Raw genomic sequence first — 72,089 nt, 5'->3', positions numbered from 1 at the left:
AGGTCATTGATAACACACGCCCACACGCACACCTGAAAGGTTGTTGTTGAATCACGATGCCAGGATTCTTGCCCCCAGGAGAAGAATTCAATCCGGGGCTAGAGATAAGGCTTGACTGCTCAGAGCTTTTGCATAATAAAGTTTTATTAAAGTATAAAGGAGATAGAGAAAGCTTCTGACATAGGCATCAGAAGGGGGCAGAAACAGTGCCCTCTGCTAGTCTTCAGCTGGATGTTATATAGTCACTAGCAGCCTGTTAATGAAAGAAAAGATTGTCTCAAAACTCAGAATGACATTAAGCCCCTAACCCATAAGATGCATTTTGGGATAATCTTGGCACCAAATTGTTTATCTTGGACCTTAAAATGATAAATTTGAGTCTTGAAGAAGGGCAAATCACCATACAAATAATTTCATTTACATAGATTAGAGAAACAATATCTGAGTATAACATACTGGTTTATCAAGTAGTTTCTGAGACAAAAGGCAGAACCGACTTGAAGACAGAGTTTGGGGGTAAATGCATAGTATATTAGCATAGCCTAAGATAAGCATTTCCATAAGAAAAAGGCATTGGTTATCTCTAGGTTTGAGAAAAATCCCATGGATGGAGGAGCCTGAAACTAGGTGTCATGGCAATATAGAATTTTAAGAGGAACCTCCTTTTATATTTGTATAGAGACAGAAAAAAATATCGCTAGTTTGTTTCCCCCCTGCCACTTAAGACAGGTAAAAATTTCTGACACTTGCAAGTTATTTCTTCCATTTGGAGACCCCTGGCCTTCCCGCTTGTTACCCTCTCTGTTCTGTTCTGTTCTGTTCTGTTCAGTCACTCAGTTGTCTGACTCTTTGCGACCCCATGAATTGCAGCATGCCAGACATCGCTGTCCATCACCAGCACCTGGAGTTCACTCAGATTCACATCCATCAAGCCAGTGATGTCATCCAGCCATCTCATCCTCTGTCATCCCCTTTTCCTCCTGCCCCCAATCCCTCCCAGCATCAGAGTCTTTTCCAATGAGTCAACCCTTCACATGAGGTGGCCAAATACTGGAGTTTCAGCTTGAGTATCATTCCTTCAAAAGAAATTCCAGGGCTGATCATCAGAATTGATTGGTTGGATCTCCTTGCAGTCCAAGGGACTCTCAAGAGTCTTCTCCAACACCGCTGTTCAAAAGCATCAATTCTTTGGCCCTCAACCTTCTTCACAGTCCAACTCTCACATCCATTCATGACCACAGGAAAAAACATAGCCTTGCCTAGACGGACCTTAGTTGGCAAAATAATGTCTCTGCTTTTGAATATGCTATCTAGATTGGTCATAACTTTTCTTCCAAGGAGTAAGCGTCTTTTAATTTCATGGCTTCAATCACCATACAGTGATTTTGAAGCCCCCCAAAAATAAAGTTTGACTCAGTTTCCACTGTTTCCCCATCTATTGCCCATGAGGTGATGGGACCAGATGCCATGATGTTCATTTTCTGAATGTTGAGCTTTAAGCCAACAATTTCATTCTCCACTTTCACTTTCATCAAGAGGCTTTTTAGTTCCTCTTCACTTTCTGCCATAAGGTTGGTATCATCTGCATATCTGAGGTTATTGATATTTCTCCTGGCAATCTTGATTCCAGCTTGTGTTTCTTCCAGCCCAGAGTTTCTCATGATGTACTCTGCATATAAGTTAAATGAACAGGGTGACAATATACAGCCTTGACATACTCCTTTTCTATTTGAAACCATTATGTTATTCCATGTCCAGTTCTAGCTGCTGCTTCCTGACCTGCATACAGATTTCTCAAGAGGGAGGTCAGGTGGCCTGGTATTGCCATCTCTTTCAGAATTTTCCCAAGTTTTTTTGTGATCCACACAGTCAAAGGCTTTGGCATAGTCAATAAAGCACAAATATGCATAGTAACATCATTCACAACACCCGAGATGAAAGGAAAGATAATCTTTGGGGGTAGACATAAAGATAAAATATGGGACATAGAGACACAATAAATATGACTCTGATATTATGAAAATGCAAAATTTCCATTTTCAGGGATACACAGAAAACTAGAGCAAATCACAGTAAGTAAACAAAGGTGGGTTAAATAGATATCACAACATATACATTCCAGAGGAGTTTTAAGATTTTATTGATGACAATGAGTAGCCAAACAAAAGTTAAATGGAATTACACTCTTGGTTAGATAATTACAGTTAGCAAAGGGTATCAGTGGGTGAGAAGCTGAAAGGTAAGGGCTGGAATAGAGTTATACTCACAATTACCTATGCAATTCATAATCTACATGGACCTCCTATATCAAAAGACTTAACAGTTTCTGAAGGATAGCTCTGAAAAACAACTGCAGCTGAATACTTCCAGGTACCTGTGGAAGGGAATGAGAAACTGTTTCCCTGCAGAAATTACAACCGTGTAAATAGTCTTAAAAAATAAAGTTTCACATTAAAAAAAAAAAAATCGAACAGTTGAGAGACAAAAGCTGATGGTTACTTCCTGTGTCTCATTTGAATCTCCTTTATAACCAGACCTGGGAATAACACAGAGGCTGCTATAACTATAGAAACAAGAGGAGGGAATGAAGAAATGCTTCCCCCTTGTTTACATTTTCTCTAATAGCAAACCTTAAACTAATTGCTGACGGACACACTATTCACAAAGGTACTGAACTCTAACCGATAGCCCATAGTTAACAAATTATCAGGGCTCACATAGTGGGGAAAAAATAAGTAAAGTAAACACAAAGGAAGCTAACAGGAAGAGGATATGAACAGATAAACACAATTCTGTGTTTCTTAAACAAACAAACAAACAAACAGTGTGTACATAGGGCAGATTCTAACAGATACATACATCTAAGTTGCAAGGACAGTATCACCTCTGCCTTAGCATGGAAAAAGGCCAGTGTGAAAAGTTTGATATGGTATCAATGGTAGAGTAGCATTAGTACAGTGAATGCTTTAGAGTACGGGTGATGGACCTGGTAATAGCCACTATGAACATGACTAGAAAAGTGCACTTCCATGAGAGAAACATAAATAAATAAATAAAGATCAGATCCTCTCCTGGACTATTTCAGAAATGGACAGATTTTGAACACCACACACCCAAAATTGGGTCCTACAGCATCATTCAGAACATCAAAGAGAGGAAAGTTAAGATAGCATACCTGGACAGACATGTCTAGAATGAATTTTGAGTTAAGAATTGAAATATGAAAGTAGGCTGTCTTCACAGACAAAGATAAATCCAGAAGTCATCACACTTAGTGAAGGGGCTGGGGGGGCGGTGGTCAATTCAAGAAACATGGGATGCAACAGAGAGGTGGGATACAAGAATCCACAGCAGTAACATCCACACAAGTGTGATGTGGATATCCAACCTGGCAGAAACATATGGGTAGCAGAGGACCCTTGTGGGTGGAAGGCGTACATCTGGAACTTGGCATTAATTTCTTCCTTCCTCCAGATACATACAAGAAAAAGAATCCACGTAAACCTATGGCAGTAGGTGTGGTAGACAAAACACATTGTTATTATACATAGGTTAAAGCAAAGAATAACTGAATACATAGACTGGTCTCACTGTCACAGAACAGGAATCTGTACATGTAAAACCGTTCATCCTTGTCTTCAACTTAAAGAGAATAAGAACATTTACTTGAAATATCTAAGAGTGAGGAGACACCAGGTTTGGTGGCATCCTCTGGCTCATTCTACTCTAATGTACAAACTGACAAAAACTGACAAAAAAAAGAAAGAAAAAACTCAGATGGCAAAGGCCATCCTAAAAACAGAAAGGAACCCAAAGCCTTGCAGCATGGAGGGTTTTTTTTTTTTTTTTTCCCCCAGGAATAGCAGCCTTAAAACTATCACAGAAGGATATCTGATATTCACAATGTTCCTGTACTCGACATGAGAAGTACCCTTGAACATGACATGAGTCATTCATCCAGAAAAAAAAAAAAAAAAAGAAACACAAAATCCAGGACAATCTCAGGAAGAAAACATTAACAAATATAGCTCAAGGTGCCAATTTAAAAAAATTAAAAAGCAGATGTGCTTAATATTCCCAAGGCTGCTGGGCCTTAAAAGATATCTGTCTTTCAAAAATTGCTAGTGGTCTCCTGTGAATGAAAAAAAATCAAATAACATACTGTATCTGGAAGAAAATATCAATGGATAAATATAATTCACAGTATTTCTTTTAAAACACACGAAATACACTCATTATATTGACAACATTCAGAAAACTAAGATAATGGCATCTGGTCCCATCACTTCATGGCAAATAGATGGAGAAATAGTGGAAACAGTGGCTGACTTTAATTTTTTGGGCTCCAGAATCACTGCAGATGGTTATTGCAGTCATGAAATTAAAAGATGCTTACTCCTTGGAAGGAAAGTAATGTCCATACTAGACAGCATATTAAAAAGCAGACAGATTACTTTATCAACAAAGGTCCATCTAGTCAAGGCTATGTTTTTTGGTTTTTTTTCAGTAGTCATGCATGGATGTGAGAGTTGGACTACAAAGAAAGCTGAACACTGAGGAATTTATGCTTTTGAACTGTGGTGTTGGAGAAGACTCTAGAGAGTTTCTTGGACTGCAAGGAGATCCAACCAGTATATCCTAAAGGAGATCAGTCCTGGGTGATCATTTGAAGGACTGATGTTGAAGTTGAAGTTCTGCTATTTTTGCCACCAGATAGGAAGAGCTGACTCATTTGAAAAGACCCTGATGTTGGGAAAGATTGAAGGCATGAGAAAGGGACGATAGAGGATGAGATCATTAGATGGCATCACCAACTCAATGGACTTGAGTTTGGGCAAACTACAGGAGTGTGTGATGGACAGGTAGGCCTGGGGTGCTGCAGTTCATGGGGTTGTAAAGAGTCAGACATGATTGAGTAACTGAACTGAACAATAGATTTATTCCTAGTTTTTGAAGAATCTCCATACCACCTTACACACAGGCTGTATAAATTTGCATTGTCACCAACAGCACAAGAGTGTTCCCTTTATTTCACAGCCTCTCCAGTATTTATTTTTTGTAGACTTTTTGAAGATGAGTATTCTGACTGGTTTGGGGTAATATCTCATTGTAATTTTTATATGCTTTTCTCTAACAATAAGTGATATTGACCATCTTTTCATGTGTTTGTTAGCCATCTGTAGGTCTTCTTTACAGAAATGTATGTTTATGTTTATTTCCCCACCCTTTGATTTTTCCCACTTTTTGATTTTTTTTTTTTTGGTATTGAGTTGTTTGAGCTGCTTGTATGTTTTGCAAATTAATCCTTTGTCAGCGGTTTCATTTGCTATTATCTTCTCCCATTCTGAGGGTATTATTTTCACCTTGCTTATAGTTTCCCTTGCTGTGAAACAAGTTTTAGGTTTAATCAGGTCGCAAAGGGTCAGAGACGACTGAGCGACTGAACTGTGACCTCTTTGGGTTCACCTCTCTGTGATCTCAGAAAGTATAGTCCATCAGTTTCCCTGTCCATGGAATTTTCCAGGCAAGATTTCTAGAGTGAGTTGCCATTTACTCCTCCAGTGGATCTTCCCAAATCGCATCCCCTTTGGCTCCTGCCTTTGCGTGTGGATTCCTTATGATTGTGCCATCTGGAAAGCTCAGTGTATTATTAGAGATACAAAAACTATACTAATAAGGAATCACATCTGAGGAATGTAAAAATATCACATATTTTACAGAGAAGACATGGTAGAGTAGCATTTTTAAAGGGGACTCTTTATGGTTCTATTGGAATATATTTTGTAGGATCCATTATAAATGTCACTACAAAGTGCCTTGTAAAGATAAGAAGAGACTGACCATATGATCTGACAGCTCCATTCCTAAGCTACTGTTGCTAAGTCGCTTCAGTTATGTCTGACTCTGTACTACCCCATAGACAGCAGCCCACAGGCTCCTCTGTCCTTGGGATTCTCCAGGCAAGAATATTGGAGTGAGTTGCCATTTCCTTCTCCACCTCTCCTAAGAGTATTTCAGGGGAAAAAAAAAAAAAAAAAATTGAAAAATGCACATAAGGCCACCATGCAATGCAGGAAGATTAACAATATCCCCTTAGGTGAATGGATATAGAAAGATATGTTATACATACAGTGGAATATTAGCCATAAGAAAGAATGAAATCATGCTATTTTTTTTTTTCTACATAGATAGACCAAGAGATGATTATACTTAGTAAGTCAAAAGAGAAAGATAAGAGGAGCTTAGGTGGGTTCAGTTCACCCTAACACTTCTTTTGGACCTCAGTTGATAGGTCTTCATCTTTTTCTCCTGGTTATATGGAGCTGGCCATTCTATAATAGCTCTAGAGCCTGTGGCTTCCTAGTTACCTTAGTCATTTTGAAGACTCCCAGTGGTCTGCTCCAGAGCCCCTGAGTACCCCTCTCTCTCACTCTCTCCATCTCCCTCTCTCTCACTCTCTCCATCTCCCCAAGGGGCAACACCATTATGATTCATGAGGTCACCAAATTACTTCCCCAGCCAATGGTGTGACTTTGTGAGCCGTGACATCACAAAGCTCCATCATGACACATCTAGGGGTGGATGGTGAGCAACTCAGATGATTCAGTAGGAGAAATGAGATGTTTTTAATGTCCCTAAAGAATCCTTCAAACTCATCTGCCATCCTCATCTCTCTAAGTCATGTCAGATGTGTCACAGGCAGGGATAGTGTATCTCTTACAAACCTTGCCTCACAGCCACACTAACCAGGGTTACGTTCTGTTCTCTTTCGAGACAAGATTATGTAGTTTTTAATATCTTGCCTAAAATCCCTCTAGGATAATTCTGCTGAATTGAAGTGTCTGGAAATGAGAATCATTTCACTTTCCTCACACAAGAAGTCTTAAGCAGCTTGAAGACCATTTAATTCTGGGACACCAACCAGAGCCATTTCAAAATAATTGCCTTTTCTCATGCCAGCAGATGTCAGATATTTGATTTTTGGTTCCTCCGACTTTTTTAAAACCATCTTGAACATCTGGAAGTTTACGGTTTATATATTGTGAAGCCTGGTTTGGAGAATTTTGAGCATTACTTTACAGGTGTGTGAGATGAGTGCAGTTGTGCGGTAATTTGGGCATTCTTTGGCTTTGCCTTTCTTTGGGATTGAAATGAAAACCGACATTTTCCAGTCCTGATGCCACTGCTCAGTTTTCCAAATTTGCTGGCATATTGAGTACAGCACTTTCACAGTATTATCTTTCAGAACTTTAAATAGCTAAACTGGAATTCCATCACCTTCACTAGCTTTGCTCGTAGTGATGCTTTCTAAGGCCCACTTGACTTCACATTCCAGTTTGTCTGGCCCTAGGTGAGTGATCATACCACCATGATTATCTTGGTTGTGAAGATATTTTTGGTATAGTTCTTCTGGGCATTCTTGCCACCTCTTCTTAATATCTTCTGCTTCTGTTAGGTCCATGCCATTTCTGCCCTTTATCAAGCACACCTTTGCATGAAATGTTCCTTTGTATCTCTAATTTTCTTGAAGAGACCGCTAATCTTCTCCATTCTGTTGTTTCCTCTATTTCTTTGCATTGATTGCTGAGGAAGGCTTTTTTATCTCTTCTTGGTATTCTTGGAACTCTGCATTCGGATGCTTATATCTTTTCTTTCCTCTCAAAACTCTCCAAGGCAGGCTGCAGCACTATGTGAACCATGAACTTCCAAATGTTCATGTTGGCTTTAGAGGAACAGGAGATCAAATTGCCACCATCTGCTGGATCATGGAAAAAGCAAGAGAGTTCCAGGAAAACATCTATTTCTGCTTTATTGACTATGCCAAAATTTTTGAATGTGTGGATCACAATAAACTGTAGACAGTTCTGAAAGAGAGTGGAATTCCAGACCACCTGACCAGCCTCTTCAGAAAACTATATTCATGTCAGGAAACCACAGTTAGAACTGGACATTGAACTATAGACTGGTTCCAAATAGGAAAAGGAGTACTTCAAGGCTGTCCATTGTCACCCTGCTTATTTAACTTATATGCAGAGTACATCGTGAGAAACCCTGGACTGGAAGAAGCACAAGCTGAAATCAATACTGCTGGGAGAAATATCAATAACCTCAGATATGCAGATGACACCACCATTATGGCAGAAAGTGAAGAGGAACTAAAAAGCCTCTTGGTGAAATTGAAAAAGGAGTGTGAAAAAGTTGACATAAAGCTCAGCTTTCAGAAAACTAAGCTCACGGCACCTGGTCACATTACTTCATTGGAAATAGATGGGGAAACAATGGAAACAGTTTCAGACTTTATTTTTTGTGGCTCCAAAATCACTACAGATGAGGATTGCAGCCACGAAATTAAAAGATGCTTACTCCTTGGAAGAAAAATAATGACCAACCTAGATAGCATATTGAAAAGCATAGATATTACTTTGTCAACAAAGTTCCATCTAGTCAAGGCTATGGTTTCCAGTGGTCATGTATAGATATGAGATTTGGACTGTGAAGAAAGCTGAGTAATGAAGAATTGATGCTTTTGAACTGTGGTGTTGGAGAAGAGTCTTGAGAGTCCTTTGGACTTCAAGATGATCCAAGCAATCCATCCTGAAAAAGATCAATTCTGGGTGTTCGTTGGAAGGACTGATTTGAATGTGAAACTGCAATACTTTGGCCACCTCATGTGCAAAATTGACTAATTGGAAAAGACCCTGATGCTAGGAGGGGTTGGGGGCAGGAGGAGAAGGGGACGACAGAGGATGATGGCTGGATGGCATCACTGACTCGATGGATGTGAGTTTGAGTGAACTCTGGGAGCTGGTGATGGACAGAGATGCCTGGCGTGCTGCAATTCATGGGATTGCAAAGAGTCAGACGCGACTGAACTACTGAACTGAACTGACTGAGGGTCAATTCTCTGGTATTCTAGGATCTTGGAGTTCCAAATGAAGCAAGAGCAAGTGTATTCAGTGCAGTCTCACAGCCTGAAGCCGGGGTTTCTCGCTGGAAATTGGAAAACTGGGAGAGCTACATGAACACTGAGAAAAGAACTGAATATGGAAAACGTTTCCGGTAAGTGGCCCAAAATTACATAGTCTTCATGCTGCAGTAAGAACACTTACAAAAGTGAAAGGGAAAGGAATCTCTTCCACAGCCTAGTTATCATGGAAGGAGAATCAAATCGCCAGTCTATGTCCGAGGCAGGACACAGCATGCTTGGGGGCTGGTGCATGGTGTTCACCCAGAGAGATGTTATGGAGAGGGAGGTGGGAGGGGGAGTTCATGTTTGGGAAAGCATGTACACCCGTGGTGGATTCAAGTCAGTGTATGGCAAAACCAATACAGTATTGTAAAGTTAAATAAAGTATAAATAAAAATTTAAAAAAATTATAAAAATTAAAATAAAAACTAGATAATTTTGAAAGATGAAAGGGAACAAAATGAAACCCTGAATAGTGTGGCTATGAGGCAAGGATGAAGAAGACATATTCTCCCTGGCATTTCACACATCTGCGTTAACTTAGAGAGATGAGGGTGGCAGGTAGGTTTGGTTGGTTCTGCAGGGGTTATAAATGGGTGGTGGCAGGTAGGTTTGGTGGGCTCTGTAGGGGTTATAAGTAGGTCTCATTTCTTCCATATAACACCTGAGTTTCTCCTCATCCTCCCCTAGAGGTTTCAGGGTGGGCCTTGTGATATCAACACTCACTTTGGCACCATTGTTTGGAGAAGTGACCTGCTGACCTCACAAAGCATAAGGGTGTGGCCCCCTAGGGAGTGTTATATATAGGGCTGCTCTGGGGCTCTGGAGCAGACAACTGTGAGTCTTAAAAATGACTAAGATGATAGTGAAGTCACAAGGCTCTAGAGCTGTTATGGAAGAGTTGACTCCAGATACCAAGGAGGAAAAGAAGATCTATTACCAACTAAGCCCAAAAGAAGTGTCAAGGTGAGCTGAATCCACCCAAGCTGCTCTGGCCCATTGATAGCACCCGCATAAGACCTCCTCCCCTGATATTGCATGGCACATACCCCTTCTCTGCCCACACCCCTTCCCCTCAATCTTTCAATTCCAAACATCATCATCCTCTTCCCAAAACCAAAGCCATTATTAACTCCTTTTCTTGTTTTATCCAGGTGGCCAGGGTAATCATGAGGATGAATAAGTAAATTCAAGAATAGCTGACCAAGAAATCTTCCCCAAAACTCCCATCTCAGAGAAACTTAAGAAAATAAGAGGCCCAAAGCTCTGTAGACAGTGTCCCATGGTGAATGAAGAGCTGAATCAGAACGAACTTAGAGGAGGTTCCAGAGGTCGTGGAGACCCCTGCCACTCCAGCTGGACCAGTGGGCAGCCAGTGAGATCATAGCATGGCTTGAGGCCTCAGAAATATTGGGGGGTCTCACCACTAAGGAATGGCCAACATATCAGACTTTGAATCTTTTACCAACACCATATGTTAATAATGAAAATTAAATAAATTCAACCTGAATCAAGTTATGTGTGTCTCTGTGCTCTCATTTAGATAGCCGGTGGCAGAGTTGGCAGGAAGGGATAAGTGTGTGAAGAGAGAGGGAAATGTTCCTGGTGTGTTGAAGGTGAGACCAGAGGATCCAGTTGGCAAGAAAGCAGTGGTAAGAACTGGGTTCAGAGTGATCCCCAAAGATACACTACCCATGGGAGGAGAGGAAGAGGACTTGGTGTTTCTCTGTGTGAGTGCAGAGGTGGGAACTTAGCTGGAGAGCCGTGTCATTTGTGGGGTTACAGTACCATTTGCTAAAGTGAAAATGAATTTGCTCAGTCGTGTCTGATGCTTTGTGACCCCATGGACTGCAGCCTATCAGGCTTTTCCATCCATGGGATTTTCCAGGCAAGAATATTGGAGTGTGTTGCCATTTCCTTTTCCAGGAGATCTTCCCGACCCAGGGATTAAACCTGGGTCTCCTGCATTGAAGGCCGACGCTTTTTCATCTAAATCACCAGGGAAGTCCATCATTTGCTAAAACAGCATACAAAGTAATTTCCCCTAGGGCACCTACTTCATAGTACTGTTTATTACACCTCAAAATATGCTGTCAGGAACTAATAGCCTCAAAACCTCAATTTTACTTTCTAAAAGGTAGTCCACAGGAGTGAAATAACGGTTGTTTTCATTATAGCGATTTCTCAGAAAGATTAAAAAGTGAACAACACATGAGCTAACAATTCATTATTGGATATATATTAAAATTAATGCACAAAACATTAATTAAAAAGCCACGTGTACCCCAAAGTTCTTTGAAATACATCATTCGCCATGACATGGAAGCAACCTAAATGACCATCAGATGATAGTAAGATGAATTTATAAGGATGCAGCATATATGTACTATGGGATACTCGTTGTTTATTTCAAGCTTATGATTCTCTTTTATACTTTTAAAAAAGCATTAGAACAGAGGTTTGATATTTTTAGTTCCCAGAGACCCAGATTTATTTTTCTCCAAAAATCATTGTTGCCCCTCAAAAGGAGTTCCTTCCTCAGCGATTCTCTTATCTACTTTTTCTCATGTGTCCTTGTGAGTGCACTGTAACTTATGCTAATATCTGGGCTGCATACCTCATTCCTCAGTTTAATTCTTATCTTTCTACATCCTGTTTGCCCCTAGTATCCTAAGGTCAATATTTCTTAGAAAGAGCTTCTAGCTGACACTATCTATAAAGTCCGTAATATTTATAAGCTATAGAAGAATATTGTAACATTACAGCAATCCTTAAAACTTTAGCTTCTGTTTTAATTATCCCTGAGCCCTAAATTCAGCAAACTACTTTGACATAAACACTTTTCTTACAAATAGGCTTCAAATAGCAATCCCACCCGTGGTCTCAAGCTGCAGTCTCTGTGCTCACCTTGGAACACTCTATTGTAAAAGTCTTTGAACAAATGTCAGTGATTAACTTTATGAATTTTTCTTTGAACATAGCTGCAGAACACTTTATGCTCTCTCATGCTCCTCTCAAACACAATAAGCACCTTAATATTCTCTTCAGTCAACTCACCTGAGGAAAGGAAAAAAACAAGTCAGAATCACAAAGCCTAACTCCTTCATTCCAGGTCCATGCCGATGGAACAAAGGGAAGAGGTTTAGGGCCATGCCTCCATTTTGTCAGTAATGCCTAACATGGCTCCTGACACTCCTCAGACAGCCATGAACAATATGAAAAGGGTAAATGAAAGGATACTGAAAGAGGAACTCCCCAGATTGGTAAGTGTCCAATATGATACTGGAGATCTGTGGAGAAATAACTCCAGAAGGAATGAAGGGATGGAGCCAAACCATAAACAATATCCAGTTGTGGATGTGACTGGGGATAGAAGCAATGCCAGATGCTGTAAAAAGCGATATTGAATAGGAACCTGTAATGTGAGGTCCATGAATCAAGGAAAATTGAAAGTGGTCAAACAGGAGATGGCAAGAGTGAATGTCGACTTCTAGGAAACAGCAAACTAAAATGGACTGGAATGGGTGAATTTAACTCAGATGACCATTATTTCTACTACTGTGGCAGGAATCCCTTAGAAGAAATGGAGTAGCCATCATGGCCATCCAAAGCATCCAAAAACTCAGTACTTGGATGCAATCTCCAAAACGAGAGAATGATCTATGTTTATTTCCAAGGCAAACCATTCAATATCACAGTAATCAAAGCCTATGCCCCAAACAGTAATGCTGAAGAAGCTGAAGTTGAACAATTCTATAAACAAGACCTTTTAGAACAAACATCCAAAAAAGATGTCCTTTTCATTATAGGGAACTGTAATGCAAAAGTAGGAAGTTACAAAACACCTGAAGTAACAGGCAAATTTGGCCTTGGAGTATGGAATGAAGCAGTACAAAGACTAATAGAGTTTTGCCAAGAGAACACACTGGCCATAGCAAAACCCTCTTTCAATAACACAAGAGATAACTCTACACACGGACATCACCAGATGGTCAACACCAGAATCAGATTGATTATATTCTTTGCAGACAAAATGGAGCTTTATACAGTCAGCAAAAACAAGGCCAGGAGCTGACTGTGGCTCAGATCATGAACTCCTTATTGCCAAATTCAGATTTAAATTGAAGAAAGTAGGGGAAACCACTAGACCATTCATGTATAATCTAAATCAAGTCCCTTATGATTATACAGTTTAAGTGAGAAATATATTTAAGGGATTTGATCTGATAGGCAGAGTGCCTTATGAACTATGGACAGAGGTTCATGACATTGTACAGGAGATATGCATCAAGATCATCCACATGGAAAAGAAATCATAAAAAGCAAAATTGCTATCAAAGGAGGCCTTACAAAACTACCACATGATCCAGCAAATCCCAGTACTGGGCATATACGCGGGAAGAAACCATAATTGAAAAAGACACATATTCCTTACTGTTCACTGCAGCACTATTTACAATAGGTAGCACATGGGTGGAGAAGGAAATGACAGCCCACTTAAGTATTCTTGTGTGGAGAGTCCTGTGAACAGAGGAGCCTTGTGGGCTGCTGTCCACGGGGTCACACATATTCGAAAATGACTGAATTGACTTAGCTTACAGACATGCTTTGGAGAAAGATACAGCAACCCATTCTAGTATTATTGCCTGGAGAATCCCAGGGACAGAGGAGCCTGGTGGGGTGCCATCTATAGTGTCCCACAGAGTCAGACAAGACTGAAGTGACTTAGCAGCAGCATACAGAAGCAACCTAGACATACATGGTAGATGGGTGGATAAAGAAGCTGTGGCACATATATACAGTGGAATATTACTCAGCCACAAAAAGGAACACATTTGAGTCAGTTCTAATGAGGTGGATGAACCTAGAGACTATCATACTGAATGACATAATTCTGAAAGAAACAATATCATATATTAACAGTTATATACGGAATCTAGAAAGATGATGCTGATAAACCTATCTGCTGGGCAGCAGTGGAGATGCAGACAAACAGGAAAAAGATAGATAGGGAAAGGATGGTGGGACTAATGAAGATAGTGGGATGGAAACACATACACTACAGTATGGTAAAAGCCAGTAGAAATTTGCAGAATGACAGAGAGTTCTACACTGCCATCCTACTCCTTTTCTTTTTTTTCCCCCGCAAGTCCCAATCACGGGCCCGTGGCGGGTATCCAATCCTTCTCCCTCCTTGTCCACACATCCCAGCCCCTGGTCCCTGGTCTCTTCTCTCAACATCCATCCTCATCCTATCTACTGCCACTCCCTGACCTCAAATCCCTGACCTCATCTTCTAGCCCACTTCCCCTTTGTTTACGTGATTACACGTGGTAGTCACTGACCTCATGTGCAAGCTTCCTCCTCCCTATTCACACAGCTTCCAGCTGCTGGTTTACTGACTTGATGTGAAGTCCTCTTCCTCATCATCAGTGCTCCAGACACAAACAGCCCCCACCCACCAGCCACCGCCCCCGCCCCCCCACAAACACACCATCCTCATCTCCAGTTATTCCTCCCTGTCCACATAATTTGAGCCACAACTCCTTGCTCTCCTCTACAACCTTGCCCGATTGTGTCCATAGAGATCCAACCACTGATCCCTGAATTCCACCCTGATGTTGGAGAAGACTCTTGAGAGTCCCTTGGAGTGCAAGGAGACCCATCCAATCCATTTTAAAGATGATTAGCCCTGGGTGTTCTTTGGAAGAATTGATGCTAGAGCTAAAACTCCAGTAATTTGGCAACCTCATGCTAAGAACTGACTCATTGAAAAAGACTTTGATGCTGGGAGGGATTGGGGGCAGGAGGAGATGATAGAGGATGAGATGGCTGGATGGCATCACCAACTCCATGGACATGAATTTGAGTGAACTCTGGGAGTTGGTGATGGACAGCGAGGCCCGGCCTTCTGCAATTCATGGGGCTGCAGAGTCGGACACGACTGAGTGAGTGAACTGAAATGAACTAAACTGAATCCTGCTCTTTGTTCACACCGTTCCAACCACTGGTCTCTGGATTCATCTTCCAGCCTCATTCCTCTCTGTCTGTGTACATGTTCAGTCATGTCCAATGAATAATAGGCAGAAGCCTGCCAGGTTCCTCCATCCACGGATTTTCCCAGGGAATAATGCTGACCTGGGTTGCCACTTCCTACTCCAAGGGATCTTCCAGACTGGGAATTGAACCTACACCTCCTTCGTTGGCAGGCATACCACTAAGTCACCCTGGAAGCTCCCCATCCCCAACCAAGTCTTTGGCTACACAGCTAAACTAGTGGTCTCTGACCTCAACTACAATACTCCTCCGTCTTGCCCACACAATCCTAGCTGCTGGGGCCTGCCTTAATGTACAAGCCTTCTCATCCCATTCACACAGGTCAGGCTGCCTGTCCCTGACATTATGTCAAAACCTCCATTTGTACACAATGTTCTGGCCACCAGTGCCTGACTTTATCTGCAAGCCTCTTCCTCCTTGGACAGAGAGTTCTCACCAAGGGTTATTGATTTCATTTCCAGTCCTCTGCCCCTTGTCTCCAGTCTTCTTTTCACTTTAAGACACCACTCCAGACACCAGAACTTGACTTTATCTGCACTCCTCCACATACAGAGACTTTTTGCCTTGGGTCCCTGTCCTCCCAAATAATCCTCTTAATCCTAGTACAGAGAGCTTTAGCCATTGGTCCTTGGCTTTACTTTCTGATCCTCCTGCTTCGTGTGCCCAAATCTCCAGCCACTGGTCCCTGATCTCTTCTCCACATGTCCTTCTCCTTGTCTACACAGCTCGAGCAACAGGTCTCTGAACTCATCTCCAGACTTCTCCTTCGAAGTCAGCACAGCTTGAGAAACTGGCTGCTGAATGACACCCCCCACCTTCATTTCTCCTCATGTTAATACAGCTGCATCCACACTTTGCTGGCCACTCACAAATTCCACCTCCTTCTTTTCCACACACAAGGCCAGGGATAGGTCCCTGACTTACTCTCCCATCAGCCTTCCTCTTTTCTACACAGTTCCATCTAGAGGTCACTGATCTAAACTGCAATCCTCATCACCTTTCAGTTCAGTTCAGTTGCTCAGTCCTGTCTGACTCTTTCCAACCCCATGGGCTGCAGCACACCAGGCTTCCTTGTCCATCATCAACTCCTGGAGCTTATTCAAAGTCATTTCCATTGCATCAGTGATGCTATCCAACCATCTCATCCTCTGTCATCCTCTTCTCCTTCCACCTTCACTCTTTCCCAGCATCAGGGTCTTTTCCAATGAGTTAGTTCCTCACATCAGGTGGTCAAAACATGCTAACATTATCAAGTGGCCAAAGTATTGGAGTTTCAGCTTCAGCATCATTCCTTCCAATGAGTATTCAGGACTGATTTCCTTTAGGATGTACTGGTTTGTCTCCTTGCAGTCCAAAGGACTATCAAGAGTCTGCTCCAGCATCACCAAAAACGTCAATTCTTCATCACTCAGCTTTCCTTATAGTCTAACTCTCTCATCCATCCATGACTATTGGAAAAACCATAGCTTTGACTAGACAGACATTTTTTGACAAAGTAATGTCTCTGCTTTTTAATATGTTGTCTAGGTTGGCCATGGCTTTTCTTTCAAGGATCAAGCATCTTTTAATTTCATGGTTGCAGTCACCATGTGGAGTGATTTTGGAGCCCCCTCAATGGCTCAGATGGTAAAGCATCTGTCTGCAACACAGGAGACCAAGGTTCGATCCCTGGGTTGGGAAGATACCCTGGAGAAGGAAATGGCACCCCACTCCAGTATCTTGCCTGTAAAATCCCATGGACTGCGGAGCCTGGTAGGTTACCTTCAATGGGGTTACAAAGAGTCGGACACAACTGAGTGACTTCACTTCACTTCCTTCCAAAAAGATAAAGTCTCTCACTGTTTCCATTTTTTCCCCATTTATTTCCCATGAAGTGATGGGACTGGATGCCATGATCTTAGTTTTCTGAATGTTGAGTTTGAGGCCAAATTTTTCACTCTCCTCCACTGTGTCCTCACCCTTGGGCACACAGTTCCCATCACTGGTACCTGACTTTTATCAACAGTCTTCTCCTTCTGTCTATTCAGAGATCCAACCACTATTCCTGGACTTTCTGTTCTGACTCCACATAGCTCAAGTCTCTGGTCCCTGATATCACGTATTATCCTCTTCACCCTTGTCCACACAGAGCTAGGGTCATGTTGCTGACTTTCTCCAATTTATCCTACTCTGTGTTCACATACCTCAACCCATGGGTTCCTGCCTTCCTCTCCAATCCTCATCGTCCTTGTCAACACAGCTCCAGAGACTGGTCCCTGACATCTTCTGCAATTCTTTTTGTCCTTGTTAACAGAGATCAAGTCACAAGGTTACTGACCTTTTCTCAAATCTTCCATCCTACTTTTGCACATATTTCTGTGAGAAATCCATGTCTGTCTCTCCACACTATCCCCTATCCTACAACATGTCCATATACCTTAAGCCAGTGGTCTGTTCCATCCTCTACAATCCTCTTGTTCATTGTCCACACAGCTCCAGCCAATGTCCCTGACATCCCCACTAATACTCCACTTCTTTTCCACACAGCTCCAGGTACGAGTCCCTGACTTCCACTCCAATTAATCCTCCTCTTCATTTTCCATTCAATTTCAGCCAGAAGTCACTGACTTCTCAACCTTTCCTCTTTCTTTGCCACATATCTCTCTAACCACCAGTCTTTGGCCTCCTCTCCAATCCTCCTGCCCATTGTGCAACAGCTCCAGCAATTGATCCCTACAATTGACTATCATCACCTTTCCTTTTATCTCAGTTCAGTTCAGTCACTCAGTTGTCTCTGACTCTTTATGACCCCATGGACTGCAGCATGCCAGGCTTCCCTGTCCGTCAACAACTCCTGGAGTTTATTCAAACTCATATCCATTGAGCCAGTGATGCCATCCAACAATGTTATCCTCTGTCGTCCCCTTCTCATCCTGCCTTCAATCTTTTCCAGCATCAGGTTTTTTTTCAGAGAAGTCAGTTCTTCAAAACAGGTGGCTAAAGGATTGGAATTTCAGCTTCAACATCAGTCCTTCCAATGAATATTCAAGACTGATTTCCTTTAGGATGGATTGGTTCGATCTCCTCGCAGTCCAAGGAACTCTCAAGAGTCTTCTCCAACACCACAGTTTAAAAGGATCAATTCTTCGGCACTCAGCTTTCTTTGCAGTCAAGCTCTCATATCCATACGATTCCTTTGGTATACACAGCGTCATACCTTTGGTCTGCACAGCTCTGTCTATCATTGCCTTTCGTTTTTGTTTAAGTGGCTATGTAGGGAACTGATTCAACTGACCTGGTCTTCAGTCCTCTACATTCTTGTCCTCATAGCCTCAGCCACTGGTACCTGATCTCATCTCCAACATGCCGCTTCCTTGTTCACACAGCTCTGGCCGTATGTCCTAGACTTTACACCCAGTCCTTATTTCTTCTGCTGGGCTTGCCTTCTGTCTCAGTTGATAAAGAATCTGCTTGCTGTGGAGGAGAATCAGGTTCAATCACTGGGTTTGGAAGATTTACTGAAGAAGGGAATGGGAACCCACTCCAGTATTCTTGCCTGGAGATTTCCATGGACAAAGGAGCCAGGCTGACGCCAGTCCATGGTGTTGCAAAGAGTTAGACATGACTGTGGGCCTGACTTTCATTTCTTCCTCTTCTAGACACTGCTTCAGCTGCCAGTGCCTGACCTACTCAGCAATCTTCTTCCTCCTCGCCCACACAGCTCCTACCACCAGTTCCTGTGCTCCATGACTCCTCCTTGTGTTCAAACACCTGCATCTACAGCCACCTGTCAAATCAACCTCCTCCTTGGACACAAAGCTCCATTACTGGTCCCTTACCTTTCCTCTCATGAGCCTCCCTCTTTTCTACACATCTCCTTCTCTTGGTCACTGACCCGAAGTGTACCTGTCCTCATCCTTGCACACAGGGGTCCAGCAACCAGTCCTTGCCTTGACGATGAATCATTTCCTCCATGAACACTGAGCCTCAACCATGTTTCATGGCCTCTTCTCCAATCCTCCTGTGCTGAGTCCACATAGTTCCAAGTCACTGGTCCCTGATGTCATCTAGTATCCTCTTCCTTCTACCCAAAGAGAGCCAGGCACAAGTCGCTAACTCTCTCAAGTTCTCCATACTCCTAATCCACATACCTCTGGAAAAAATTCCCTAACCTCTCCAGTCTTTCCTATTCCATCACCAGTAATTCAAGCCACTCATCCTGGCCCTCCTTCGCATCTTAAATGCTTTCCGCACAGCTCCAGTTTCTGACATTCTGTTGTTCATAAAATCTGCACCTATAGGTCCCTGGTGACCTCAAAAACCCACTGCCTTTTGGAAATAACTCCACGCGTTGTCTCTGACCTTGCCTCCTATAAAACATCATAATTTGCACACAAGTCCTTCCGGTGGTCACTGACCTGGATTGCAGCCCTCCTCATCCTCGTCCATGCATATCTAGCCACCAGTCCCTCACTTTATCACCAGTGGTCCTCCTACCTGAACAGAGATCTCTGGCCACCTTGACTTCCTCTATAATCCTGCTCTAAGTCCAAGCCACTCCGGTTACCACTCCCAGACTTCATCTGCAATCCTCTTTCTCCATGTCAACAAAGATACACCCACAAGTCCCTGACCTTCTCTCTAAGTCTCCATCCTCTTTTCCACATATCTCCTCAGACCTGTCCTTCCATATTTCCTATGCCTCCTCAACACAGGCCAAGCCACTGGTGCCTGAACTCCTCTCCAGTTCTCCTTCTTCTTGTACACACACCTTCAGCCACAAGTCAACCCCTGTCCTCCTTGTCCACACTGGTCCATGACGTCCTCTCTAATCTTCTGCTTCCCCTGTTGTTACAGCTCCAGGTACTGCCCCAACTGTCCCTTCGTGCTGCCCCCTCCTTGTCTAAATAATGTCAGCCACCAAGACCCTGAAATGCATTCCAATCCTCCTCCTCGTGTTCTCACAACCCCAGCCACAGTTCTGGCCAAATCACAAGCTCCTCCATGTCCACACAGCTCCAGCAACTGGTCTGTGACATTGCCTTTCATTCCCCTTTCTCTTTGTCGAGACAGCTTCATCTAGTGGTCACTGACTTGAACTGCTGAAAAATTGATGCTTTTGAACTGTGATGTTGGAGAAGACTCTTGAGAATCCCATGGACTGAAGGAGATCCAACCAGTCCATCCTAAATGAAATTAGTCCTGAACATTCATTGGAAAGACTGATGTTGAAGTTGAAACTCCAATACATTAGTCACTTAATGTGAAGAGCTGACTCATTGGAAAAGATCCCAATGCTGTGAAAGATTGAAGATCGTAGGAGAAGGGGATGACAGAGGATGAGATGGTTAGATTGCTTCACTGACTTAATGGATATGAGTTTGGGTAAACTCCAGGTGTTGGCAATGGACAGGGAGGCCTGGCATACTGCAGTCCATAGGGTCACAAAAAGTCGGACAGGACCGAGTGGCTGAACTGAAGTGACCTGAACTGCAGTCCTCATTCATGTCCACACAGTCCCAGCTGGTGGTCCCTGAGTTATTAATTTATTAATCTCCTCCTCCTTCCTCACACAAGTGTGGCTCCCTGTCACTGACATTTTATCCAATTTTCCTTTTTGTATACACAACTCTAGCCACTGGTGTCTTTCTTAATCTGCAGTCCCCCTCCTCCTTGTACATAAAGCCTCAAGCTACTGGTTTCCTTTCCACTCCTCAGTTTCCTTTCCAATCCTCCTGCTTCGTGTCCAAACAGCTCTAGCAGCTAGTCCCTGATATTGGCTATGTGTTCCCTCCTCCTTGTCCACACAGCTCCACCCATTGTCTCCAACCTCATCTCCTAACTTCTTCCTTCTTGACAAAAGAGCAACAGCCACAGCCACCTGACTACACCTCCAGATCCCCTCCTACATCCTCAAAGCTCCAACCACTGGTCTCTGACTTCCTCTACAGTCCTCCTTTGACTTGTGAAGAGGGATTCTAACCATTGGTTCCTGCATCTCTTCCTCTTCTCCTGCTCCATGTCAACACAAATTCAGCCACTTGTCCCTTGACTTTCTCTACATGAGTCCCCCTCCTTCTCTACATAGCTATAGCAATGGTCCCTAACCTTGTTTCCCCTTCCATTCTGTCAACACCATTCCATCTAGTGGTCACTAATCTGAATGGAGATCTTATTCATGCTTGTCCCCACAGTCCGAGCCACAGGTCCCTGATTTCACCTACAAAGCCCCTCATCCTTATTCACACTTGTCCAGCCACTTGTCTATGTCCAATCTTTCCACCTCATCTACACAGTGACAGTTATGGGACCCTGATCCCCTATCCAATCCTATTCTTTCTTGTACATAGAGCTCCATTCACCAGTTCCTGACCTCCTCTCTAGCACTCCTCCTTCTTGTCCATAAAGTTCCAACTGCTGGTCCTTGACTTCTGGTCAAATCTTTATCTTTCTAGTGCTCTCAGCTACCGGTCCCTGAATTAAAATCTCCATACCTCCTAATCCTTATTCACACAGGTATGGCCACGTTGTTACTGACTTTATCTCCAGTCTTTGTCCTCCTTGTGCACCTAGGTCCAGTCACTCATCCTGACTTTATCTCAAATCTGCCTCATCCTTCTTCACACAGAACCAACCACTGGTTCCCTTGACTATTTACTACAAATCATTCACCTGCTTGTCAAAACATCTCCAAACACAAGCCCCTGACCTTCTCTCCTCCTCCTTGTCCACACAGCTCCAGCCACTGGCCTGGCTGCATCTCCAGTCATCCTCCTCCATGTCCACAGAGATCCAGTAACTGGTCTCTCACCTTGTTTCTCACTTCTCTTTCTGTTTGTCTACACAGCTCTGTCTAGTGGTCACTGACCTGAACTGCAATCCTCCTCATTCTTGTTCATATGGCTCTGGTCCCCTGTCCCTGACAGTTAGCTACAATCCTCTTCCTCCTTGTGCAGAGAGCTCCAGCCACTGGTCCTTGACTTCTCCAATCCTCTGGCTCCATGTCCCCGTGGCTCCAGTGAACTGGTCTCTGATTTCATCGCCAAACCTCTGCATGCTTGTTCACACAGGTCCAACCACTTGTCTTATGGCATTAGGCCAATCGTCCCTCCTCTTTTACACAGCTGCAGCTCAAGCAGCCTGACAATCTGTCCAGTCTTATTCTTCTTTATCCACAAGTCTCCAGTCACTGGTTCCTGATGTCCCCTCCGATCATCATCTTCCTCCCTGTCCACATAGCTGCAGCCACTGGTCCGTGTGACCTCAAGTGCAAGCTTCCCAATCCTTCTCCACACAGCTCCAACCATAGGTCCCAGACATTTATCCCCAGTTCTTAAGTCTCCATGGGGCTCAAACCACAAGTCCCTGGCCTCCTGTTCAATCTTCCCTTATTGTCCACACAGCTTCAGTCACTGCTCCCTGACCTCATCTCCCAACCCCCTTCCTCCTTATCCATCCCCTGGTCCCTGACCTCCATCTACAACCCTCCCTCCTCCTTTCCACAGTGCTCCAGCCAGTGGTCTCTGCTGCCTTCCCAACATGTCACATATCTCCTGCCCCAGGGCCTTTTTATGTGCTGCCCCTCCCCACCTCCCAGTCCCTGAAAGAACTGGACACTCCCTCCTGTCACTCCAGGTTTTTCTGCATCATGAGCTCATCAGAGCCTTCTCTATGATCACACTCCTTTATCTCTGTATGCCTTCACCCAGATTTACTGTTCAGACCATTTATACCATATGTTTGCAATCATTTTCTGTAAAGAGCCAGAGAGTGAATATTTTATAATTCAGAGGCCACAGAGCTACTACTCAACACCATTTACAGTATTAAAGTCCACCAGAGACCATATGTAAGTGATTTAATTGACTGTCTTTAAATAAAACTTTACTGACAATAGCAGGATGGGGGCTGATTGTGGCCCATGGGCCCTGTATTGTGTTTGTTTTTGTGCTGGCTGTCCATCCTTTCTGCAAATGCACAGTGCCTTCAGGGAAGGAATTGCTATTTTGTATGTTGCTGCTGTATCCCCAAGGGCCTAGGCTAGTTTTTGGAGTTAAACAATGGCTGCTTTTTTGGTTTACTACCTGATTATAGGAATTTGAAATTGGTACTCAAGATGATATGTTCCCTGATGAAGGTCATATAATTAAGTCCCTTGGGTTTCAACTGGGATTGAAGAGATATTATCCATTGAGACCTTAACATAAAAGAGACTGGTGGGCACCAAGTTCTTTTGACATTGGATTTCATGACGGAGAGATAGCAAAGAGGTCCTGTTCAGTTTAGTTCAGTTGCTCAGTCATGTCCGACTCTTTGCAACCCCATGAATCGCAGCACGCCAGGCCTCCATGTCCATCACCAAATATGAGAGTTCACTTAGATTCACGTCCATTGAGTCAGTGATGCCATCCAGCCATCTCATCCTCTGTCGTCCCCTTCTCCTTCTGCCTCCAATCCCTCCCAACATCAAAGTATTTTCCAATGAGTCAACTCTTCTCATGAGGTGGCCAAAGTACTGGAGTTTCAGCTTTAGCATCATTCCTTCCAAAGAAATTCTAGGAGTGATCTCCTTCAGAATGGACTGGTTGGATCTCCAAGCAGTCCATGGAACTCTCAACAGTCTTCTCCAACACCACAGTTCAAAAGCATCAGTTCTTCGGTGCTCAGCCTTCTTCACAGTCAACTCTCACATCCATCCATACATGACTAATGGAAAAACCATAGCCTTGACTAGACAGACTTAAGTCGGCAAAGTAATATCTCTGCTTTTGAGTATATTATCTAGCTTGGTCATAACTTTTATTCTAGGGAGTAAGCGTCTTTTAGTTTCATGGCTGCAGTCACCATCTGCAGTGATTTTGGAGCCCAAAAAAATAAAGTCTGACACTGTTTCCACTGTTTCCCCACCTATTTCCCATGAAGTGATAGGACCGGATGCCATAATCTTCGTTTTATGAATGTTGATCTTGAAGCCAACTTTTTCACTCTCCTCTTTCACTTTTATCAATATGCTTTTTAGTTCCTCTTCACTTTCTGTCATAAGGTTGTTATCATTTGCATATCTGAGATTATTGATATTTCTCCTGGCAATCTTGATTCCAGCTTTTGTTTCTTCCAATCCAGCATTTCTCAGGATGTACTCTGCATATAAGTTAAATAAGCAGGGTGACAATATACAGCCTTGACATACTCCTTTTCCTATTTGAACCAGTCTGTTGTTCCATGTCCAGTTCTAACTGTTGCTTCCTGACCTGCATACAGATTTCTCAAGAGGCAGGTCAGGTGGTCTGGTATTCCCATCTCTATGAGAATCTTCCACAGTTTATTGTGATCCACACAATCAAAAGCTTTGGCATAGTCAATAAAGCAGAAATAGATGTTTTTCTGGAACCCTCTTGCTTTTTCCATGATCCAGAGGATGTTGGAAATTTGATCTCTTGTTCCTCTATCTTTCCTAAAACCAGCTTGAGCATCAGGGAGTTTATGATTCATGTATTGCTGAGACATGGCTTGGAGAATTTTGAGCATTCCTGGCATGTGAGATGAGTGCTATTGTGTGGTAGTCTGAGCATTCTTTGACATTGCCTTTCTTTGGAATTGGAATGAAAACTGACCTTTTCCAGTCCTATGGCAGCTGCTGAGTTTTCCAAATTTGCTGGCATATTGAGTGCAGCACTTTAACAGCACCATCTTTCAGGATTTGAAATAGTTCAACTGGAATTCCATTACCTCCACTTCTTTGTTCAAAGTGATACTTTCTAAGGCCCACTTGACTTCACATTCCAGGATGTCTGTAAAGAGGCCCAATTTTAGGACAGAAGACTCTCCCACAAAAGGATTCATATGCATGTCCAAATGTCAGTGTCCTACCCAACACAAATGACTTATTGTGCAGGACCAGGCCTGGGGTGGACCCAAGGGTCACCACCTGCCTCCTGCCAGCTCGTAATCATCTGGATTCTGGCCTCCCTAACTTTTTCACTGACAGGTTACGGTCCAAATCACTCCCTGAGTCATCTTCTCACTCCAGCTGCTCCTGCAGATCCTTCATCTTTATCAGCAGGTCTGCCACGGGGGCCGATGTGCTGTAGTAGGTGGAGTTGGTGGCTGAGGGTGCGGTCACCAGCAGGATGATCTCCTCCCGCCTGGAGAACCAAACAGCAGAACATCCACATTAGCTCTGATCATGTGCACAAAGATACACCTGAAACCTCGGCTGAGATTTGCAAATCGTGGGGCCATCAAAAAGTTACCAGCAAAAGAGAGAATACAGCCATGCAGAGACAGAGTGGGCTTCCCTGGTGGTCCAGTAGCTAAGACTGTGTCTTTCAACACAGGGGACAAGAGTTTGATCTCTTGGTTGGGAAGCAATGATCCCACATGCTATGGGGTATGCAAAAAAAAAAAAAAAAAAAAAAAAAAATCAACCAAGAAAAAAAAGAATGTGGCAAGGTAGGTACCTAAGCCAGAACTAGAAAGTGAAGTTTGTCAGCCAAGTCTGATTCTCTGTGAGCCCATGGACTGTAGACCGCCAGACTCCTCTGTCAATGGGACCTTCCAGGCAAGGATTCTGGAGTGGGTTGACATTGCCTTCTCCAGCGGATCTTCTTCAATCTAGGGATCTAACTTGGGTCTCCCGCATTGCAGGCATACTCTTTAAAATCTGAGCCATCAGGAAAGCCACTCAGAACTAGAACCCTCTGCCAAATGGCACTCAGGGCCCTGCCTGCAGGAGAGGAAGTTACAGATAGTTTTCTGCAGGGAAACCTGAGGTCTATGGGGAGCTGTCTGTTGCCACTGTCAGTGTGGCCACAAGCCCCAGGTTCAGCAGGCATCCTTCCACCAAAAGTCACATTTGCAGCCTCTGAGCCCCTGTCTGCTGTACTGCATTTGTGCTCTCACCTATGTTAAGTCAGTGATGCTTACTGATACCACGTGCACAAACAGGACAGATGTAGGCAGATGCACCTTTGTGGGCAGCTGACTGAATACAAGAGGCTAGAGAGGGTCTTTTACAAAAGAAAACTTGTGAAATTATTGGTCACTCAGTTGCATCCCACTCTTGGTGACCACCAGGGAGTATAGCCCACCAGGCTTCTCTGTCTGTGTGATTCTCCAGGCCAGAATACTGAAGTGGGTGGCCATTCCCTTCTCCAGTGGATGTTGCAAACCCAGGGATTGAACACAGTTCTCCCCCATTACAGAGCCTTTAAGCATCTGAGCCACCAGGGAAGCTTACCACCCACTACAGAATGAATTACAGCAAATTCACCCCCTTGGCTAAATACATAATAACAAAAGGACTTTAACAGAAGGCCTGTTTTGTAAGCATATATCCTTCATAGTCTTAAATTTCACTCCTCTGTAACAAGCTTCTGCACCTTGGCAACATTGACCTTTGGCATTGGACCGTTCTTTGTTGTTGGGGGTGTGGGGATAGTCCTGTGCCCTTGTAGGTCGATGAGCACCATCCCTGGCCTCCACTCTCCCATGGGAGACAACAAGAAACATCTCCCGACATTTTCAAGTGCCCTGAGGCGAGACAGCAGAGTAGGACCGCTGTCTTATAATAAAAGGACACATGGACATTGCTAGAAACATGTCTTTTCACATCTTTGCCCAACTGATGCCATTGTTCCAATAATGGACATTTAAATGAGAAAGTGTAAAATAAATAAATAAATAAATAAATCCCAAAGTGCCGAGCACTTATGGAGAAATCTGTCACCGGAAATCACGCATATAAGAGAAAAGATTAAAAAAATAGGTCCCTGGCCCCTTACCCTGGAAGCCCAAGAGGTAAAAATGCTCTCTGGGTAGGACAGAGGCAGAAGTGTCAGGGGTGGCCTACACACTTCTCCTCTACCATCCTAGGTGAGCCTAACTTAGGCAGCAACTTCCTCTGTTGCTGTGCTCCTTCCAGGAGGTGGTTGTCTTTGGGGAAAATGCTCTCCATAAGTTTCATGTGGTACTCATCCTCACACAGGGGTCCAGGATGTCTGCCAGTGAGTTATCCCTGCCCAGAGATCTCATGGGCCAACTCTTCTGACTTGAGTTAATTGGTGGTCCTGTGTTTGGGCTTCATGTAGCTGAGCCCTGGAGGGGAGGCCTGGCCGGCCTTGGCAGGAGGGCCCAGGGTGCCGAGGGGCTGAGGCTTGGGAACCTGGCAGCTGTAGGGGCAGAAGCATGAGTAGGACTGCTCTGATGTGCTGAGAATCTTGATCTGGTTCTGCTCGAGGCCACAGGGCAATGGAGGCATCTTGGGGATGGGCCATTGCCTAACAATTCTCCTCAGGCTGGCTATCCGAGTGAACTATCTTGATGAACATCATCTTCACCTTGGTGTTGTTTTCCCTCACCCACTCAATTCTGCCAAGATAAGGGTCGTTCACTGGAGACTTGGCATGCACCCAGCCATGGCTCATGATCAGAACTCAGATGAGCAAATCGGCTGGTCCTGGGGGGCATTCCAGACAGGGGAGCCTGACTCAAAGATGGGCCCATCCAGGTCACACATTCCAGGATGGGGAGAAGAAATCTAGAATTTCCTGCCCCTGGCCCTGCAACTTGAATCTCCTGACCCTCCTCTGCCTTAAGATGCTAAATTTCAGAAGAAAAATTTCAGCATCACACCCACATAAGAAAGCACAAGCAAAACTCCCTTTTCATTCCATTCTTTTCACTCCACATGTAGAAGCCTTTCCCACCTACTGGTGGCTTGAAGAGAAGTGGAAGTCCTTCAGTCTTGTCTGACTCTTTTCAACCCCATCCATGGGATTCTTCAGGCGTGAATACTGGAGTGGGTAGCCTTTCCCTTCTCCAGGGGATCTTCCCAGCCCAGCGATTGAACCCTGGTCTCCCATATTACAGGCAGATTCTTTACCAGTTGAGCCACAAGTGAACAGGTATTCAGCATGTATTTAAATCTCTACCCGAACACTCGCTTTGTGGGGAAACTTGATTGGGGGGTGGGGAGGGGGAAGCAATAGAAACAAATCCTCTGCAGCTTGTGATAGACTTTTAGACCAAGCAGGCCTTCAAGGTCATTTCTGAGCACAATTACCTCTCCTCTTGAAACACATGTAGACTGCCACATTCAGGAAGTTTGATGATCTGCTTCCTCTACATGAGAACAAACCGGGTCACATCCATTCCTGCTGAGAATTGGGACCCAGAGGACTGCAAGACTTGGTGTAGGCCAGGACTGGGCTCCTGTGCAGGCTCCTTCCATGTGAGTCTGGACAGGTCTGCCCACAGGGCCTGATCCCACGCAGCACCCAGTTCCAAGGGATCCCTCAGCCTGCATCTCTTTCTCTCTCTCTAGTTGCTCAGTCGTGTCTGACACATGTGACCCCCATGGACTGTTACCCACAAGGTTCCTCTGCCCATGGGATTCTCCAGGCAAGAATACTGGAGTGGGTTGCCATTCCCTTCTCCAGGGGATCTTCCTGACCCAGGAATGGAACCTGGGTCTGACTTACCTGATGGCTCAGATGGTAAAGTGTCTGCCTATAGTGCAGGGGACCCAGGTTTGATCCCTGAGTCGGGAAAATCCTCTGGAGAAGGAGATGGCAGCCCACTCCAGTATTCTTGCCTGGAAAATCCCATGGGCAGAGGAGGATGGTGCTGCAGTCCACGGGGTCACAAAGAGTTGGACATGACTGAGTGATTTCGCTTTCACTTTCTTCTCCTGCATTGGAGGCAGACTCTTCACTGACTGAGCTATGAGGAAAGCCCCTGCATGCCACTCTAGGTCTGATAAGCCACACTGCTCACACGGAGATTCTCATAGCCCGAGATACCTGAGGTGACTCAATGACCCTGAAGTAGCCCTCCTGGGTCCCTCCTCACAGACACACACTGCAAAACTGAAAACAGTCTCAAGGAAAACTTCTACCAACACTTTTGTGAGCTGTCAAATCTCAGGCTCATGCCTGTTACTAGGCATGGCCCCACCTTGTAACAAACATACAAACCAACCTTAGAATGTCCCAGATTTCAAAGGAAGATTCTTTGTTTTGGAATGGGAGTGGATTCATTTTTATTCAGAGTGCTTTTAAACTGTGATGTTGGAGAAGACTCTTGAGAGTCCTTTGGACTGCATGGAGATCCAACCAGTCCATCCTAAAAGAAATCATCCCTGAATATTCATTGGAAGGACTAATGCTGAAGCTGAAACTCCAATACTTGGGCCACTTGATGTGAAAAATCAACTCATTGGAAAGGACCCTGGTTTTGAGAAAGATGTAAGGCAGGAGAAGATGACATAGGATGAGATAGCTAGATGTATCACTCCCTTGATGGACATGAGTTTGGGTAAGCTGTGATAGTTGGTAATGGACAGGGAGGACTGGCATGCTACAATCCATGGGGTCCCAAAGAATCAGACACAACTGAATGACTGTACTGTACTGTAACCCTCGTGCTGACCCTCGTGCTGACCGAGGAAAATCGCCAGCAAGTTAAAAATCCAAGTGACCACTGGAGGAAGTGGGGGTTGGGAGGGTTCTCTCCATGTTAGTCCCAGGCTGCCAGAGGTGATGGGGGGTTGGGAGGGGGCGCGGGGATGAGGGGACTCATGTTCACACACAAGAATGATGCACGGGACCCTCCCACAGTTGCCGGGAGTCTTAAACAGGGCAAGAGAGTAGAGGCACTACCTAGCAATGTTCCCATCCTGGATGAGATGAAGAGGCTTGTCCTTCACCTTCTGCGGAGCAAACAGGCAAAGCTGAGTGCAAGATGTCCATGGGGGAAGTCTGCAGGGGCCAGAACTGGGCAGGAAGCAGTGCCTCCAGTCTGGGCCTGGCCACAGGGTCCCTGTACACTGCCTCTGAGCAGGCCACCGAGGTGCAGGCCCAGCCAAGCCTGCCCCCTGACAGCCAGAGCTCATGCCTGGGTGGCAGTGGCCACTGCAGAGAGGGTCTCCTTGCCAGCTGGGCAGAGCTCAGGGGCCCAGACACCTGCCTGCAAGTGGCTCCCAGTACCGGTAATCATGAGAAAGGGTGCCCACCTGGCCAGGGGCCTCCAGGGACAACTGGAGTCCTTCCCAGGAGCCACGGTGTTCAGAGGTTTGCCTGGCATCCCACGGTGCTCCTGGGCCATCTTCCACACGCTGGCCCATCTGCTGGTCTAGGGGAAGCAAGGGAGAAGAATGAGCCAAAAGTTCAGGGAACCTCTCTCCCTGGAACCTGACTATGCCCTTCTATCAAGGGCACGGATTATCTCCCTTCAGTGAATTTAAGGAATTAATCAACCCATGTCTGGGCATGCCAGTCCCCGCTGCAATTGCAAACAGGCAGACATCAGATGAAGACACACATTAGGCAGTACTCTGGCGTATCACACCAGAGAACAGGAGGTACACACATGGTGCACACATACATGGGCACACAAACTGCCATATGGGGGCAAAATACAATTCACACTAACATTAAACAAAAAAGGTGTGTGAAAATACTCAAACGGCGATATTGAGAAATACTTATTTCATAAACATTAAGAAAAAATGTCTGAAAATGCTGAAATGGTGATATGGAGAAATACTAATTTCACATTGCAAACTATTTTTATGGAACTATTAAAGGAAATTACCATATACAAAGAGATACAATCTTTTCAGACAGCAGCAGCAAATAAATTAACAAAACCTTTTAAACCAGCAGTCTGTAATAAAATAGCAGAAAAACAAAGACTGCTTGTTTTGGAAGCTACACCAAGGCATTGATCTTTTCATATTCTTATTAGACATTTGGATCAGGCAGGTAAAGAATCTGCCTGCAATGCAGAGGATAAAGAAGACATGGGTGAGGGCAAGTAAAGAATCTGCTTGCAATGCAAGATATCCAGGTTCAATCCCTGGGTTGGAAAGATCCCTTGGAGAAGGGAATGGCAACCCACTGCAGTATTCTTGACTGGAGAATCCCTAGCACAGAGGAGCTTGGTGGGCTACACAATCCATAGAGTCGCAAAGAGTGAGACACGACTGAGTAACTAACATTTTCACTTTTCATCCATTTCCATATCCACTGCTAGCTTACCCTCAGTTCAGTTCGGTTCAGTTGCTCAGTCAGAGGATGAGATGGCTGGATGGCATTGCCGACTCGATGGACATGAGTTTGAGTGAACTCCAGGAATTGGTTGGTAATGGAGAGAGGGACCTGGTGTGCTGTGATTCATGGGGTCACAAAGAGTCAGACATGGCTGAGTGACTGAACTGAAATGAACTGAACTATTTATATTTACTTTTATTTCCTTTACTTTGCACGGTGGATCATAGAGGATCCTTCTGTGATTTATGTCAGAGAGTGTTTTCCCTAAGTTTTCCTCTAGGAGTTTTATATATTCAGGTTTACAAGTGGTTGACCAGTTTTCCCAGCACCACTCATTAAATAGATGGTCTTTTCTTCATGATACATTCTTCCCTCCATTGTCAAAAATAATATGTCCATAGATGTGTGGATTTATTGCTGGGCTTTTTTTTTTTTTTTTTTAATGTTCCATTTATCTATATTTCAGTCTTTGTGCCAGTACCATACTCTTTTGATGACTGCAGCTTTGTAATGTAAGCTGAAATCAGGAAGGTTGATTCCTCTAGTTCCATTTTTCTTTCTCAAAACTGTTTTCAGTATTTAAGATTTTTTTGCACTTCCATACAAATTGTGAAATTATTCGTTCAAATTCTGGTAAAAAAGAAAAAACCTTTTGTAGCTTAGTAATTACTTTAAATTTAAGCAGAATAAATGCTCCAACCAAAAGACATAGACTTGCTGAATAGATACAAAAACAAGACCCATATTATGCTGTCTAGAAGAAACCAACTTCAGATGTAAAGACATATATAGACTGAAGGTCAGAGGATGGAACATATATTCTATGCAAATGGAAAGAAGAAAGCTGGAACAGCTATCCTCATACCAGAAAATCAGACCTAAAAATAAGAATACTTTAAGATATAAGGAAAGACACTACATAATGATCAAGGGATAAATCCAAGAGGAAGACATAACAATGCAAATATCTATGCACTGAACACCTTACTGCCAAATTCACAATTAAATTGAGGAAAGTAGGGAAAACCACCAGACCACTCAAGTAGGAATTAAATCAAATAACTTTACATTATACAGTGGAAATGACAATTAGATTCAAAGGAATAGATCCGATAGTCAAAGTACCTTGAAAACAATGGATGGAGGTGTGATCACTCACCTAGGGCCGGATATCCTGGAATTCAAAGTCAAATGGGCCTAAAACAAAATTGCTATGAATGAAGCTAGTAGAGATGATAGAATTCCATTTGAGCTATTTCAAATCCTAAAAGATGATTCTGTGGAAGTGCTGTACTCATATCATAGTAAATTTGGAAACTCAACTGTGGCCACAGGACTGGTAAAGGTCAATTTTCATTCCAATCCCAAAATAAGGCAATGCCAAAGAATGCTCAAATTAACGTGCAATTGTACTCATGTCACACGTTGGCAAAACAATGCTCAAAATTCTCCAAGCCAGGCTTCAACAGTATGTGATCTGTGAATTTCCAGATGTTCATTTTGAATTTAGATGAGCCAGAAGAACTAAACATTAAATTGCCAATATCCACTGCATTATCAAGAAAAAAAAAAAAAAAAAGAGAGAGAGAGAGTTAAAAAAAAAAAAAGAAAGAAAAAGAAATGCCTGTGTTATTGACTGTGCCAAATCATTAACTGTGTGGATCACAACAAACTGTGGAAAATTCTGAAGGTGATGGGAATGCCAGAACATCTGAACTGCCTCCTGAGAAATCTTTTGCTGGTCAAGAAGCAACAGGTAGAACTTGACATGGAACAACAGATTGGTTGCAAACTGGGAAAGGAGTGTAACAAGTCTGTATTTCATCACCATGTTTATTGATTGTAATCAAAGTACCTCATGCAAAATGCTGGGCTGGATAGAGCACAAGTTAGAATCAAGACTGCTGGGAGAAATATCAGTAAAATCAGGTATTCAGATGACACCATCCTTATGGCAAAAAACAAAGAAGAACAAAAGAGCCTCTTGTTGAAAATGAAAGGGAAAATGAAAATGTTGGTTTAAAACTCAATATTCACAAAACTAAGATCATGGCACCCGGTCCCCTGACTTCATGGCAAATAGGTGGATGCAGAAACAATGGAAACAGATACAGACTTTATTTGGTGGGTGGGGGTTGGGGGGGCGGATAACTGCAGATGGTGACAGCAGCCATGGTATTAAAAGACGCTTGCTTCTTGGAGGAAAAGCTTTGATTAAACTTGACAGCATATTAAAGAGCAGAGACATTACTTGCCAACAAAGGGCCTCATAGTCAAAAAATACCTTTTCCACTAATCATGTATGAATGTGAGAGTTGAACTATAAAGAAAGCTGAGTGCCTAAGAATTGATGCTTTTGAACTATAGTGTTGGAGAACAGTCTTGAGAGTCCTTTGAATAGCAAGGTGATCTAACCAGTCAATCCCAAAGCAATCAGTTCTGAATATTCATTGAAAGGACTGACACTGAAGCTTATGCTCCAATACATTAGCCACCTGATGTGAAAAACTAACTCATCTGAAAAGACCCTGATGCTGGGAAAGATTGAATACCAGCATAGAAGGGAACAAAAGGAGATGAGATGTTTGAGTAGCATCACTGACTCTATGCACATGAGTTTTAGCAAGCTCTGTGTGTTTGTGATGGACAGGAAAGCCAGGCATGCTGCAGTCCATGGGATTGTAGAGTCAGATACACCTGAGTGACTGAACTCAGTATTTAATCATGTATATGTACCACAACTTCTTTATCCATTCATCTATCAATGGACACATACATTGCTTCCATGTCAGCCTATTGTAAATAGTGCTTCAGTGAAAAATGAGATACATGTGTCTCTTTCAATTTTGGTTTCCTCAGGTTATATGCCTAGGAGTGGGATTGGTCATGCAGTGGTTTTATTTCTAATGTTTTAAGGAATCGCTATACCAACTTCCATATTGACTGTATCAATTTGCATTTCCACAAACAATGGAAGAGGGTTCCGTTTACTTCACAATGTCTCCAGCATTTATTGTTTGTACACTTTTTGATGATGAGCATTCTGACTCTTGTGGGATGATATCTCATTGTAGTTTTGATGTGAATTTCTACAGTAATGAGTGATATTGAGCATTTTTCATGTGGTTGGTCATGTGTTCATCTCTGAAGAAAAGACATACATTTTCTTTGAAGAAAAGTCTGTTTATGTCTTTTTCCCACTTTTTTTATTTTCTCACATTTGATTGGGTTGTTTCTTTTTCTAGAATTGATTTGTATGAGATGCACATATATTTTGGAAATGAATGGTGAGTAAATTAATACCAAATAAATTTGTTTCATTTGCTATAATTTCCCCCCATTCTGAGGGATCTCTTTTCACCTTGCTTATAGTTTCCCTAGCTGTGAAAAAGGATTTAAGTTTAATCAGGTCTCACTTGTTTACTTCTGTTTTTATTTTCACTACTCTAGAATGTGGGTCAAAAAGGACCTTGTTTTGATTTATATCATCGAATGATCTGCCTTGGTTTTCCTCTAAGAGTATTATAGCTTGGTGTTAGGGAGTGTTCTAATTTCATTTCTTTATGTATAGCTGTCCAGTTTTCCCCACACCACTTATTGAAGAGGCTGTCTTTGCCCATTGCATATTCTTGCCTCTTTTGTCAAAAATAAGGTACTCATAGGTAGATGGGTTTATGTCTGGCCATTCTATCTTGTTCTCGATAATTGTAGCTTTGTAGTATAATTTGAAGTCAGAAAGCTTGATTCATTCAGCTCCATTGTTCTTTCTCAAGACTGCTTTGACTATTCGGGGTCTTTCATGTTTCCATATGAGTTGTGAAATATTTTGTTCTACTGCTGTGGAAAAAAATGCCATTGGTAGTTTGATTGGTGTTGCAATGAATCTGTAAATTGCATTTGGTAGCATAGATGTTTTCATAATATTGATTCTTCCTACCCTGGAATATAGAACATCTCTCCATCTGTTTATGTTGTCTTTGATTTCTTTCATCCATGCTTTATTTCTTTCATCCATGCTTGACTTCTGGAAAAGGCATACATTTCTTTGGATGGGCCTTTGTCAGAAAAGTAATGTCTCTGTTTTTTAATAGGCTGTCTAAGTTGGTCATAGAAGCTCCTTGATTGCTTCCAAGGAGGAAATGTATTTTAATTTCATGGCTACAGTCACCATCTGTGGTCATTTTGGAGCCCAAGAAAATAAAGTCTGTCACTCTTTCCATTCTTTCCCCACCTATTTGCCATGAAGTGATGGGACCGGATGCCATGTTCTTAGTTGCTGTTTTGTTTTTTGTTTTTTTTTTATTGTTTTTTTGTTTTTTTTTTAACGTTGGTGTTTAAGCAGGTTTTTCACTCTCTTTCACTTTTATCAAGAGGCTCTTTAGTTCCTCTTCACTTTCTTCCATAAGGATGGTGTCATCTTCTTATCTCATGTTATTGTTATTTCTCCTGACAATCTTAATACAGCTTGTCCTTTATTCAGCCTTGCATTTCACTTTAGCTACTCTGTGTATATGTTAAAAAAACAGGGTGACAATATACACATGACCTAGCAATGTAATTTTTGGATATATATTTTAAAAGACTGTGTTAATTAAAAAGACACATATACCCCCATGTCCCTTGAAGCACACAATTCACCAAGACATGGAAGCAATCTAAATGGCCATCAGAGGATAGAAGAATGGATGAAGATGTGGTATGTATGTGGTAAAGATGTAGTGTGTACCACATACATAGATGCTGAGAGAGGGCAGACAGACTGAAACAATTACAGAAAACTAATCAATCTAATCACATGTACCATAGCCTTGTCTAACTCAGTGAAACTATGAACCATGCCATGTGCCTTGCTTCAAGGTGGAGAGGTCTGACAAACGAGGCCCACTGGAGAAGGCAATGGCAAAGCACTTCAATATTGTTGCCTTGAAAACCCCATTAACAGTATGAAAAAGCAAAACGATAAGACACACTGAAAGATTAACTCCCCAGGTTTGTAGGTGCCCAGTATACTCCTGGAGATCAGTGGAGAAATAAATCCAGAAAGAATGAAGAGATGGTACCAATGCAAAAACACCATGCTGTCGATGTGACTGGTGATGGAAGCAAGGTCTGATGCTGTAAAGAGCAATATTGCATAGAAACCTAGAATGTTAGGTCCATGAATCTAGGCAAATTGAAAGTGGTCAAACAGGAGATGGCAACAGTGAACATAGATATTTTAGGAATCAGCAAACTAAAATGGACTGGAATGGGTGAATTTAACTCAGTTGCCTTAGAAGAAATGGAGCAACCATCATAATCAACAAAAGAGTCTGAAATACAGTACTTGGATACAATCTCAAAAACGACAGAATGATTTGTGTTCATTTCCAAGGCAAGCCATTCAATATCACAGTAATCCAAGTATATGCCTCGACAATTAATGCTGAGGAAGCTGAATTTGAACAGTTCTATGAAGCCTTACAAGACCTTTAGAACTAACTTCAGAAAAAGATGTCCTTTTCATTATAGGGACTGGAATGCAAAAGTAGAAAGTCAAGAAACACCTGGAGTAACAGAGAAATTAGGCCTTGGTGTACAGAACTAAGCAGGGCAAAGGCTAAAAGAGTTTTGCCAAGACAATGCACTGTTCATCACAAGCACTCTCTTGCAGCAACACAAGAGAAGATTCTACACATGGACATCACCATAGATGGTCAACACTGAAATCAGATTGATTACATTCTTTGGATCCAAAGAAAGAGAAGCTATATACAGTCAGCAAAAACAAGGCCAGGAGCTGACTGTGGCTCAGGTAATGAACTCTGTATTACAAAATTCAGACTTAAATTGAAGAAAAGAGGGAAAACGAATAAATCACTCAGGTATGACCTAAATCAAATCCCTATCAATTATACTCGGAAGTGAGAAATAGACTTAAGGGACTAGATTTGATAAACAGAGTGCCTGATGAACTATAGACAGAGGTTTATGACATTGTACAGGAGACAGAGATCAAGACCATTTCCAAGAAAAAGAATGGCAAAAAAGCAAAAGACTGCCTCAGGGGGCCTTATAAATAACTGTGAAAGGAAGAAAATGGAAAAGCAAATGAAACAAGGAAAGACACACCCATTTGAATGCAGAGTTCCAAAGAATAGTAAGGAGGGAGAAGAAAGTTTTCCTTAGTGATCAGTGCAAAGAAATATAGGAAAACAATAGAATGGGAAAGACTAGAGATCTTTTCAAGAATATTAGAGATACCAAGGGAACATCTCATGCAAATATGGGCTCAGTAAAGGACAGAAATTATATGGATCTAACAGAAGCAGAAGATACTAAGAAGAGGTGGCAAGAATACAGAGAAGAACTGTACAAAATAGATCTTCATGACCCAGATTGATTATCATGCATGTGTGATCAGTCACCTAGAGCCAGATATCCAGAAATGTGAAGTCAAGTGGTCCTTAGGAAGCATCACTATGAACAAAGCTAGCGGAAGTGATAATATTCCAGTTGAGCTATTCCCAATCCTAAAAGGCGATGTTGTGAAACTGTTGCATACAATATGCTAGCAAAATTTGAAAACTCAGCAGTGGCGATGGCACTGGGAAAGGTCAGTATTCATTTCAATTCCAAAGACAAGCAATGCCAAAGAATGCTCAAACTGCAACACAATTGCTCGTATCTGGCATACTAGTAATGATCAAAATTGTCCAAGCCAGGCTTTCCATTTATGTTTATACAGATTGCTGGCTGTATCCCCCACACTCTGTGCCTCCTAGTCTTCAAGTGCTGTGTTGCCCCCCCTCCCCCACCACTGGCAACCAGTAGATTGTTCTCTATTTCTGTAAGCCTCCATGTTAAATTTACTAATTTGTGACATTTTTAGATTCAAAAAGTGATATAATACAGTATTGGTCTTTTTCTGTCAAAGTTGCTTTACTCAGTATTATACCTTCCATGTTGCTGCAAACGACAATATTTTATTCTTTTTATGGCTGAGTAGTATTCCACAGGTCTTCTTGGTGGCTCAGTGGAAAAGAATCTTCCTGTCAATCAGGAGTTATGGGCTCAATCGCTAAGTAAGGAAGATCCCTTGGGAAGGAAATGAAAACTCACTGAAGTATTATTGCCTGAATAATTCCATGCGCAGAGAGCCTGGAGGGGTATATTACATGGGGTTGCAAAGAGGAGGACACGACTTAGAAATGGAACAATGAGTGTCCCATAGTACATTTATGACACATTCTTATCAATTCATCTTACTATCATCTGATGGCCATTGAGGTTACTTCCATGTCATGGTGAATGATGTATTTAAAAGAACTTTGGGGTGCACGTGTTTTTTAATTAAGGTTTTGTGCGTTAATTTTAATATATATCCAATAATGAATCGTTAGCTCATGTGTTGTTCACTTTTTAGGTTTTTTTTTTTCCACTTTTTAGCTTTTTGAGAAATCTCCATAACGAAAACAACCATTATTTCACTCCTGTGGATGACCTTTTAGAAAGTAAAATTGAGATTTTGAGGCTATTAGTTCCTGACAGCATATTTTGAGGTGTAATAAACAGTAGTATGAGGTAGGTGCACTAGGGAAAATTTCTTTGTATGCCGTTTTAGCAAATGGTGGACTTGCCTGATTGTTTAGACGGTAAAGCGTCTGCCTTCAATGCAGGAGACCCAGGTTTAATCTCTGGGTCGGGAAGATCTCCTGGAAAAGGAAATGGCAACACACTCCAATATTCTTGCCTGGAAAATCCCATGGATGGAAAAGCCTGATAGGCTGCAGTCCATGGGGTCACAAAGCATCAGACACGACTGAGCAAATTCATTTTCACTTTAGCAAATGGTACTGTAACCCCACAAATGACACGGCTCTCCAGCTAAGTTCCCACCTCTGCACTCACACAGAGAAACACCAAGTCCTCTTCCTCTCCTCCCATGGGTAGTGTATCTTTGGGGATCACTCTGAACCCAGTTCTTACCACTACTTTCTTGCCAACTGGATCCTCTGGTCTCACCTTCAACACACCAGGAACATTTCCCTCTCTCTTCACACACTTATCCCTTCCTGCCAACTCTGCCACCCGCTATCTAAATGAGAGCTCAGAGACACACATAACTTCATTCAGGTTGAATTTATTTAATTTTCATTATTAACGTATGGTGTTGGTAAAAGATTCAAAGTCTGATATGTTGGCCATTCCTTAGTGGCGAGACCCCCCAATATTTCTGAGGCCTCAAGCCAAGCTATGATCTCACTGGCTGCCCACTGGTCCAGCTGGAGTGGCAGGGGTCTTCACGACCTCTGGGACCTCCTCTAGTTCGTTCTGATTCAGCTCTTCATTCACCATGGGGCACTGTCTACAGAGTTTTGGGCCTCTTATTTTCTTAAGTTTCTCTGAGATGGGAGTTTTGGGGAAGATTTCTTGGTCAGCTTTTCTTGTATTTACTTATTCATCCTCATGGTTACCCTGGCCACCTGGATAAAACAAGAAAAGGAGTTAATAATGGCTTTGGTTTGGGGAAGAGGGTGATGATGTTTGGAATTGAAAGATTGAGGGGAAGGGGTGTGGGCAGAGAAGGGGTATGTGCCATGCAATATCAGGGGAGGAGGTCTTATGCGGGTGCTATCAATGGGCCAGAGCAGCTTGGGTGGATTCAGCTCACTTTGACACTTCTTTTGGGCTTTAGTTGGTAAAAGATCTTCTTTTGCTCCTTGGTATCTGGAGTCAACTATTCCATAATAGCTCTAGAGCCTTGTGATTTCACAATCATCTTAGTCATTTTTAAGACTCGCAGTTGTCTGCTCCAGAGCCCCAGAGCAGCCCTATATATAACACTCCCTAGGGGGCCACACTCTTATGCTTTGTGAGGTCATATATGCAGGGCAGGAAGTAACAGTTAGAACTGGACATGAAACAACAGACTTGTTCTAACTAGGAAAAGGAGTACGTCAAGGCTGTATATTGTAACCCCGCCTATTTAACTTCTATGCAGAGTACATCATGAGAAACGCTGGATTGGAAGAAACACAAGCTGGAATCCAGATTGCCCGGAGAAATATCAATAACCTCAGATATGCAGATGACACCACCTTTATGGCAGAAAGTGAAGAGGAGCTAAAAAGCCTTTTGATGAAAGTCAAAGAGGAGAGTGAAAAAGTTGGCTTAAAGCTCAACATTCAGAAAATGAAGATCATGACATCTGGTCCCATCATTTAATGGGAAATAGACGGGGAAACAATGGAAACAGTGTCAGACTTTATTTTTGGGGGCTCCAAAATCACTGCAGATGGTGATTGCAGCCATGAAATTAAAAGATGCTTACTCCTTGGAAGAAAATTTATGACCAACCTAGATAGCATATTGAAAAGCAGAGACATTACTTTGCCAACAAAGGTTCGTCTAGTCAAGACTGTTGTTTATCCAGTGGTCATGTATGGATGTGAGTGTTGGACTGTGAAGAAAGCTGCATGCCAAAGAATTGATGCTTTTGAACTGTGGTGTTGGAGAAGACTCTTGAGTTTCCCTTTGACTGCAACGGAATCCAACCAGTCCATTCTAAAGGAGGTCAGCCCTGATAATTTTTTGGAGGAAATGATGCTAAAGCTGAAACTCCAGTACTTTAGCCACCTCATGTGAAGAGTTGACTCATTGGAAAAGACTCTGATGCTGGGAGGGATTGGGGGCAGAAGGAGAAGGGGACGATAGAGGATGAGATGGCTGGATGGCATCCCTGACTGGATGGACGTGAGTCTGAGTGAACTACGGGAGTTGGTGATGGACAGGGAGGCCTGGCATGCTGCGATTCATGGGCTTGTAAAGCATCAGACACAACTGAGCGACTGAACTGAAGTGAACTGATGATGTCAAACAGTGTTCTAATTTCATTCTCTCGAATGTATCTGTGCAGTTTTCCTGGCACCAATTATTAAACAGACTGTCTGTTCTCCTTGTATTTTTGAGCCTCCTTTGCAATAGATTAGGTTACCATAGGTGTATAGATTTAATCTTTGGGCTTTCCTTCTTGAACTATTGATCTATATTTGTGGTTTTGTTCCAATATCATACTGTATTGTTTATTGTAGCTTTGGAATACAGTCTGTCATCATGGAACCTGATTCCCACAGCTCTGCTTTTATTTCTCAAAATTGCTTTGGCTAATTGGGGTGTTTTTTGTTCCTATACAAATTGTAAAACATTTTTCTAATTTTCTAACATTTTCTAATTCTGTGAAAAATGCTACTGGTATTTGATAAGGATTTTACTGATTCTGTGGATTCCTTTGGTTAGTATAATAATTTTCACCATATTCATTCTTCCCATTCACAGACATGTTATATCTCTCCATTTGTGTCTTTCTTTTTTTTTTTTTTTTTTTTTTTTCATTATGGTTTACTGAGTGCAGGTCTTCGGCTTCCTTAGGTGGGTTCATTCTTAGTTATTTAAACCTTTTTTTTTTTTTTTTTAAATTGTGATGGCAAATGGGATTCTTTCCTTAATTTCATTTTCTGATTTTTCTTTGTTAATGTATAGGAATGCACAAGATTTCTGTGCATTAATTTTATATCCTGCAACCTTCCAAAATTAATTGGTTAGTTGTATTAGATTTCTGGTGGCATCTTTATGAATTTCTTTATATACTAAAATGTCCTATGCATAGAGTCACTGTGTTACCTCTTTTGCAATTTGGATTCATTTTATTTATTCTTATAATTGCCAAGATTACTACTTCCAAAACTATACTGCATAATAGTGTAAAGAGTGAGGATATTTGTCTTGTTCCTGATCTTAAAACACTTTCAGTTTTTCATCATTAAGAATGATATTTCCTGTTGATGTTTGTTATACATGGCCTTTATTTTGTTGAGGCATGTTCCCACTATTCCCAATGTCTGGAGACTTTCTATCATTTTAAATCGTTTAGAATTTTGTCAACATATTGTCTTCCAGAGTCCAGCTCCAGCAGCATGGATTCAAACTGAAGGGATGAACAGTGTCAGTGAGAAACAGCAGCCTTTCAGGTTTTTTTTGTTTTGGTGTTTTTTTTTTTTTTTTTTTTTGGACTGCCTGTTTATTTCAAGCTTATGATTCTCTTTTACACTTTTACAAAAGCATCAGGTCAGAGGTTTGATATTTTTAGTTCCCAGAGACCCAGATTTATTTTTCTCCAAAAATCATTGTTGCCCCTCAAAAGGAGTTCCTTCCTCAGCGATTCTCTTGTCTACTTTTTCTCATGTGTCCTTGTGAATATACTGTAACTAATGCTAATGTCTGGGCTGCATACCACATTCCTCAGTTTAATTCTTGTCTTTCTAAGTCCTGTTTTCCTCTAGTATCCTAAGCTCACTATTTCTAAGAAAGGGCTTCAAGCTATAAATATCTCTAAAGTCCCTAATCTCTATAAGCTATAGTAGAATATGCTAACATTACAGTATCCCTTAAATCTTAGCTTCTAACTATTTTAATGATTCTGAACCCCAAATTCAGCAAACTCCTTTGCCATAAATTCTTTCCTTACAAATAGGCTTCAGATAGGAATCCCACCCATGGTCTCAAGCTACAGCCTCAGTGCTCACCATGGAACACTCTTTTGTGAAAGTCCTTGAACAAATGTCAGTGATTAATTTTATGAATTATTCTTTGAGCACAGCTGCAGAAGGCTTTATGCCTTCTCATGCTCCTCTCAAAAACAATAAGCACCTTAAAATTCTCTTCAGTCAATTCAGCCAAAGAAAGGGAAAAAAAAAAAAAAAAAAAAGTCAGAATCACAAAGCCTAACTCCTTCATTCCAGATCTGTGCCTATGGAACAAAGGGAGGGGATTTAGGGCTGTGCCTCTGTTTTGTCAGTAATGCCTAACACAGCTCCCAACAATTGTCTGCATCTATTGAGGTGATCAGATGGTTTTTATTCATCACGTCATTAGCACTGCAACCTCAGATTGCTTAATTTGCATGTACTGAGGAATTATTGCATCCCTTTAATAAATCTCACTTGATCATGGTGTATGATCCTTTTAATTAATTGTTTGATTCTATTTGCTAGTATTTTGATGAGGATTTTTGAGTCCTTTCTTCATTGGTGATAGTGGCCTGTAAGTTTCCTTCTCTGTGATATTTGTCTGATTTTGGTATCAGGGTGATGATGGCCTCCTAGTACGAGTTTGGGAATGTTTCTCTTTTGCAGCTTCTTGGAAATACTTGAGAAGATGTTAGATGTTAGTCGTTCTCTAAATCTTTGATAGAAATGTCTTTGAACCCATCTGTCCCTGGACTATTTTTTTTTTAATTGGAGGATTGGTTTCTTTTTTTTTTTTAATAGCTGACATTTTTATTTTTGCTTATTCAAAGTATCACACCTTCAAATATCATTATGATATCATATTGAAGTTTGGCATTAAAACAAGAAAATTAATTTTTAATAAAATATTTAATTATTCATATCATTATTTCTTGTATTATCCAATAAATAGTTGTCACTAATTAGACTTATTATCACCATTATATTTTGATCAGTTTCATATTGTTTCTGCTTTGAAGGACATATCATATCCTTTTTTATTTTTATTTTTTTATTTTTTTGGTAATAATTTTTTTTCCCTTTATTTTAATTTACAATACTGTATTGGCTTTGCCATACTTTGACATGAATCAACCATGGGTGTACATGCGTTCCCAAACATGAACCCCCCACCCACCTCCCTCCCCATAACGTCTCTCTGGGTCATCACCGTGCACCAGCCCCAAGCATGCTGTATCCTGCGTCAGACATAGACTGGCCATTCGATTCTTGCATGATAGTATACATGTTACAATGCCATTCTCCCAAATTATCCCACCCTCTCCCTCTCCCTCTGAGTCCAAAAGTCCATTATACACATCTGTGTCTTTTTTGCTGTCTTGCATACAGGGTCGTGATTGCCATCTTTCTAAATTCCATATATATGTGTTAGTATACTGTATTGGTGATTTTCTTTCTGGCTTACTTCACTCTGTATAATAGGTTCCAGTTTCATCCATCTCATTGGAACTGATTCAGATGTATTCTTTTTAACAGCTGAGTAATACTCCATTGTGTATATGTACCACAGCTTTCTTATCCATTCATCTGCTGATGGACATCTAGGTTGTTTCCATGTCCTGGCTATTATAAACAGTGCTGCGATGAACATTGGGGTACATGTGTCTCTTTCAATTCTGGTTTCACCGCTACTATTCAACATAGTTTTGGAAGTTTTGGCCACAGCAATCAGAGCAGAAAAAGAAATAAAAGGAATCCAAATTGGAAAAGAAGAAGTAAAACTTTCACTGTTTACAGATGACATGATCCTCTACATAGAAAACCCTAAAGACTCCACAAGAAAATTACTAGAGCTAATCAATGAATATAGTAAAGTTGCAGGATATAAAATCAACACACAGAAATCCCTTGCATTCCTAATTGGAGGATTGGTTTCTAAATCACTTTTTTTTTCTTTTCTTATTATGTACTTATTATCTTTTTTTTTTAAATTTTGATTTTTACTTTATTTTACTTTACAATACTGTATTGGTTTTGCAATACATTGACATGAATCTGCCACGGGTGTACATGAGTTCCCAATCCTGAACCTCTCTTCCACCTCCCACCCCAAATCATCTCTCTGGGTCATCCCCATGCACCACCTTCAAGCATCCTGTATCCTGTATCAAACCTAGACTGCCAATTCATTTCTTACATGATAGTATACATGTTTCAGTGCCATTCTCTCAAATCATCCCACCCTCTCCCTCTCCCTCAGAGTCCAAAATTCCGTTCTATACATCTGTGTCTCTTTTGCTGTCTCGCATACAGGGTTATCATTGCCGTCTTTCTATATTCCATATATATGTGTTAGTATACTGTACTGGTGTTTTTCTTTCTGTCTTACTTCACTCTGTATAATTGGCTCCAGTTTCATCCATCTCATTAGAACTGATTCAAATGTATTCTTTTTAATGGGCTGAGTATGACTGCACTGTATCTTGTTGCTGCTTGAGCTTATCTCTTGTTGGATGAGTAGGGGCTACTCTTGACTTCTCATTACTTCTCATTTTCTTGTTGTGTAACGTGGGCTCTAGGCACACAGGCCTCAATAGTTGCAGCTCTCAGGCTCTATAGCAAGGGTTAGCTGCACCACAACTGAAGAAACATTATATTCTTTTTTTTTTCATTCTGTTCCATTATAGATTATTATATGTAGTGTCCATTTTATACGTATATGTCAGTCAGTTTAGTTCAGTCACTCAGTCGTGTTTGGCTTTTTGTGACCCCCCATGGACTGAAGGATACCAGGCCTCCCTATTCATCACTAACTCCCCATACTTGTTCAAACTCAGGTCCATCAATTGGATGATGCCATGCAACCATATCATCCTCTGTCATCCCCTTCTCCTCCTGGCTTCAGTCTTTCCCAACATCAGGGTCATTTCCAATGAGTCATTTCATCACATTAGATGGCCAAAATATTGGAGTTTCAGCTTCAGCTTCAGTCCTTCCAATGAATATTCAGGACTGATTCATTTAGGATTGACTGGTTGAAGCTCCTAGGATTGACTGGTTTGAGTTCCTTGTAGTCCAGAATATTTGTGGGTAAGAATAAATATTTATTCTTCTCTGCATTCTGGAGAAGGAAATGGCACCTCACTCCAGAACTTTTGTCTGGAGAATCCTATGGCGGGGGAGCCTGGTAGGCTGCAGACCATAGGGTCTAGAGTTGGAAAACACTAAGTGACTTCACTTTCACTTTTCACTTTCATGCATTGGAGAAGGAAATGGCAACCTACTCCAGTGTTCTTGCCTGGAGAATCCGAGGGACGGAGTAGCCTGGTGGGCTGCCATCTATGGGGTTGCACAGAGTCGGACACCACTGAAGCGACTTAGCAGCACTAACAGCAGCAACCCTCTGGTGGAGAAATAGAAGAATGCTTATGAATAAAATTTATAAAATCCAGATGTATTCTTCACATATTGGAAAATATATTGTATAGATTTATTAAATATTGATACATGCTCACAAAAGAAAATGTAAAGTTTCCAAAAAAAAAAAAAAAAAGAATACAAAGAAAGAAAAAATCATTAACGATCTCACTTTAACATTGGCTCAGAATTCTAACTACCTGGGACAGGAGATGAGGGTGTACTAGTTCTTTTAATATAAGATCATCTTTTCTGCTGTTCAAATGCTAACATTCAACTTGGTTTTGATACTTAATTATTGCTTTGTTTGCTTATTTTAAGCATTTAGTTTTACAAATACCTAATAATTGGATCCCCTGTTTAGACACAGTATCATTCCATGTTCTGTTTTTCTGTTTTTCCATTTTTGTCATGAATACAAAATATTGCCCATCTGGGCTATGGCATATAGTGCTGCAATTAACACTGGAGTGCATATATCATTTGGAATTGCTGTTATCTCCAGAAATATGCCCTGGAGTGGTGTTACTGGGTCAAATGGTAATCATTTTTTTTTTTAGTTTTCTAAAGAGCTGCCCTAATAGTTATATAGTGGCTCTACCAGATTACATGTCCACTGACAGAGCAAGAGGGTTCCTTGTTCACTACAAACACTCCAGAAATCATTGTTTGTAGAATTGTTGATGATGGCTATTCAGACTGTTGTGAGTATTACCTTATTGTAGTTTTGGTGTGCATTTCTTTAATAAAAAGTGATTATGAGCATGTTTTCTTGTGTTGTTTCAGCATCTGTATGTCGTCTTTAGAAAAATGTCTATTTATATCTGCCCATTTTTTATCAATTTTTTTTTTTTTTTAATAGTGGCCTGCATTAGCTGTTTGTATACTTTGGAGAATACTGCCCTGATTACTAATGAGGCTCATGATGTTGTACAGGAGGCAGTGATCAATATCATTGCCAAGAAAAAGAAATGCAAAAAGGCAAAATGGTTCTCTGAGATGGCCTTACAAATAGCTGAGAAAAGAAGAGAAGCTAAAGGCAAAGCAGAAAGGGAAAGATATACCCATTTGAATGCAGAGTTCCAATGAATAGCAAGGAGAGACAAGAAGCCCTTCCTCAATGATTAATGCATAGAAATAGATGAAAAAAACAGAATGGGAAAGACTAGAGATCTCTTCAGGAAACTTACAGATACCAAGGGAACATTCCATGCAAAGATGAGCACAATAAAGGAAAAAAACTTTTGGATCTAAAAGAAGCAGAAGATATTAAGAAGAGGTGGTAAGAATACACAGAACTATACAATAAAGATAACCACGAAGGTGTGATCACTCACCTAGAGCCAGACATCCTGGAATCCAAAATCAAGCTGGCTTCAGGAGGCATCATTATGAACAAAGTCAGTGGAGGTAATGGAATTCCAGCTGAGTTATTTAAAATTCTAACAGAGGATACTGTGAAAGTGCTGCACTCAATATGTCAGCAAATCTGGAAATCTCAGCAGTGGCCACAGGACTGGAAATGGTCAGTTTTCATTTCAACCCCAAAGAAAGGCAATGCCAAATAATGTTCAGACTATCACACAATTGCACGCATCTCACAGCTAGTAAAGTAATGCTCAAAATTCTCCAAGCCAGGTTTCAGAAATACGTGAAATGAAATTTCAATACATGAAATTCCAGATGTTTAAACTCGTTTTAGAAAAGGCAGTGGAACCAGAGATCAAATTGCCAGCATCTGCTGGATCATCAAAAAAGCAAGGCAGTTCCAGAGAAACATCTATTTCTGCTTTATTGACTATGCCAAAGCCTTTGACTGTGTGGATCACATTAAACTGTGGAAAATTCTGAAAGAGATGGGAATACCAGACCACCTGACCTCCCTTTGAGAAATCTGTATGCAGGTCAGGAAGCAACAGTTAGAACTGGACATGGAACAACAGACTGGTTCCAAATAGGAAAATGAGTGTGTCAAGGCTGTATATTGGTACCCTGCTTATTTTGGGCTCCAAAAATCACTGCAGATGGTGACTTCAGTCATGAAATAAAAAGATGCTTACTCCTAGGAAGAAACATTATGTCCATCGTAGATAGCATATTAAAAAGAAGAGACATTACTTTGTCAACAATGGTTCGTCTAGTTAAATATACGGTTTTTCCAGACATGAGCACTGAAAAATTGATGCTTTGGGACTGTGGTGTTGAAGAAGACTCTTGAAAGTTCTTTGGACAGCAAGGAGATCTAACTAGCTCATCCAAAAGGATATCAGTACTGAATATTCATTGAAAGCACTGGTGCTAAAGCTGAAACTCCACTATTTTGGACACCTTATTGAACTGACTAATTGTAAAAGACCTTGATGTTGGGAAAGATTGAAGGCAAGAAGAGAAAGAGACAGCAGAAGATGAGATGGTTCGATGGCCTCACCGACTCAATGAACATGAGTCTGAGTAAAACCCAGGAGTTGGTGATGGACAGGGAGACCTGGCGTCCTGAAGTCCATGGGGTCAGAAAGGGTCAAACACTATTGAGGAAATGAACTGAGCTGAATTTTGCTCATAGATTTTATCATTTAAAGTTTGTTTTTCCTTCTTAATTTGCTGTTTGCTTGGACTATCCACAGGTTTGAATGAGGTATTAAAGTCTCCCACTATTATTGTGTTATTGTTAGTTTCCCCTTTCATACTTGTTAGCATTTTCCTTACATATTAAGGTGCTTCTACGTTGAGTAGATATATATTTTTACGTGTGATATCTTCCTCTTCAACTGATTCTTTGATCATTATGTAATGTCCTTCTGAATGGTTGTTGCTGAACGACAAAAAGACACTGGGATTCTTGGCCTCTGGAAGAGTAGAATTCATTTTGAGGCCAGAGACGAGGCTTGATCGCTCAGACCTTTTGTGTAATGAAGATTTACTGAAGTGTAAAGGAGATACAGAAAGCTTCAGACATAGGCATCAAAAGGGGGCAAAAACACTACCCCCTTGCTAGCATTAACAGATGTATATACTCTCCAATTAGTGATTCATTCAGTCCACTCTCTCAGTTGTGTCTGACTCTCTGCGATACCATTTATTGCAGCACGCCAGGCCTCCCTGTCGATCACCAACTCCTGGAGTTCAGTCAGACTCACGTCCATCGAGTCAGTGATGCCATCCAGTCATCTCATACTCTGTAATCCACTTCTCCTCTCGCCCCCATTCCCTTCCAGCATCAAAGTCTTTTCCAATGAGCAAACTCTTCTCATGAGGTATCCAAAGTACTGGGTTTTCAGTTTTAGCATCATTCCTTCCAAAGAAATCCCAGGACTGATCTCATTCAGAATGGACTGGTTGGATCTCCTTGCAGTTCAAGGGACTCTCAAGAGTCTTTTCCAACACCACATTCAAAAGCATTAATTCTTCAGCACTCAGCCTTCTTCACAGTCCAATGCTCACATCCACATCTGACTACTGGAAAAAAAAAAAAAAAAAAAAAAAAAACCATAGCCTTGACTAGATGGACCTTAGTCAGCAAAGTTATGTCTCTGCTTTTGAATATGCTATCTAGATTGGTCATAAATTTTCTTCCAAGAAGTAAGTGTCTTTTAATTTCATGACTGCAGTCACCATCTGCAGTAATTTTGAAGCCCCCCTAAAATAAAGTCTGACACGGTTTCCACTGTTTCCCCATCTATTTCCCATGAAGTGATGGGACCAGATGCCATGATCTTCATTTTCTGAATGTTAACCTTTTAGCCAACTTTTTCACTCTCCTCTTTGACTTTCATCAAGAGGCTTTTTAGCTCCTCTTCACTTTCTGCCATAAGGGTGGTGTCATCTACATATCTGAAGTCATTGATATTTCTCCGAGCAATCTTGATTCCAGCTTGTGTTTCTTCCAGTCCAGCATTTCTTATTAAGTACTCTGCATATAGGTTAAATAAGCAGGGTGACAATATAGAGCCTTGACATACTCCTTTACCTATTTGGAGCCAGTCTGTTTTTCCATGTCCAGTTCTAGCTGCTGCTTCCTGACCTGCATACAGTCATTAAAATGAATCAAAAGAATATCTGGAGGTTGTAAAAATCTCAGCAGACCTACTCCCACAATTTACACTTTAAGATAACAGGATTAGCCAGAAGGTTTAATCCAAAAACTATCCTCAGGCAGGATACATTACTGTTACATAATCTTAAGGAGTGTAGAGAAAAAAAAAAAAAGTTTCTCCTTTCTTTCCCCTTGAGAATTCCAGACCCCTCTCTCCTTGGGGACCACATTCTGTCAGGCCTTTCCACCATGACCTGCCCATCTTGGGTTGCTCCAGGCATGGCTTGGTTTCATTGAGTTAGACAAGGCTGTGGTCCTAATGTGATTAGATTGACTAGTTTTCTGTGAGTATGGTTTCAGTGTGTCTGCCCTCTGATGCCCTCTTGCAACACTAACGATCTTACTTGGGTTTCTCTTACCTTGGTGCGGGATATCTCTTCATGGCTGCTCCAGCAAAGCACAGCTGCTGCTCCTTATTCTTGGACGAGGGATATCTCCTTACTGCCAATGTTCCTGACCTTCAACGTGGGATAGCTCCTCTAGGCCCTCCTGTGCCTGCGCAGCTACCTCAAGTTGCTCCTCCCAGCTGCCGTCCCTGGCCTCTGGCATGGGTGGCTCCTCCCAGCTGCCGCCCCTGGCCTTGGGCTCCAGGTGGCTCCTCAAGGTCACCATCCCTGGCCTCGGGCCCTAGGTGGCTTCTCCTGGCCGCCCCTGACCTTGGACGTGGGGTCGCTCCTCTCGGCCGCTGCCCTTGACCTTGGACGCAGGGTGTCTCTTCCCGGCTGCCACCCCTGACCTCAGAGGGTAGCTCCTATCAGCTGTTCCTGCACCTGGCACTCTAGGTTGATGCTCCTGACCTCGGTGGTGGGGTAGCTCCTCCCGTCCGTGCTTAGAGAGCCGCCTCGCAGCCACCTGCACTTAGTGAGCCTGCTCGGAGAAGGGAATGGCAAGCCACTTCAGTATTCTTGCCTTGAGAACCCCATGAACAGTAGAAAAAGGCAAAATAATAGGATACTAAAAGAGGAACTCCCCAGGTCAATAGGCACCCAATACGCTACTGGAGATCAATGGAGAAATAACTCCAGAAGGAATGAAGGGATGGAGCCAAAGCAAAAACAATACCCAGTTGTGGATGTGACTGGTGACAGAAGCAAGATCCGATGCTGCTGTAAAGAGCAATATTGCATAGGAACCTGTAATGTCAGGTCCATGAATCAAGGCAAATTGGAAGTGGTCAAACAAGAGATGGCAAGGTGAACATCGACAGTCTAGGAATCAGCGAACTAAAATGGACTGGAATGGGTGAATTTAACTCAGATGACCATTATCTCTACTACTGCGGGCAGGAATCCCTCAGAAGAAATGGAGTAGCCATCATGGTCAACAAAAGAGTCTGAAATGCAGTACTTGGATGCAATCTCAAAAATGACAGAATGATCTCTGATTCATCTCCAAGGCAAACCATTCAATATCACAGTTATCCAAGTCTATGCAGCAAGCAGTAACGCTGAAGAAACTGAAGTTGAATGGTTTTATGAAGACCTACAAGATATTTTAGAACTAACACCCAAGAAAAGATGTCCTTTTCATTATAGGGGACTGGAATGCAAAAGTAGGAAGTCAAGAAACACCTGGAGTAACAAGCAAATTTGGCCTTGGAATGCGGAATGAAGCAGGGCAAAGACTAATAGAGTTTTGCCAAGAAAATGCACTGGTCATAGCAAACACCCACTTCCAAGAACACAAGAGAAAACTCTACACACGGACATCACCAGATGGTCAACACCAAATTCAGATTGATTATATTCTTTGCAGCCAAAGATGGAGAAGCTCTATACAGTCAACAAAAACAAGACCAGGAGCTCACTGTGGCTCAGATTATGAACTCCTTATTGCCAAATTGAGACTTAAATTGAAGAAAGTAGGGAAAACTGCTAGACCATTCAGTTATGACCTAAATCAAATCCCATATGATTATACAGTGGAAGTGAGAAATAGATTTAAGGTTCTAGATCTGATAGATAGAGTGCCTGATGAACTGTGGACAAATGTCGTGACACTGTACAGGAGAGAGGGATCAAGATGATCCCCATGGAAAATAAAGGCAAAAAAGCAAAATGGCTGTCTGGGGAGGGCTTACAAATAGCTCTGAAAAGAGGAGAAGTGAAAAGCAAAGGAGAAAAGGAAAGATAAGAATCTGAATGCAGAGTTCCAGAGAATAGCAAGAAGAGATAAGAAAGCCTTCTTCAGCTTTCAATGCAAAAATAGAGGAAAAGAACAGAATCGGAAAGAGTAGAGATTGCTTCAAGAAAATTGGAGATACCAAGGGAACACTTTATGCAAAGATGGGCTCAATAAAGGAAAGAAATTGTCTTGACCTAACAAAAGCAGAAGATATTAAGAAGCAGTGGCAACAATACACAGAAGAACTGTATAAAAAATATTTTCACAACCCAGATAATCATGATATGATCACTAATTTAGAGCCAGACATCTTGGAAAATGAAGTCAAGTGGGCCTTAGAAAGCATCACTATGAACAAAGCTAGTGGAGGTGATGGAATTCCAGTTGAGTTGTTTCAAATCCTGAAAGATGATGCTGTGAAAGTGCTGCACTCAATATGTCAGCAAATTTGAAAAACTCAGCTGTGGCCACAGGATTGAAAAATGTCAGTTTTCTTTCCAATTCCAAAGAAAGGCAATGCCAAAGAATGCTCAAACTACCGCACAATTGCACTCATCTCACATGCTAGTAATGTAATGCTCAAAATTCTCCAAGCCAGACTTCAGCAATATGTGAACCATGAACTTCCTGATGTTCAAGCTGGTTTTAGAAAAGGCAGAGGAACCAGAGATCATGTAGATCACTGGTGATTTACGAGTGAAATGACACAGAACATACAAGACACACAAGAGACAGACAGGACACCACTCTGGCCAGAGGAACAGAACTGGGCAAACTAATTGCTGTTTATTATTATAAAGCCCTCCTTAGGCAGAATTCCAGACTCTAAGAATAAGCCTTTTCAGTACAGTGCAGGTGCATACATGGTATCGTACAGCAAAGGGGAGTGAAATCTCTTTCTACTGCAGAGTCTGCACAAAGCCCTCATCTCCTTCTTATCTCAAGAAGGGAATGCTCCCTCGTTTGCAAGGGACCATTAAATTCAGGGCTGTGTCCAGACTCTGGCAGAACGCCTCGTATGCAAGGACACTCAGCCTGAGCAGAGAGACCAATTTGCAGGCACATCTCTGCTACCCTATTAACCCTTCATCTCCCCTTTTTTATTTGCTTTTATAAATTGTAGCATGGTCTGGATCTTCTCTGCTTCATACTTTAGTTGTTTCCCTTTCTGCCATCACCGGAAGACTAGAAAAGTAACACAACATAAAAGTAATATAAGCACAGGGTTTCCAAAAGTAGTCCCAATTAGTGAGGATATGTGCCCTAATGGATTCAAATTATTAATTCCCTCTTGAAGACCTTTTAGCAAATCAGATCCTGTAATGTCAGGTAAAGTCCTGCTGAAAGTGGATTAAATTTATTGTTCCAAGTTCATAATCTCTGCAGTGAAATTTTGATGCCCAGTTAAAGATTGTTTTACTTTGTCCCATCCTTCACTCATGTTAAATTGTACAGGTGTTATACAAAACTGAGAAGAATTCCAATCATATTTCAACACACTCCGTGTAGATAAAACAGCCAATTGATCTCCAAGCCAGGAAACGGTGTGTTGAAGATTGAGCACGTCAGTAGCAAGTTGTGCATCCAAATCTCGCTGTTGTTGCCATAGCAAACGAGAGTTCTTATGCCAATCCTGAATAAAATCAGCTGTTTGAATTCCTTGGTGTAACTCAAGACCTGCTACTGCTGCTGTTGCAGTTACTGACGCGACTGCTAGAATCGAAGCAATGACCACACCAAGCATACGTTGAGATCGGTGTAGCAAAGTCTGTACAGCGGTTACTAGATGAGAAACAGCAAAAGAATCTGACCACGGCCGAGTCAGATTTATGGGTAACCATACTTCTCTCCAAGCCTTAACAGTTACTAGTGAGAAATTGAAATTAAAGGCTCATCTTTCAAATTCTTCCCACCAAGACTGATTTACACATTGAATTAAATTACAGTAGTCCCATGACATAGACCCCATAGTATCGTTCCAGATCCAATTCCCATATAACAATGCAAAAGGATATTTTACACATGCCATTGTGGAATAAGATTTATTAACATGTAAATTCACATGGAATGGACCCAAAGAGTCACCACTGTCTAAAGTATAGTTTCCTGACCACATAGTGAGATTACCAGAAACCGCCCATAGTTTCCAATTACCTCCTTGAATGTGTGGGTATCCTTGCAATTGTAATTGAGGAGGGACAAGTGCAAATTGCTGCCATTTCACTGTTTCATTACCATTTCCCATCAAAGTGCCATTTTCACGATGCCACCTAAGAGATTTATCTGACCATTTTTCTAAGAATTGTCCATGATCTGAACTCCAGTCTACAATGATGTCCCCAGAATAATTCATGACCTTAAGGGGTTGATGACCTCAGCAGCGTTCTCACTCCAAAGATTCTAGAGAAGGAACAAAAAAGTTAACGGAACATTTTGACATGTGTTTTCCATTATGAGTATCCAGCGGTTCTGTCGAGGTATTAAATCCCCTGGTGGAAACAAGCACAGTAAAAGTAGCAAAATGGTAATTATTATACTTTACCCACCATGTACTATAAGAATGATGAGAATGTTCCTTAGTGGACAGACAAAAGGGGTGTCCCCCTATACATAAAGGAATACCTTCCATGGCAATGGTCAAATTACTAATATTATATTGTTGTTTATGATAAGATGGTTGTTCTATTCCCCCGCAAGCTGGCGGGGGAAAGAAGGCAGTCTCATCAATATATACCTGCACTCTGATTCCCCCCAGGAAACTGCTCTTACTAATGGGGGATTAGGTATATATGCCCAATATGTATGATTACTTGCCAATACACCAATTACCTGACATGTCACCACCACCATCATGGGAAGCAAAAGACTGGTAGGATTCAGAGGTTGCCATGCCTTCATTAATGTCTTCTCTGCTTCCTGGGTCAACCTTTTCATTTTACCCCATGTTGGAGGTGTTGCTTCCCTTGTACGGGAGGTAAGGCTTCTCTGCATAGTAAGCTCTTTGAATTTTTGAACAAGGGGATCAGCCACTGTTGATTTTGATCAATCTTGCTGGGGTCCAAAACCTGTAATTATCAACAGAGATGAAAGCATACCCTCGTCCCCAATATATTAATGACGCTGGGATCCAACCTCTCTCTTTATCTTTATACCAAAAGGGCGTATTCAAGATCTTCTTATCCTCTTCTTTCCCTTGGAAGTGCTACTCTGCTGCTGATAGATTTCCCCTGCTCCAAATATTCAAAAAATTTAGGGTAAGTAGAGTTTTATTCAGAATGTCTTTAGGTTTCATAAATCTCTCTTGTTCCCCCTTTTTTATTTTTTCAAGGTAGTCACGCAAGGTACAATTAGCTCTTTCAATAATAGCTTGCCCTTGACTATTATAAGGAATAACAAAAGTATGAGTTATATGGTATTGAGATAAAAAGTGAGCTAATTTTGTGGATTGGTAAGCAGGTGCATTATCAGTTTTCAATTCAATTGGTAATCCCATGACTGCGAAACAAGATAACAAATGAGTAATTACAGTGTCAGCCTTTTCAGAATGTAATGTGGTGGCCCATTGAAAATGTGTGCAAGTGTCTATAGTATGAAGCACACATTTTTATTGTCCGAAGGAAGAAATGTAAATTGCATCCATTTACCATATCTGATTTGCTTGCAGTCCTCTTATGTTGACGCCTGGTGGGGTAAATGATAAAGCAAAAGGTGCACATATAGAACAAGAACGAACAATATTTTGAGCTTGTTTTCTAGTAATAGCATGAGATTTTTGTAACCCTTTGGAATTGGTATGCTGTAAGAGATGTTTTTGTTTTCCTGCTTCTATAGGATAAAGTAAGGCATCAATTGTAGCATTTCCAAATGATAAGGGTCCAGGAAGGGCAGAATGTGCACGGATGTGAGTAAAGAAAATTAACTCTGAACATTGCAAGAGTAAGTGTTGTACTTGGTAAAACAATATATCAATAGCTGTTTTAAGAGTCAGTGGAAGGGCGACGTGAGGAAGATGTAGGCAAGAGATAACAGCATATCGAGAATCTGAAATAATGCTAATAGGAAGTTGGGAAAAATCTTGTAAAACTAAATAGATAGCCCACAATTCAGCAGGCTCTACAGAAGAAAATGAGTGGGGGAGAACCTTGGAATTTTCTGGAGTCCAATATCCAGCAGTATTTTTATTTGCATCTGTAAAAATAGTGGGTCCTTTAACTGGAACATCTGAAATTGGGGAATGAGATATCATAGTATTATTCTGGAGAAAAGCAATCAATTTAGATGGTGGATAATGATTAGAAAACGAACCAGGATATGAGGCAAGAGAAATTTGCCAGTTTTCATTAAATTGTAAACATCGAGATATTTGAGCAGTTGTTAACTGAGTAACAATCTGGTGTGGTTCACATCCTGATAATTGTAAAATACGATGGTGACCTTTCTGTATAAGGAAGGCTAACTTATCCATATATATAGTCAATTTTTTGGAAAAACTGTTAGGTAAAAAAACCCATTCTATTAATCCTTCTTCTTGAGCAATTACACCAGATGAGGAATATGGGGTATGAAATATGATAAAAGAAATAGGTTGAGATGCATGTAAGTAAGTCAAAAAGCCATCATTCAGTCATTGTTCAACAAATTGAAATTCCTGTAAAGCCAATGGGGTTAAGGTCCGGGGGCTATCCAAAGCTGTATCTCCTAAAGTAGAAAACAAATGTTGTAACTGATAAGAAGGAATCCCAATTACCAGGCATAGCCAATTAATATCTCCCAATAATTTTTGAAAATCATTTAAGTTTCTGAGATGGTCTCTTCTAATTTGTAACTTTTGGGGCTTAATTCTATGTTCTTCCAATATTGTCCCTAAATATGAAATAGGAATGTCCTTTTGAATTTTTTCCGGGGCAATTTGCAAATTGTATAGTCTTAAAGCCTCTTGTAGTTTTAAAAAGAATTTGTCACGTTCAGCAATTCTAGGAGCTACCAATAAGAGATCATTCATATAATGATATAGAATATAATTAGGGTATTCTTGATGGAGAGATTGAAAAGAGCGAGCTACCAATTCTTGACATAAGGTAGGGCTATTTATCATTCCTTGCGGTAGGACTGTCCATTGATAACACTTAACAGGTTGAGCACGATTAAGAACAGGAACTGTAAAAACAAATTTATTTCCATCTTGCAATTGTAGGGGTATGGTAAAAAAAACAAACAAACAGTCTTTAAGATCTAACACCATTAAGGACCAGTTCTGTGGAATAAGAGCTGGAGAGGGGAGTCCCAATTGCAATGCTCCCATAGGTTCAATACATTTATTAACTTCTCGTAAATCAGTTAACATTCTCCATTTTCCAGATTTCTTTTTTATAACAAAAACAGGAGAATTCCAGGGTGAGGTAGAGGGCCTATATGACCAAGTTGGAGTTGTTCTTGTACTACTTGTTCTAATGCCTCGAGCTTCATTTGTGGTAATGGCCACTGCTCAACCCATTTAGGAGTATTAGTTAACCATTTTAATGGGAGTGCTCGAAAAATTTGAGCAGTGGCCACTAGTTTTCCGATGGAATGGTTACAGAAGCCCCCAAATGAATCTCTCCCCATATATTAATAGGTATATTTACAATATAAAAGGTAAGAAACACTGATCTTCCATTATGGAATTGGCACTGCAAGGGATGGGTACTCTTCCAAACATCTGCAATGGAGCCCAATCCCGTCAGCATTAAAGGGCTTTTTTCCTTTTCCCAATCTTGGGGCCATTGTTGAGAAGAAATGATTAAAACATCTGCCCCTCTATCTACTAGTCCCTCAAAGTTGTTACCTTGTATAATCAAAGAGACAACAGGGGGAGAATCTTTAAAAAGCATTTACCAAAATATATGTCGCCCAGTACTTCCAAATCCTCCTGTTCGTTCATTAGGAAGAGCAAAAAAGGGGTGATAAGGTAGGAGAAGTATTTGGGCAATATGTTCCCCAGCTAACAATGAAAGTGTGGTAGAAGTAGAGACAATAATTAAAATTTCCCCAACATAGTCAGAGTCTATTACCCCTGGAATTGTGGTTAAACCTCTCAAAGCCGCAGTGCTACGGCCTAATATCCAGCCAAAAGTGCCTTTAGGCAGTGGTCTAAATACATTTGTTATTAATTTATAAATGCCTCCCCCTGGTGACAAAAGAACATTACCAGCTAGCGGCAAATCAGCAGCGGCACTTCCTGAAGTAGCAGACCGCAAGTCCGAAATCATCATCTGAGGTCCTTTTAATGGGGCTTCGACTTGTAACGGTTGCTGGAAGGCAACAGGGTTGGGGCAGATGGAATGGGAGGAGGGCAAGGAGGAGCAGTCCCTGGTATTGTTCCTGGGCCCCAAGGACTCAGGCCCAGAGGATAGTTTCCCGGTATCAGGTTGCCCATTTTGTCTATTTTAGATTTGCATTCATTAGTCCAATGAAATCCCCTCCTGCACCGACGGCAAAGCTCAGAAGGAGCCTTATTCTTCCTAGCAAGAGATCTGTCTTTATCAGCTTTTAATTTCTGACACTCCTTTTTCATATGACCAGGTTTTCCACAATGAAAGCAGTTACCTCCTCCCTTTGGTGGTCTCAAATCCTTGGCCAAGGCCATATCAAAGACATTAGCCTGGTGCTCAGTTCCTCCTAATCCTGAGCAGGCTCTGATATATTCAGCTATAGATGCACCCTGTCCCTTTAAAGTTCCCAGTATACGCTTGCATTCAGGATTTGCATTTTCAAATGCCAAAGTTTGTAATAATATCCCTGAGATTTCATCCCTCCCAACAGCCCGTTCCACAGCTACCCTCAATCTTGCTAGAAAATCAGTATATGGCTCTTTAGGCTCTTGCATTGTTTAAACAAAGGAGGGCTAGGCATGGCCAGTAGGCACCAAACGGCGCCATGCTCATAGAAAGACTTAGTGGACTTGTTGTAAGTCCTGATCAGAATATTGAGACTGTTCCCTTAAAGCCTGATATTGGCCCTCTCCCATTAATTTGTCCTCAAGAGGACCAGGGGTATTTTGTCCCTCATTAATCCGAGCTTGCTTGCTAGCTTCTTCCTCCCACCAGCTATGAAGTTGCAAGCATTGAGAACCCTCCAAGATAGCTTGGGTAATGGATTCCCAATCTAACGGAAGGATTAGTTTGCCTTTTCCCAATGATTCAAGCATAGTCAAAACAAAGGGAGATTGAGGACCATACTGCGCTACTGCAGCTTTAAGATCTTTAAAAAAATTATATTCCAAAGGAGCATATTGAACATTTATCACATTGCCATCCTTCTGTCTCTGGATGGGAAACAATTGTGGAGTATCAATAAACCCACCAGGGGGAGCAGCCAAGTCATCATCATGAAGCATAGACAAAGGAAAGGAGAAGAGACAATGTTCCCTGCCCACATCGGGCCGATTAACCGCAGTGGAGAAAAGAGAAGCACAAGGAGCAGCAGAGGGTGTAGATTTTTTCTCCTCCTTATGTGATGTCCATTGTTCCCGGAATAGATGGGTCATTTCTTTAATCTCTTTGCCCTCCTCTGACAAAACTGAAGAATCCTCTGAATCTGATTCTGAACTATCCGGTGTTTCACCACTTACAGGAGGAGGCTCATTTGTATCCTTGCCCTCAGGCAATGCAGAAGCCCCATTAATGTCTGACACATCCTCATAAATTATTTCTCCCCTCCTTGAAGCATTAGATTTAGTTTCATTATCAGTAGAGAGCAAGGTCCAAGCCTGTGTTATAGCATTACACAAAGTCCACAGTTTCAAAGGGATCACATTACCCTTCTGATGTTGCTTTCTCAATTTTTTTTGAAAAATTTTCCATTCCTTCAAGTTTAACTGTAACTTAGTTTGATATTGAAACCAATGACAATATTTTTCCACCAAGTGAAAGAGCTCACTCAACCGACGAGTTGAGGCCTTAATGCCTATGGAGTGGAGAAGTCCTTGGACTAACTCCATGTATTGTGCCCGTAATGATGATGAGGAATTCCCCATGATTTTTTAAAAGTTTCCTTCCACTAGGGTGAGGAATTCCCCATAATTTTCCAAAAGTTCCCCTGCTATTGATTTAAAATCCCCCCGGGGTGACTCACCCTTTCAGTTTCACTTGAGCCCCACATTGGGTGCCAGATGTAGATCACTGGTGATTATGAGTGAAATGACACAGAACATACAAGACACACAAGAGACAGACAGGATACCACTCTGGCCAGAAGAACAGAACTGGGCAAACTAATTGCTGTTTATTATTATAAAGCCCTCCTTAGGCAGAATTCCAGACTCTAAGAATAAGCCTTTTCAGCACAGCACAGGTGCATACATAGTATCATACAGCAGAGGGGAGTGAAATCTCTGTCTACTGCAGAGTCTGCACAAAGCCCTCATCTCCTTCTTATCTCAAGAAGGGAATGCTCCCTCGTTTGCAAGGGACCATTAAACTCAAGGCTGTGTCCAGACTCTTTGGCAGAACACCTCGTATGCATGGATGTTCAGCCTGAGCAGAGAGACCCATTTGCAGGCACATCTCTGCTACCCTATTAACCCTTCAGATCAATTTGCCAACATCCATTGGATCATGGAAAAAGCAAGAGAGTTTCAGAAACAAACATCTATTTCTGCTTTATCAACTATAGCAAAGCCTTTGACTGTGTGGATCACAATCAACTGTGGAAAATTCTGAAAGAGATGGGAATACCAGACCACCTAACCTGCCTCTTGAGTAACCTGTATGCAGATCAGGAGGAAACAGTTAGAACTGGACATGGAACAACAGATTGGTACCAAATTGGAAGAGGAGTGTGTCAAGGCTGTATATTGTCACCCTGCTTATTTGACTTATATGCAGAGCACATCATGAGAAACGCTGGACTGGAAGAAGCATGAGCTGGAATCAAGATTGCCGGGAGAAATATCAATCACCTCAGATATGCAGATGACACCACCCTTATGGCTGAAAGTGAAGAGGAGCTAAAATGCCTATTGATGAAAGTGAAAGAGGAGAGTGAAAAAGGTGGGTTAAAGCTCAACATTCAGAAAACGAAGATCATGGCATCTGGTCCCATCACTTCATGGGAAATAGATGGGGAAACAGTAGAAACACTGTCAGACTTTAATTTTTGAGCTCCAAAATCACTGGAGATAGGGACTGCAGCCATGAAATTAAAAGACTCCTTGGAAGAAAACTTATGACCAACCTAGATAGCATATTAAAAAGCAGAGATATTACTTTGCTAACTAATGTCCATCTCGTCAAGGCTATGGTTTTTCATGTGGTCATGTATGGATGTGAGAGTTGGACTGTGAAGAACGCTGAGCGCCGAAGAATTGATGCTTTAGAACTGTGGTGTTGGAGAAGACTTGAGAGTCCCTTGGACTGCAAGGAGATCCAACCAGTCCATTCAGAAAGAGATCAACCCTGGGATTTCTTTGTAAGGAATGATGCTAAAGCTAAAGCTCCAGTACTTTGGATACCTCATGCAAAGAGTTGACTCATTGGAAAAGAGTCTGATGCTGGGAGAGATTGGGGGCAGGAGGAGAAGTGGACGACCCAGGATGAAATGGCTGGATGGCATCACAGACTCAATGGACGTGAGTCTGAGTGAACTCCAGGAGATGATGATGGATAGGGAGGCCTGGCGTGCTGCAATTCATGGGTTCCAAAGAGTCGGACACGACTGAGCGACTGAACTGAACTGAATTCTCCTTGGGGACCCTAGACTTCTTATCAACCTGCCTAGGAAATGACTCTCTCATTCCCCCCTTTTCTTTTAGGATAATTATGTTGCCAAGGGAAAGAGGTGTCATTTTCATTCCATGACTACTTTCTGCTGTTTAGGAGCATGGTCCCTAAATTGTTGAGGTAACTTATTCTCCTAACCCTCGTATTGAGGGTCTCTGATCCAGGGCTCCCAAATAATAGTTGGAGGAGGCTGTGCTACTCATATGAGTTTGGACAACAATTTGTAACTTAAAAGGTTTGAGATGGTTCAGTTCAGTCTCTCAGTCTGTCCAACTCTTTCCAACCCCATGTATTGCAGCACACCAGGCCTCCCTGTCCATAACTAACTCCTGGAGTTCACTCAGATTCACGTCCATCGAGTCAGAGATGCCATCCAGCCATCTTATCCTCTGTCCTCCCCTTCTCCTCCTGACCCAAATCCCTTCCAACATCAAAGTCTTTTCTAATGAGTCAACTCTTCACGTGAGGTATCCAAAGTACTAGAGTTTCAGCTTGAACATCATTCCTTCCAAAGAAATCCCAGGGTTGATCTCCTTCAGAATGGATTGGTTCTATCTCCTTGCAGTCCAAGGGACTCTCAAGAGTCTTCTCCAACACCACAGTTCAAAAGCCTCAACCCTTCAGTGCTCAGCCTTCTTCACAGTCCAACTCTCACATCCATACATGACTACTGGAAAAACCGTAGCCTTGACTAGACGGATCTTAGTCAGCAAAATAATGTCTCAGCTTTTGAATATGTTATCTAGGTTGGTCATAACTTTTCTTCCAAGGAGTAACATCTTTTAATTTCTTGGCTGTAGTCACCATCAGCAGTAGTTTTCGAGCCCCAAAAAATAAAGTCTGACACTGTTTCCACTGTTTCCCCATCTGTTTCAGAATACCCATTACACAGTTACAGATGTAAGGCAAAATTGTCATTAAACCAAGTTAAAATCAAAATGAAAAGTCACATTATGTCCATAGTCACCTCAGTTCATATTAAGGTTGTTAGATGTCATCAGATGAAGAGGCATAACATGATTGTTGTCGAAAGTATTCACAGACTTGGATAAAGTCTTTTAGTGGAGATATCCACCATGTGAAGCCTTCCACAGCTGAAGAGGGGAGTGCTCCACAAACCCAGCAGTTAGGCCGATTGTGAAATGTAGTGTAGGAGTGAGCCCAGGACAGGAATGCATTGTCTTGATCAAACAGCAGACTCTGGATTTTTGGAGTCAGCAGAAGTAGGCTCATATAAATTATCAGGTTCATCTGAAAAGTAGAAAGTCAGAGCATAGAAAGTAAAGACATAAAATGAAACCACTTAGTTCTGGTCAGGGTGCCACCTCTTAGCTCAAGTGTGATATACCCATGAATCAATTTCTGGCACTTTGACAGCAGTGGGAGAAGAGAGAATAACCTGGTAAGAGTCTCCCCAGAGGGGCTCAAGGGATGGGCCCCCAGATCCCAATGTTTTTATGAGGATCTTGTTTCCTGGCTCAAATAGAGGCTTGGTTGGCTCAGAGGCTGGGTCAGTAGTCATCTCCTGGAGTTCTGTTAATGCCTCTTGAAAAACTGAGAGCTGAGTTACATAACTATTTAATTCCAAGACTTCAGGGTCTATAACAATGTCTGTGCATTAGAAAGGCCTTCCATAAATACATTCAAAGGGGGACAGTCTCTCCTTTTTCTGGCAGTTCAAGCCCTCATTAAAGCTATGAGTAGGACTTTAATCCAATTGTCCTGCATCTTTTGAGTTAATTTGTTCAGATGTCTTTTGATAATGGCATTAGCTTTTTCAGCCTTTCCCGAGGATTGGGGTCTCCAGAAACAGTGTAAGTGATATTCCATTCCTAGATCTTTAGACACGTCCTGAGTTACAGCAGCTTTAAAGGTGGAGCCATTGTCACTCTGAAGGCTCCATGACAGCCCAAACCTGGGGATTATTTCATGGATTAAAATCTTTATAACCTCCTTAGCCTGTTCACTACAACAGGGAAAAGCCTTAACGCACCCAGTAAAAGTATTCACCCAAACTTGTAAGCAAGAATACCCATTAGCTTTTGGCATAAGAGTAAAACGAGTTTCCCAGTCCTCTCCGAATTCTTTCCACTTCCTTGTAAACCAGATTTTGTTAGATTTTCAGTCTTTGCCTTATATTTCTGACAAACCTCACTCCTTTCGATAATGTACTTTAAAGTTTTTGTTACATTTTTAACTTCAAACAATCGAGAAGCCATCTAGTAAATACTCTCTGCACCCAAATGAAAACTCTAGTGCAAACCCTTGAGAATTTTCCACTGAGCATTTTCAGAAATGTCTTTCCTCAGAGTGTAACCATCTTGTATCAGTAATCTTTACTCCTCTTTTTTTTCATATATTTCTAATTCTTTCTCAGTATATTGTGGTTTTTCCTGTTCCAGAGGACCTTCCATATCAAAGGTATCTGTAGTGAATGGGATTCATATAGTGGGGCTTATCTGGCTTGACAATCAGCTAGCTAATTACCTTCAGCTGCTTTACACCCATTCTGTTGTGTCCTTTAAAATGCATAACAGCCACATCTTTAGGACAATATATACCAGTTAAAAGTCTCTTGATCTCTCTGAAATATTTAGTAGTTTCTCCTGTTGCTGTTTTAAACTGTCTTTCTTTCCCTATTACAGCATGAGCATATAAAGTCAAATAAGCATACTTAGAATCAGTGTATATATTTACTTGCTGCCCTTTGCTTAACTCTAGAGCTCAGATCGGAGGCACAAGCTCCGCTAACTAAGCACTGGTTCCCTGGGGGAGAGATTTTGCTTCTAAAACCTATTCAGCAGTCAGTATGATGTAACCTGCTTTATGCTTTCCATCCAAAACTAAAGAACCGCCATCTGTAAATATTTCTATGTCAGGACTGTCTAGTGGGCTATCTGTTAGATCTTCCTGAGTAGCACTGTTTAAAGTTTGGTATTGGGAACAATCGTGATCAGATGTTTCATTTTCCTTCTCAGGAAGTAAAGTGGCAGGATTTAAGTTTTCACAAACTTTAAACTTAGGTACTGGTCCTTCTAAAAATAATGACTGATATTTAAGTAGCCTACTGTCTGTCATCCAAATTTTAACCTTAGAATTTAAGATTCCACTCACATCCTGAGAAGTCAGTACTGTAAGGTTTCATGCATTATTGTTAAAGCTTCAGGTGCTAATAAAGCCGCTGCCCCAATTACTCTTAAGCAGTGGGACCACCCACTTGAAATTACATCTAATTCTCTGCTTAGATATTCAGTAGGTTGCTGGTGAGGCCCTGGGGACTGTGTCAAAACTCCCAAGGCCATACATTTTCTTTCAGTGACAAACAAATTAAATTTTGACCCTATGGGCAAGCTAATGCAAGCGCTTACAGGAAAGCATTCTGAAGAACCTTAAAAGTCTTTTGAGTATCTGGAGACCAAACCGGTTTGTCAGTTTGGGTCTGCTGTGTCTCAGCTAGAAGTTTATATAAAGGCCAGGCAAGTTCCCCATAACCCAGAATCCACATGCAACAGTAGCCTGTGATTCCCCAAAATCCTCTCAATTGTCTTAAAGTCATAGGTAGGAAAGATTTAGTGTAAGTTTAATTATCTCATGGCCTATGGCCCTAGTCCCTTCTGATATGGTTAGGCCCAGATATCTAACAGATTGTTGACAAAGCTGAGCCTTTTCTCTTGATGCCTTGTAACCACAGCCTGCCAAAAAGTTTAAGAAATCTTCTAAGACTCATGAATCTTCTGTCTCAGCACAGACCAAAATATCTTCTACATATTTTAACACCACCGCTTCAGAGGTATTAAAGTTCTGGAGATCCTGTGACTAACTTTGTTCAAATAAGTGAGGACTGTCATGAACTCCTGGGGCAAAACTGTTCAGGTTAACTGAGAAGCTGGCTGCATTGGGTCTTCAAAGGCAAATGGAATTGACTTTCCTCCACCAAAGGCACTGAATAGAAAGCATCTTTTGAATCAATTACTTAGAAATATTTGGCTCATTCAGGAATTTCAGACAATAGGGTGTAAAGGAAGTACAGCCTCACTTATTATTTACACATCTTCAACTAATCTCCATTTACCATTTGATTTCTTAATATCCAAAATAGGACTGTTGCATTGACTGTTAGAGGGAATTAATAGTCCTTGCTCCTTTAAATTTTTGATTATGGGTTTTAACCTTTCCTTAAACTCAGGTTTCAGTGGATACTGATTCTTATATGGAAATAAGTGTGGGTCTTTGAATTTGACAACTACAGGAATAACATTTTACAATCGACCTACAGATTATTTTCCATAAGCCCATACTCTAGGATTTACATTTTGTTCAATTAAAGTAAGAGAAAGGGAAGGCTCTGTATCATGAAAACTGAGGCATGGCCCTTGCTCAGTATATCTCTCCCCTAAAGGGTTGAGGGAGACTCTGGCATGATCAGAAACTCACGTGAAAAGAGCACAGAGTTTCCAGTTAAAATTAAAAGAACCAATGAAGTGATACCTTTTGGCTAGTCTAGACAGTTCCATTACTGAATTGGATCAGGAAGAAAGCGGGTCAGGGGCTTAAGTAAGCACAGAGTAAGATGCTCCAGTATCTAAAAGGAAATCAATGGATTGGCCCCACACAGTTATTAATACCCAGGGTTCCTCAGGTGTAATTAGGAGGTGAGCTTGTGCCCAGACCCCGGACACCATCAATCCTGATTGTATTGAGAGTCTAACTCCTGAGACCTATGCCTCTGGGGGCAGTCTCTCCTCCAGTGTGCTCCCTTGTATACCGGACATGGAACTGGGGATGGCTTGGATGCCTGAGAGCAATCCTTCTTGAATTCCTCCTCCTTTCTACAGTAATAGCAAGCCCATCCCTTTTCACCTGGGTCCCTCTGGGCATTTTTCTCAGGCTGTTTAAGAATGGTTCTCATAGCCTTTGGCAGGGATTCCGTGTTTTCCTTTGTCTTTTTCTGCCTTTCTTTCTTTTCCTCATATTCCCAATCATAATAGACTGTCTAAGCCAGTTCTAACAGATTATCTACAGTCTGATTTGGTCCATACGCCCATTTTAAGAGTTTAAGGTGGATATCTAGACCTGACTGAGTGAGAAATCTATCTTTTAAAATCATTCTTCCCTCTTCATTTTTGGGGTCAATCTCAGTGAATCTGAGAAGAGCATCTCTCAGTCTAACTAGGAATTTACCAGGAGCCTCCTTCTGTTCTGTTTGCCATTTTGCCATAGTTTAAAGGCTTAAGAATGTGCCTGGCTGAATCCTACCTCTGAAAAAATGACTCTGATCCCATTTTCCTTTAACTGTGTTGTAGTCCCAGTCTGGTTCTATAGTTGGGACTGCCTGATTCCCACTGGAAAGGACAGTTATCTCGTCATCCCTCTTCCCTACTGATTCATTACCAAGCCATTCATCTCCATAAGCAACAATTTTCCCAAAACTCAACTTTTTGAGTCGAGTCAGCATTTGTCCCAAGATATACATCACATACTTCCAAGTAAGGTCATAAAACAGAGTAACACCTTTAAAAGCTCTAATATATTTTCTTGGGTCCACTAAATAGTCTCCCAGGTCCTCCTTGATAATTTGTATTTCTTGATAGGAAAATGGCTTGTTAACTCTCATAGACTGATTATTTCTCCTGGTGGGTGCTTCATGAAGAGGCAACAGCTTGTGTGGCTCTTCCTCAGTCTCTCTGGCTGCTCTGTGCATATGATCCCAGGAATAGATTGGAGACCTACTTTTGTTTAGCTCTTTGTCTCCTGTCCACTATCTCATTTAGCAAAGTAGGAGGACAGGAGGGAGGTGAAGGTTTCACGTCCAAATCTATACCCTTAGGAGACAAGTCTGGCATATTTCGCAGAGAGAAAAATGGCAACACATATGCCACTTCCACCCATTTTCCTTGTTTTCTATAGAACCAGTCTAATTGTAAAACAGTATTTTACTTAAGAGACCCTCCATCTGGCCACCATTCAGCATCCTCCAGTGGGTACTGCGGCCATGCAGTATTGTTTAGGAAGACCACATGTGTCTTCTTTAAGCACTGGGGATCAAATTTAAACCAGTTTTTCAGGATACAGTTCAAAGGAGTGAGGCTGAAACTGTTAGCTCCCATCTGTAAGGGAGAAAAAAAAGTGACCAGTGCCATCTTTCTACAGAAAGCATCCCTCCCTGCTCTAGATGGGGGTGTAGACAAACTTTACACCAAAGCTTTTCTTTCCTGTTTGGACTTAACCTATCCCTTACTGATGGGGGCACTTTACTCATACCTCCCGGTTCTACCAAGATGGGGTTAGGATGCACCAGGTGTAGACCTGATGGCATCCCTGACTGATGTCCAGCTGCTCACCATTAAAATCTTGATTGCTTCTAATGCCACCCGGGAAGCAACCTCAGAGATGCTCTTGGAGCTAGAGCTCCATCTAGCTTCTGAACTTTGATTTCTTAGCAAGTATAGGCACTTCCTAAGCACCAATTCAAATTTGGGACCTAAGTCACAATACACAGTAACAGAATAGATCACAAATTCCTTGAAAGTCTATGATCCAATAGATTAGGTTAGTCCTTCTAATTCCCAAGGAGTTATGAAATGGTCAAAGAGACAGAAAAGTTTCACCTAGAAAGGAGAGTTTGATCCAGTTGCTTTGCCCACTTCTGGTCGGCCCCTGAAGGATACATTGGGTGCCTCTCAACATTGGCAGGTCACTATAAAAGCCCAACAGTTTTCTGCCATAAGCTATATGAGGTCACCATGAAACCACAGAACAGGGCTCCTCACTTGCTTCGGCAGGGCATTTCATTAATTCATGCAAGCACACTATAGAGTTAGAAAAGTACAGTAGAAAACATGTTCGCCAGAACAAAGAACTAGAGCTCCAAGCATCCTTACCTTGCCCTGAAGAATCCCAGATAAGCCCCCAAGATGAAAGCTTGTTGTTGAACCATGAAAAGTTGCCAGGATTCTTGGCCTCCGGAGGAGAAGAATTCAATCCAGGGCCAGAGATGAGGCTTGATCGCTCAGAACTTTTGTGTAATAAAGTTTTATTAAAATATAAAGTAGATAGAGAAAGCTTTGGACATAGGCATCAGAAGAGGGCAGAAAGAGTACCCCCTTTCTTTTGTTAACAATGGAGTTGTGTACTCTCCAATTAGTCATTACTGAAAAAAAAAAAAAAAAAAAAAAAAAACTCATTGGAAAAGATTCTGATGCTAGGAGGGATTGAGGGCAGGAGAAGAAGGGGACAACAGAGGATGAGATGGCTGGATGGCATCACTGACTCGATGGACGTGAGTCTGAATGAACTCCAGGAGTTGGTGATGGGCAGAGAGGCCTGGCGTGCTGTGATTCATGGGGTCACGAAGAGTCGGACACGACTGAGCAACTGAACTGAACTGAATCAAAAGAATTGCTGAAGGTTGTAAAATCCTCAGCAGACTTACTCCCACAATTTACATTTTTACATAACAGGATTAGCCAGAAAGTTTAATCCAGAGACTGTCCTCAGGCAGGATACATTATTGTTATATAATCCTAAGGAATGTAGGGGTGGGGTGGGGGGGGGGGGGGGAATGTTTCTTCCTTCTTCCTTCTTGAGAATTCCAGACCCCTCTCTCCTTGGGGACACCTAGACTTCTTATCGACCTGCCTAGGAAATTACTCTCTCACTTCTTTGTCTCTTTTCATGGCCTGTATTTCAGATTCTATTTTATCTGTTTTGAGTATTGCTAGCCCTGCTTTCTCTTGGTCTCCATTTGCATGAAATATCCTTTTCCAGCCCTTCACTTTCATGCTGTATATGTCCCTTGGTTTGAAGTTAGTCTCTTGTAGATACCATACATAGGAGTCTTGTTTTTGTAAGCAATATTTACAAATACAAGAAGTATACCAATACTTCCTTTCTGACCTATCTATCCATTTGTCCTTCCATATATCCAATCAAAATTCAATCTTTTTACTTGGTGCATTGTGTGGTAGTTTGCAGACTTCAATACATCAATATTTGTCTACTTAAGTATTTCATCAAGCTTGCCATTGAATAGTGAGCCATGTATATTTACATCAGTTTTCTTTGGATATAAAGTTTACATGCAATGAAATATACCAATCTTTTTTTTTTTTTTTTTCTGTCGTGTTACTTTTTAATTCAAGTATAGTTGATTTACAATAGTGTGTTAATTTCTGCTCTACAGCAAAATGATTTAGTTATACACATACATGTGTATATATACTGTGTGTGTGTACATTATTTTATTTAGTCTTTTTTTTTATTTGTTTGGCTACTTTGAGGCATGTGGGGTTAGTTCCCTGACAAGGGATTGAATCTGCATGGAGATTCAATGGAGACTTAACCATTAGAATGTCAGGAAAATCCCATATGTATTCTTTTCATTATGATTTACTATAGGATATTTCATTTAGTTCTCTGTGCTCTATAGTAGCAGCATTTCTATACATTCTATTCACTCCAATTTATATCCCTTAACCCCAATCTCTTACTCTATGTCTCCCCCAGTTGTCTCTGACTTGAAAACCACAAGTCTGTTCTCTATGTTCATAAGTTTGTTTCTGTTTCATACCTATGTTCATTGGTGTAGTATCCCTGAATTCACATTTAAGTGATATTTGGTGTTTCTCTTTCTATGTGACTCACTTCACTTAGAATGGTCATCTCTTGGTCCATGTATATTGCCTCAAATGGCCTTATTGTTATAGCTATACAGATTCTTGGATCCTTTTAACCATACATTAAACATACAGTATTCATCTGTGGTTATTTTTATGAACATATTACTAAAATGTGTTTAGTATACCACACTTGGGATAGTATGTCCATTTTTAGAGTGCATTGGTATGTTATATGTTTTTCTCAGTCAATACATGCATATGTATCAGTCTCTCAGTCATGTCTGATTCTTTGTGACCTCATGGACTATAACACTCCAGACTTTTTATCCATCACCAGTTTCCTGAGCTTGCTCAAACTCAGGTCCATAAAATAAGTGATGCCATCCAACCATGTTCTGTTGTCCCCTTCTCCTCCTCCCCTCAGTCTTTCCCAGCATCAGGGTGTTTTCCAAAAAATCATTTTTTTTGCATCAGGTGGCCATTTCAGCTTCAGCATTAGTCCTTCCAATGAATAGTCAGGACTGATTTCCTTTAGGATTGACTGGATTGAGCTCCTTGCTGTCCAGAGGACTCTCCAGAGTACATATGGGTTAAAATAAATATTTATTTTGCCTATGCTGCCCTTTTCTGGAGAAATAGAATGCTTATGGACATAATTAAAATGCAGATGTATTCTACACATGTTGGAAAAGATCATGTATAGCTTTATTAAAAATTGATACATGCTAATAACAGAAAACATAAAGTTGCCAGAAAAAATACAAAGGGGAAAAAAAAAAATACCCATGATCTCAATCTACCATTGACTCAGAATTCTGAGTTCTTGGGATGGGGAGATGAGGGTGTGTTACTTCTTTTAGTTTAAAATCAACTTTTCTGCTATTTGAATGCTAACATGCAACTTGGTTTTGATATGTGACTCTTGCTTTGTTTGTTTATCTGTAAGCCTTTACTTTTACAAATACCTAGTAATTGGATCCCCTGTTTAGAAACTGCATCAAGGTTTTTTTTTTTCCATTTTTGCTATGATTAAAAATATTGAATATCTTGGCTGTGTTAAATAGCAGTAAGAAATACAACGAAGGTTGGAGTGCATGTGCCTTTTGAAATTAAGGTTTCACTAGGAATATACCACAAGTGGGTTTACTAGGCCATATGGGAATTCTATTTTTTACTTTTTTAAGTAATTGTCCTACTGTTTACCATAGCAGCTCTACCAGTTTATATGCCCAGTTTACATGCAAGAGGCTTCCCTTTTCTCCACACACTCCCCAGAAATTATTGCTTGTAGAATCTTGGATGATGGCTATTCTGACGGTTGTTAAGTAATACCACATTGTACTTCCGCTGAGCATTTCTCTAATAATTAGTTATGATGAACATCTTTTCATGTGTGTCTGTGTTTTTCCATCTGTATACCTTCTTTAGAAAAATGTCTATTTAGATCTGCCCGTTTTCTGATTGAGTTTGTTTTTTGATACTGGCCTACATGAGCTGTTTGTATATTTTGGAGAAT

General features: G+C 41.5%; 1 pseudogene; it reads right to left on the bottom strand.

Annotated features, from left to right (window-relative positions):
• Positions 1 to 24,953: 24,953 nt before the first annotated feature.
• On the bottom strand, positions 24,954 to 67,410 carry LOC128070938 (protein Shroom2-like; annotated as a pseudogene).
• Positions 67,411 to 72,089: the final 4,679 nt, after the last annotated feature.

This window comes from Budorcas taxicolor, chromosome Y (assembly GCF_023091745.1).
Source record: "Budorcas taxicolor isolate Tak-1 chromosome Y, Takin1.1, whole genome shotgun sequence".
In the NCBI taxonomy this organism is placed as follows: domain Eukaryota; kingdom Metazoa; phylum Chordata; class Mammalia; order Artiodactyla; family Bovidae; genus Budorcas; species Budorcas taxicolor.
Note: the sequence above shows the minus strand (reverse complement) of the source record. Positions and strands in the feature narration are given on the sequence as shown.